Genomic DNA, 72,089 nt, shown 5'->3' with positions numbered 1-72,089 from the left:
TGGTAAGATATAAATAGTGCATGGTAGTGTCGCAGTGTGTTTCAGTTTGCTGGAAAACAACCATTGATTTGTAGCCCGACTTCCACTGCTGCCGGTAGGATTTCTCCTGCTGTGTAGCCACTCTTTGGCAAAAGTCAGTAGTCAGTACCTGCTCATTTGCAAGCCTGATTTCCAGTTTTATTTCCATCTGACATACCAAGTTTGATAAGACAGCTAATCACTCACAGCACAGCCTTGCAGACTGCAAAGTTTTCTTACATTTTGTCTTGTCTGGCACACTATAGGATAGTCTGACATCATTAGAATCATGTGAGTATGAAACAGGTGAGATGGAGAGGAGAGTCAGTTTCCATTTAAAGGTAAAGCCTAGGTAACATTTTTTAAGTGCTCTGAAATAAAATATAAAAAGTTCTGGTACTACCAGATAGATAACACAGATTTCCTCTCTCAGCTGGGATGGGATGTAGTGCTGTGAGCTGCTGACCTTACCTCCATGGGCTCCAAGCATCCATCAGTCCTCGGAAACAGGCCTGTAATGTGCACACAGAGCAAACACTGCACTGCAGGAAAGGGATAAAAACACGGCAGTTAATATCTAATCCGAAACGCAAATGAAAATAGGCATTGTGGGACATCCTTGAATACACATCCTTGCGTGAGGCCACAGGACTCATCACTGCCTCTTTTCTCTCGGCTTTTAGTTGCCGTGGTGATGGAATAACCTTGTCTCTGCAGCCTGTTGTCCAGTCAACACTAAATCTGTTCCCACCTCATCCTTTACAGCATGCCCTGTCCACTTCACATTTGTTTGTTCTCTTCTTCTCAGTCTGTATTGGTGTTGAACCACTCTGTCTGTTCCACAAACGAAATTTGCCCTTATAAACCTGCCTTGGCTGCAGAGGACCTGGCTCCCCAAAGAAACACAGGATTTAACAGACTGCAGAGAAACTGCAAAGGGAAATCTGTACTACAACTGTTGCAAATCAAACAGAGGCTAAGCACAGCTTGCTTTGCCTCTGAACCTTTTTTCATTCCCCAAGAAGTTAATATTTAAAGTAAACAGCATGATTTGAGTGTGCTCCAGTATAGGACATTCCCTGGCTGTCAGCAATGTGCAGCAGCTGGGACCAGCCCAGCCCAGTTTTAAAGACAACTTCAGTCTCAGACAGTAAAAACTCAACATCTTGTCTAAATGATTTCCATCCTGCTGTACCCTGTCAAATCAACACAGTGCGCTCAAATGAGGAAATGAAATGAAGAGTATGATGTAAGTATGGTGTGGTCCCAAAGGGCACCCCACAAAAACTCCCTCTGCTCTGCACTGCAGCCTTCACAGGGACTGCTGGTCACCCTTATGTATACTCAGCAGGCTCACATCCCACATGTAGTTCATGAAATCATGAAATTAGGTTATTAATGGATGGACAAAGGTAAATGCTAAAAAACAGGAATATGAAATCAACATGAACTGGCAGAAAAATGGAAAAAAATCAAACCCCTAAATACTTCCCTATATCTACTGATTTAAATTTGAGATTGGAAGATCATAATTTTTCAAATTCTCACAAAGGTATCATAATTATGTGATGGCTGACTTTTGTGCCTTTGATTTATACTATAAATCTCTCACAATGAACTTTTAAATTAATATTTGATTCTATAATTATAATCTTCAGAGGAAAATTCACTTTCTATTTACAATAGAAAATAGATACTATTTGGGAGGGGGAATGGTCTATTGGGCTGAGGCTATACGTTCTCTTACTGACTAGAAGGTATGATACACTGTGCCTATTTTAATTTGAGGTAAAGCCTCATTCAGAGACCATTTTCATGGAATCAGAATGGTTTGGGTTAAAATGGACCTTACAGACCATCTAGTTCCAAACCCTCTGCCATGGGCAGGGACACTTTCCACTAGACCAGGTTTCTCAGAGCCCCATCCAACCTGGCCTTGAACACTTCTAAGGATGGGGCAGCCACAGCTTTTCTGGGCAGAACATTCTGAACAAAACATTAAGGGGTCCAAAAGTAACACTCAACAAGTTTTTCTGTTCTGTTCTTTTCTTTTTTTCTTGTATTTCCAGATTTAACTCCAAAGCTCAAATATACATTTGTACAGAGGAGAAACAAGAACCATGTTTGGTCTTGTGAAAAAAAGTCGGAGGACAGGACCCAGATGAGTGACACTCAGCTTCTGGCTTGATAAATGCACATGATTTCTGCAGAAATGCAATCGATATTATAGGGTTCACAGGTCAATATACATCCAAAACCCTTTCCAAGAAGATGAAGAGAGTTTCCATGATTGTGTCGGGTGGGTAAATTGTTTTCATCAGATCTGCCACACTTGCCAGTGTGTTTAGGCCAGTATGTTTCTGAGAAAACAACCCAAACATTGATAAACTCAACAAGCCCCAGGCAGGTCAGTTCCCTGCCAGGAACAAAGGGATTGGTGTTATTTTCAGAGTACTCACATTACAGAAAATCAGGGGAATAAGAGTGCAGTAAAAACTGCACTGGCAGATGCAGAGCTGAATCAGTCAGTATTATTGTACATAATTCAGCTAAGAAGTCATTGTAATCTACTAGAAAACATTCTTAATTAGGACATGCTAATGGCAAGTCTGTTCTCCCTTGAGTGGGCATACTGAATAAAAACCTGTTTTCTAAAAATGCCTGAAACATAAAAATTTGAATGAAATAAAATACTGACCTACCTAAAAATAATACTTACTACCTTACAATTTAGCCTGATTTTTTTTTTTCATACGTGCATTATACTGAAATTATGTTAATAACAAAAAGCAGTGGCTGTGGTGCATTCTGGGCACTTCAGTGTCTCATGTAATCCATCATGATTATCACTAGGTTATTTTAGAAGTTGTCTGAGTTTGAGCCTTCTGTCAGAGCAGGTCTACAGGACACAGGTCTAATTTAGCTGCCAGTGGTCACCAGAGCCTCAGAGGTGAAAAGGTTCCAACTCTTGCTGCTGAAACTGGAGCTGTCTGGATGAGAGCAACAATAGGCAGGTTTTGTGAACAAACAGAGCTGGTCAAAGAGTAAGAAAGAATCCTGAAATCACAAATCCAGTATGTGGTGGAACTGAAGCCAGGAATAACTAGTTAACAGCAGCTTAAAAGCTTCCCCTTTAGGGTGTGCTGCATTTTGTATGCGCCACAGTGCATCCCATTTCAGCACAGTAATGGACAACTTGGTTGCTCTTCAAACAGCACATCAGTTAGTACAGACTTCCCATGTGTCTGAAAGTGACTCATAGTCTGAATTATCACAACAAATCATTTTAATAGATATACTCGTGTTAATAACTAAATGCATATAGCTAATGTAACATTGCATGTGAAGACAAAATATTGCGCCTTAGTGTTTTATTAAACAGTTGAATGCTTTCAAAAATTGGAATGTCAGACTGTGTCATACTGCACCATTTCATAGCTGTTTTGAATTGAGCACTCCAACAGGAGTATTTATGCATTTAAAATAAGTCAAATTTATACTTAGACATATCACAGGCTCAGCATTTCCTACAAAACTGATGGGAAACACAAGCTCTGGCAGCTGTTGGTTTGTCCAGAGCACCAAGGTCACGTGCAGAACCTGTTGCTGATCCTGTCAGTTTACTGTAAATCCAACACACCTTTTAGACCACACCTTGTCCACGTGGTTTCTGTGAAGGTGATATATCTGCAGCCTGTTACAATGCGACGTTTGGATTCCTCATCCCTGTGACTGAAGGGGAACATTACTAGAAGAACTTGGGATTAAAACTATCAGAAGAATTTGGTCTATTCACACTCTTCTGTACTAATTAGAATTGCTTTGACTCAATGTTTTTTTTTATAGAGCTTGACAAATGCGATCTGTTCGTCCAAGCTATTTCACATTTCAGAGAATCACAGAATTAACTAGGTTGGAAAAGACCTTTGAGATCATAAAGTCCAACCTATGACCTAACACCACCTTATCAACTAAACCTGAGTGCCACATCCAGCCTTTTTTTAAACACCTCCAGGGATGGTGACTCCACCACCTCCCTGGGCAGCAGAGGAAGCCAGTGACCTGTAAGTATACTGCATGAGAAAGGAAAGTCCAGCAGTCCTTAATACTCTGCTCTACTGTCGGTAGCATTTCAAACTAGGTGCCTCTCACACATTTGGTACAAACATACAGATACGATAGAAACTTTAAAATATCCACAGCCTGATACAATCAGGCTTCTTGAATGTATTTTATTTCCACAGCTTGCTTTTGGAGTTGATAATCCCTGAAGTCCCAGACCTGTGTGTTTACGTGCATTCATACCAAACCGCAGAGCCTGGTCCCTGGTCACCCTGCAGCTGCAGTCTGTACATTGCCACGGCTCTGGTGCAGACCAGGAGAGCTCACACAGCCTCTCATGCAGAGTCTGGGTATGGGTCATGCCTACTGCTCTCAGCCCTGGCAGCTAATGCCATTCCTAAGGATGAAAACACAGGACTGAGTCAGCCACTCCAGCTGTATTAACAGTTTTCATGCTATTTCAGATGAACAGTGAGGTTCAACCAGCACTGCATCATTTCTCTCAGATCTCCTTGTCCTCCCTGTAGGACCATAAGCTTGAACAATGCACCCACAATGAAATAAACACTGTCCCTAATTTAAATGATGAATCTATAGGAGCACCTAGTTCACAGAAAAAAACACATTTTCTAGACTGTAAAGCTGCAACATTTCTTTGGGCACGCTGTCAAGATCATCTATTTGAACTAGTGTCAGCCACTATTTGAAGCTACACAATATGCTGTTTGTTTACTGTGTGCTATAAATAGGAATGCACAAAAGAAGAAAAGATGCAATTGTGTTTCATCTTGGACAGTTAAATGGAGCAATTATTCCTGTTTTCAGATTTCTCTTTACACTTTTTAAATAATGGAATTCTTGTTTTCAAAGCTTTCCATCAAAATACATAGTTTCAAAAACACAGTTGGCATAAATCAGTTTTTCTGTGCTTAGTGGAATTCTGTTTATTTGTAAAGCTGATAATTTGCTCGCAGAGCTGTTGTGCCTAGACATATCCATAGCTCAACTCCATTAAAATATTGCAGAACATTACCAGTGCCTATAAAAACACCCAAAATACATTAAAATATTATTAATTAACAATATTGATAATTAACAATAGTTATAATTATTAATAAATAATAATTAACATTAGTTAACTTAGAGGATTTTTTTTTCCAGTGGAAACATGAAAATTTTAACATACCAGGTAATGTCTCTACTTTTGGGGTACGTAGTAACGGCATTTTGTAAAAAAAGTTCATTGCAGCCCAAACTCATTTACAATACTTTACTACAGTGATATGTGGATCTATTGTTTTGGTACTAATATTGTTTTTCTTGTTAGCTTCTATGCTGTCCTATATTTCAGCTTCCTTCACTGAAATACTTTTTCAACCAATTTCTATCACTCAGGTTCGGTGGAATTCCTGTCTCCAAGCTTTTATAATCTGAAAAGTGTAGCAATCTAGGTTAATCATATATGTTTCCTTTGTATTCACTGTAAAGGGTCTGATAAATCTTTGGAGTGACTCATCTAATCCCCAAATGATTGAATACAATAGGAGACAAATTGTCTTTCAGAAGTGTCTCTTCCACATTGCTTATATCCAGGTAACACTGACTAGAGAAACTGCTTGGATTACATACCTCATTTCTAGACAGCAAAAATGAGAAGAAAAAAATGTCTTTATCCAATAGTAATGGGAGCAGAGTTTGGAGACACCTTTAAGCACTATGGCAGCACAGACGCCAGCATGCACAGTGAACCCACCTGAGACAAAAAGAAGGTTAACATGCAGCCAGCCCCAGGGTGTTCTCTCTGGGCTCCTACAGGTACCAAGCACAGGTCAAGGAACAGGCCATGTGCTGCTGCAATGTCTGTAGTGCCAGCCAAGTGTAGAGGTGAGAGAGATGGAAAGTGTAGGCTGAGACAGGTCAGAGAATACTGGGAGTACTGCTGCACATCAGTGTTCACTGAACTGAGCACATCTAGCTTTTACTGGCCTGGAAGAATTTGAGGAGTCTTTTTATTTCTCTATATAGAAAATTCTACAATGCATATTCACATCCACTACATACCACCACCTTTTAAAAGACATTTTGAGTAATATAGCTCCTCTTGATAGCTTTTGCATTAAAATGAACATGTGTTAGCAGTATGAGTCCAGGCTCCCTCCTATTTCCTCCTTCAACCTCACACACCCACTTCCTTGCTTCCACCAATTATGACAGCAATTAAAGTGAAGGGCTCACAAGTTTCCCCAGTTAGTAGAATTTATTTGATCTAGTCATCTCAGCCTATAACTGCCCTGATCTACATATTTTCTTTGCAGCAGGTTATTGCATCTGCAATAGGAGGAACAAAAGTCAATGTATATCAGCTTCTGAACTGCTACAGGTCACTGCCTGCCACGTTTGATTAGAAGGTGAAGACAGGGAGAAAAATGAGCTGAACACGATCTTCTAACCATAGTTCTGTCACATGCATTTGCAAATTATTGAAAGATTTTTATTATTTTACAGAGGAGGAATGAGGAACCCAGATGAACTCTGAGAACTCAGTTGCTGTGCTAATAAAAAGCACAAAGCTAATTTATTGCAAATAACACCAAAAATTAACAAAGTTGTCATGCTGGTTAGTTACAGTTCGGGTGAATAACTGGGATAGAAGAGATGTGGAGAATTAGAGGCTCTAGGAAAAAAACCTCAACAACCCTTCAACCTTTGCATCCTTCTCCTGCCTACCAAAAAAACCCTTCTCCTTTCCTGAGATGTGAGATGTGGCCTGTCAAAGGACCAGAACCAGGTTGTGAATCTGAGGAAAAGCAACATAAAACTGCGCAAGGTAATGATTAAAAAACATCTGAGTGAAAGAGAGAAAAGTTACTGAAGGAAAACTATTTATGATGTGGCTGTGCAATGAAAGATGTGAAGCCAGACCAGGTACCCAGAAAGCCAACTGGAAGGTAATGACTGCAGTCAAGAGTTTTCCTTTCCCACCATTAAAATATTTCTGTTGATCAACAGTAAATAATGTACTGCGGGCAGGAGCTCTACACAGGGCAGAAATACAGAAACAAAAAACCAGATTAGGCTTTTTGTTATATTTAATTCTAATTGACAGAAGAACAATGACAGGAATTTCTCCAGTATTTCATAACTAATTGAGAAGCAGAACTAATGAGTTTTTCTGGAATCAATAGCGGCAGTCAACAGCGCCAGCCCCTTTTGGGCATGTTTTTCACACTAACCATGGTAACAGTGTTAAGTGTTTCCATTAATGTGACTCTATGTCACTTGCCATACTATGCATTATTTATTGACCTTTCTCAGACATATAATTGCTTTTTAAGATTAGCAGGTGATTTGTAAGATTGTTTGATTGTATCCCTTGGAGTCAGCTGTCATACCAGCCCAGCTTTATGCTGATTTTAAGAGCACAGGAAGAAATGAACTGGCTAAATAGAGAGAGCAAGTGTTCACACAATGCCCAGACTAAAAACCCAGAGGGATTTCATAGTAATCCAATGATCAGAGAATGTAATAATATAAATGACCAGTTCAAAGACATAGAAACAGCTGTAGAGTTTAGCAAAAGGTCCTATGATTCTCTGTTAGCTTCTTGTTTTGAACACTAGATCAATCCCTGATGTTTTTCCCAGATTGTTTCAATGGCTTTATCAGCTTTTAGTGACAGCATTTGATTTCTACATCCTTTTCAAATTTTAAATACAAAATCAGAAGCTTTTTTTCAGACTTGGTTGTCATCCCTCGTTCCTGCTTTTCAGCTGTGACTGTTTATTTATTGAATTTATTCCACCTACCCTCCAGCTATTAGCTATATATTGTCTCCATAGCAATCCCTCTCTTCTCCTCAGCACAAAAGTGAAAGAAGAGGTCTGGTAATTTTGATTTGAGATGCAAGGTGTTATTTTAATGCTTTCAGCAGTGCAAACAGCAGGGAATATGGCACTTCTGACACTTTTGGATATCATCCCTGTGTGCATTATTTTTTCCATATTCATGTTTCATCAACCATTTGCAAATTCTCATTTATCTTGACTGACTTTGGCTTTGCTCACATTTTATAATCAGTATAAATTTAATGATACTGTGTTTTTCTCACCAGGCTGCTTTCCTCACGCAATTTTACATTTACACTAAATGTTTTAAGGGGCCTTTACAAATTTTCCTTCCCATGGTGTAGGGGGAAATGACTTGGTTAAATTCCCAAGATAACAGGTGAATAAGGACTCTCTCTCCCGCAAGCCTTTGCTACATATTTTCTATTTTTTGGTATGTTTTTTACAACAAACCAGTATTGTTAATATCAAAAAAGTTCACTTTCTCTCCACAGCTGACAACAGTTAGTATACACCTATTTCCTTGAATCCTTTACAGCTAATCCTACACTTGTGAGAAAAAAGTACACTTTGTATGGGTATGTTAAGAACATCATCCAAGGGATTGGATATTCTGTTTCTGCTTTATCCAAGGTTCTGCTTCCACATCCAAACAGTCTTCGTGTATTAACAAAAATGGCACCCTATATTTAGAGTTTAGTACAAAGAACTAAGCTGGGTAATGTACACATTTAGCGCAGATTGCAATGTTGCTAGATAGCAGCTGGAACAGAAAAATGATATCTCTATCACCATGAGGTGTTTTGTGTTTTGTATTACTATTTATAGGCTGAATTAAGTGTGGATGGTTCTTTGGAACACAGTTGGCTTTAGGCTCTGCCTTGGTTAGTTTGCTGTCTAGCATGAGCCTTGACTAAACTTTATGTAACTATACTAGGGGTAGACAGTTTTACATATAATAATGGAGTGGAGCAGCTAAGTCAAAATGGGCTGACAGAAAATTGATAGAAAAGGAAGTTACATTTAATATGGAAAAAGCAAGCTGTGCCCCCAAAAAGGTTAATGATGTGAATTCAACTGTGAAGAACCACAGGAAAAATTTAAATGGAGGCTAATGACCCAAAGTGAGTTCAGGCAGCATTGTAATACGTGCTTTTGAAAAATAGAGCAAAGGGTACCATGTTATTAAACACTATATTTATATAGATTCATTCACTCAAACTGAATGAAAAGGATTAAATATTTGTAAGTCTGTACTTTTGCTTTCACTGGAAGTAGATAAAGGCCACTATTAAATACTCTGTTCAGCAAGAGCATTATCAGAAGTTCACTGCAATTCTCTTAATTATAAGTTAATTGGGATCAAGATAAAATTCTAAATAAGATTTTCATATCCTTTCTGTTTAAAGCACTACAGTCCCCTTAATCTTGTTCCTATGCCCTTTGTAAAAATCAGTTTTAGCATTTCTTGTAGCCCCTTTAGCTACTCAAAGACTGCAACAAGGTGTCCCCAGAGCCTTGTCTTCTCCAGTCTGAACAAACTCAACTCCCTCAGCCTGCCTGCGTAGGACAGGTGCTCCAGCCCTCTGATCATCTTTGTGGCCTCCTCCAGACTTGCTCCAGCAAGTCCATGTTCTTTATATGTTGGAGACCCCAGAGATGGATGCAGAACTTCAGGTGGGGTCTTACAAGAATAGAGCAGAGGGGCAGAATCCCCTCCCTCACCCTGCTGCCCAAGCTGCTCTGGATGCAGCCCAGGACACAAGTGGCTTTTTGGGCTGCAAAAGCACATTGCTGGGTCATGTCAGGCATGTCGTGACCTCATCGACACTCTCAAGTCCTTCTCCTCAGGACTTCTCAATCCATTTTCCACCCAGCCTGAATTTGTGCTTGTTATTGCCCTGACTCCACAGTTCTACAGTGAAATGCTTCGGTTAAGGACCAGGACCAGCGTTCTGAAAAAAGATATAGCTCTTACGTTGTTTCCCTTGCTGGCCAAGGAGCCCACAAGGAGGACATGAATTTCAGAGAGCAGGAAGAGGTTTTGGAAACAAGCCAATTTTAGCAAGAAGATAAAATTATTATTGCTCTTTGCTGTTACTTAATAGCAAGGAAGGCTCCATGAAAGAATTAAAGTTTAAATCTCTGCATATTTACTGTGTGGAGAGATAGAAATATTTTGGGGTTATTCCCCACCTAACTAGGCTTTAGAAAGAAAAGCTCTGACAAAAACAGCCTCAAGACATTATCAAACTCAGGACAATCGTTGGTAAGAAGCACTGACTGACATTTCAAGTTACAAAAACATTTTGTATTAAACAAAACTTCTTCAATGTTCAGTGTTGTTTTGAATCAAATTTAATTTTCACTTTCTTTACGTTCAGTCTTTTGTATACTTGTTCCAGATTGACAGCACACATCTTGCCAAAAAGCAGTAGCAATCCAAACTAGCTAGCCTTGAAGCAGAAGACTGCATGACAAGGAGTAGAGGCCTTTTTTATGATTTAACATAAAAAACCACTTCTTGATAAATTCAGTTCATACACATTAAAAACAGAAACCTAAAGGGAAATATGGAAATCTTGCTTTCACTGCAACTTATAATTCACTTCTTCACTACTATAAAGTAGTTTTGTGACTATAAGAAGGTTTAAGGAGGGGAAAAAAAAGACCAGAGTGAATACTAAAGTATTGTCTTTAGTCACACAAAATCAAGATACTACTCCTTGCAGAACCAGTTTATAAAAACAAACCATTTAGTAGTCTCAGCTACAAAGAGGTTGCCTTGTTGATGTGCTCTTACCTGATTGTCCACTACAGTATTTTGGAATACTTACTGGGGAACATTAAGAGCCAGGTATTCTCAAGGAAGGAATGCCACAAAAGTATAATTAATTAGAGATAATATTACAATTGCTGCATGTTAGTAATTAACATTCTTGGTCTCATCCCGGAAGAGAAAGAGACAATGCAAGGGAAGACCATAAATTATCCTTCAGTACCAATAGATATCTCTTCAGGCTACAGTGAAAAAATAATAGCAGAGTTATTAAAGAAGCTTGTGCTAAAATTCCCCTGCAGAAAATGTATATACATACCTATAAGGCTTTCTACTGCAGTTTATTTTTATTTATATATATCTATTTATATATTTATATATCTGTATATTTATATATCTGTATCTACACATATCTGTGTGTAAAGACTTTGGCTTACACACTACAAATTGGGTACACTGAAACACCACAATTCCATGTAGTTTAAGACCTTATTAGCACCAGGGGAAAACTCACACTGCTGCCATATGGTGTTTACTGATACAAGTGGAGTTTTTTAGATATTTTGTTGATATTTTTCTGTGAAATTACTGTTTTGTCATAAGAAAGAGCAAATAAGCATGAACACAAAGTCCTAAGCGTCATTTTTTACAGTGGAAAAAGCAGGAAGAAAAGCAGAGATGGCAGGATGCTAGCAGTGAGAGAAATTATTTGGATTTGTGAATTCTGGAATTCAGTTCTGTAACTAAATTAGTCTAGGGCTATTTTAGAGTAAAATATCTTTAAATCAAGATACATGTATTTAATAGAGATCAATAGCTCATACAATCACTCATCTGTAGCTTTACAAACCATTTACAATATATTGCAGATGTTTTTGTGAACAGGTGTGTCAAAGGTTGAAGACATCCCAGATTTTTTATCTGAGCCTTTTCCAGTTTTTCTTTTTTAGATTTCTAACAACAAACAAGTAAAACTTCAAAGGTTGGACTCCATGATCTTGGGGGTCTTTCCAGTCTTAATGACTCTATGATTCTAAATATTTCTAAATTTGGGTATTATTAATTAGAAAATTGATCAGCATACTGAAAATGAAAGGTTTTTTGTCCCTTTTTTTTGGTTTCAACTTCGTCAAATGTGATTCTCATTTTGCACAATGCTGAACATTTCTGAGTTGGCTGATCATGACCCATCTGCATTATGTAACTGTCAAAAGCCTGTCTTGGCCTTGGATAATGTTGAAAGCAACTATTGTACAGAGGGTCACTTGCCATTTTTATGTAATTGTCCAGAGAATGTCCTAGTTCACATTTAAATGACTCTATGATACAAAATTTCTCCCAGCATTCAATCAGCCTTTTGTCTTGCTCTGAATAGATCCTATTAAAAAGCAGAAATATATGAATAGAGATACCCCACTGCCTGTTTCAACCCACTGGAAGCTGTGATATGCTTGTGAATAAACAATATATACACATACATAAAGAGGAAGTTAAAATTAAAAAGTTTGGTGTGAAAAATAACATTTATGTTTGGATAGGCTAGGCTTCTGTGGCCAGGGCAGTACTGAAGAAGACCTATTCCTAAGAAAAAGGCCATGGTTCTATGATACCTTTATAGTTCCTCATCCCTGAAATCCAGCTTGTTTACTGTCTTATTATGGCATTAAATAGGGCACAGCAAGACATGAACATTCATTACTGTTTGTACTGTGGACACTACCAGAGGGTGTTCAGGTCACATAGACACTTTCAAACTGTGCTGAGGGGCCAGGGGGACCAGAGGGGCCAGAGAGGCCAGGGACCCAGTTCTGCAGTGCAGGCCAGGTATGGCAGCGCTGCCTAGCCTTACAAGCCCTCACTGGAGAACAGTAATGCAAAGTATTTTCCTTTCACAGCCCTGTTAGCTCAGAACTTGCCCTGCTCCTGCACTGCACAGTGTGGGGCCTCCTGTGCAAAGCCAGCTCCCTGTCAGTGCTGGTGACAGTGTCATCTGTGTCTGCAATCACCATGGTCAAGTCACACAGTCACATCACATGTTCACCCATGATGGCACAACTGGGGAGCACTATCTCTTCTCTCCCCGTTATCACATTTATCAGTTACATACATTATCCTGTTTAGATATCAGATGACAGACTGAGGAGTTGGACTACTCTGCACAATAACATCACTACCTAAGTGATTTTTTTAGTGCCAACACCAACTTCTTTTTCCTGCCACTCACCAAGATCTGAAAATTTAGTATATAAGACTCAAAACTCAGCAGCCAGATCCAGTAAAAGACTCAGTAAAGCTGGTGGATACTGCATTATTATGTGCCTATACTTCTCTTTTCCAGAGGCTTTTTTACATGATTTTTAATCAGTAACATAAATCAGGCTTTGAACTATATCTGCAAGGCCCAGCAGCCATTTGGCTAGCAATGAGCTAAAAGGGAGTTCAAAGGAACATCAAAGTTGCCAGGTATCTCCACCATGTTTCAGAATGAGCTAAAAGGTTTCTTTTATTCAAATTAAAGAATTCTGTGTCACAGCTATCTGTGGCAAGTCATACAGCTTTATTTTAACTAAGGGACAATCATGCTGCTTTGAGAATCAGCTTCACTTGGAGGACCTTTCTTTTGCAAGATCATATTGGATCAATTTCTAATCTCTAGTCAGAGGAGATTTGTTACAGTTTATTCCTAAACTATTTTACTTATTATTTACAGGCATAGTGACATTAAGGAAGCATAAAAAGTGGATTATCTAGTTTAATATTCCATCTCTCACTAACCCTTAAATTGTGTACTTGTCTTTTGAAAAAGAGTTTCAGTGGTCTCCTCAGTGCCCTGCCTGGCATGAGGCAGCCACTTCACATCCATCTCTTCCTGTTCCCTGGTACCACTTGAATGTGTGACACCTGAGAGATTGTCCAAGCCACTGCCAGATGCAGCCAGTTCCTTCTGCTGCTGCTCATGTTCCTCATCCTCTTTATCAGAGAATTCTCCCTGGGCATTTTAATAGTGATTTATACTCTAGACTTTCAATTTCCTTTTTTTTTTTTGGTGCATTCGCATTAGTTCTGTATGTAGTATTTCAATATTGGTCTCCTTAAAACTTCAAGGAGAGATAAAACTGCCTCTTCATACACTGACTCTTTGTTTAGGTGCATAAACAACTTTTTCCTCCCTTCCCAGGGCCCTGTGGTATGGTAATTTTAGGACACTGCATATAAATGCTTTAGCCTCATCATTACTTAATGTTTTGTTGGCCTGTGTGTCATATGCAAGTTTTATCAGATATGGTATGAAAAAAAATTCAAAGTTATCACACACTAAGCTGAACACAACAGAAATGAGTTCTGCTGAACTCTTCTACAAATTCCATCTGTCCATAAAAATCTGGACAAAGTATTTACATAAATGTCACAAATGACAAAAATACATATCTATATAAAGGCACAAAATTTTATATACATTTAAAAATCTGCCAGCTCACTTCTCTGAAATCCCTCTAAGGTCTGAATCATGGATTAAGCATTTTGCTGCATTTTCAGTCTGAATGTCATGGAATACTTAGTCAAAAACCTTACAGATTTTCACCACAGAAGTATAAAGATTTATTTTTGGAAAATAAAATTCAGTAAAATGTTGGTTGGAATTGATTTTATTCCTACCTTTTACTTCATAAAGAAGAAAAAATTGTGTATCTGTTTTCTGTTATTTTTGGTCAGACTGACCAGCCTACTGTAGCAGGGGTATCTTAGCAGCACAATTTCAATGTTAATGCCATAATGGAAAAAAAAAAAACAACAACATTTCTATATGTATAATCTCATTGCTGCTTTTATAATATAATACAATAACATCAGATCTGGTTTTGTAGGAACAGATTCTTGTAGAGACCTATTATTTATACATTAATTGAAAATACTTCAGAAATGGAAAAGCACAATATAGCCCAAACTCATGCCAACTTTGCCTAGCAAAACTAAGACTTGGGCCGGGACTAACTCTGATTTTGCCTCAATATACAAAGGATGCATAGGTCAGTGAGTGAGAAAGCTTACCTACCAAATAAGTCAGTTTAGAACTTCTGATGATGTTATGAAGGTTGGGGGCAGATTGCAAGGTGGGGGTTAGGGCTTGTTTGTGGTTTGATTTTTTGTTTGGTGTTTTTGGGTCTTTTTGTAAAAATGCAGTTTGTGGATTCTGAACTCTCTTGCTCACTCCCTACACTACCAATCTGCTTTCACTCTAGGACTGTGCTGGGGGAAACCTGCCCATGGCTTACAGATCTGTTGGGAAACCAGAGCTCTGCCCCAGCCTGCACTGCAGGAGGGACTGCTGTGAGCTTCGGGAACTGAAACCTGAGAACTGCACCTATTCACTGACAGAACCATCCTCATCCATCATCAGAGGAGCCACTGAGACCTGCACTGCTGTCTCAGCTGGGCAGTTTCAGAGCCCACCAGGGATGGGCAGGCCTGTGAGCCCCTGGCCCAAAATGTGCCGGTCTGTAGCTCACCTGCAACAGCCCCAGTCAGTGCAGCTCTGCACTCACACCACAGAGCACCTGCCACGATACCACTGAGACCTCCTTCTTCTTTCCAAGGCTCTCTGTCCTGCAGATGACAACCCATTCTGAGTGCCAGCACCATATCTGCTCCTATCCCCACTTGTGACCAGCTCTGGGTTACTGTCTCCATACTCGAACACTCAGCTCCAGCTGGAGCTCGCTTCTTGTCTGGTTTCCTCAGTTTGCCTCTGACTCCTCTGACCCCAGCTGTAATACTGTGCTTTTTTAACATGTCTGAGGTCTTTTCTCTGGTCATAATTCTTGTTTGCAGCTTGGTCCTACTAATTTAGGGGAAAGCTGGATGCCTGACTCCATTGACTCTAATTCCATTTTCAGCTTTTTCAACCAGTGAAGCACCTTGTGGGCAACTTTGCACTGCTGATCTGGACTGCCTATCCTTGCACAGAGTGTCTGTCACAGCTCTCATAGTCAGGGCAATGGTCATTCCTCACACAGCATTAGCATTCTGCAGTAACAAACAGTACTCAGCCTTTCCTGTTTAAATTCCTGATAGCTCTTTCTCATCCAAAAACATTTCCTGTTTTTGTTCCCTTAGACAGTTTTATCAATACATAGTTTTCTTAATCTGGGTTCTCCAAATTCTTGAAGCAGAGGCTCACAACTCAGTTTTATAGTTCTGCTCAGCTATGGAAATATCTGGATCTTCCAAAAAACCCCTCATGAGAGAAGCTTGAAAACAGCCTGTATTTTCTTGGGAACGAAGCCTAGATAACTAGCCAGAACTCAACATGATGGAGTAAACTGTATAGAGCAGTTTGCCAGATTATTCAATCAGGTGACCTTGTGACAGACAAGGAGGAATTTACTTTGCATACTGGAGAGAAGAAATTATTTTGTTACGCAGGGCTTTTTATTTCTAGTGTCTTTTACCACTGTCTCCAACATTGTGTAATGCAAAGCCACAACCAAGTCTTACAGATATTGATGACAGTGATTGTCTTTCCTTACAGTGGACCTGGGATTTGGTATTAATAATGTTGACAGTGTTTAGCTCATGTATTTTATTTCTGTTGTTAATAATAATATTTTTAAGACAAAATATTTCTGAACATATTTTCATGTTATTTTACAAATAGGTATCATGACTGTTTCATCATTGTATTTTTACAAAAATCATTGCTTGTGTTGCTTGATTTTATTTTGTTCACACAACTGATTCTACAAACTTTACTCAAGAAGAGAAAACCTTCTCTCAGAATCCTCCTCTGGCACATGTAGGTTTTTTTGGGGGGGGGGGTGAGTGAGATCTAAACAGATAAAGAGTACTCCAAGGCAAAACTGCTTAGCTTTCAAAGTAAATATTACATTCAAAATGTAATTTATAATACCAGGCACCATTAGACGCAATGTATTATTCAGCTGAACACCATAACAGTATCCAATCCACAATGAAAATTAAAAATTAATAACTTTGCAACCATTGATTTTCTGTATTCTGCATAGATATGAGAAAAGTGAACTAGTCTACTTGAGGAAAAAAGTAGCAGCCCATTATTTCTACAAGCTTTAAGGACATTGGACATGTAAACAAACAATAGAATGAAGAACATTACCCAGGCAACTTGTACTAATTTATATAAAAGCAAAGCAAATGCCAAGACAAACAAAGGGGCACTGGAATATAACCAAATATCTGCTGGGTTTACATGTTCCTGTTTGCAAGACAAAGGAAGTAACATTCAAAACCACAATTTCCTGCAATAAGGCTCATACCTGCTTTGCTCTGAGAAATTATTACTTTCATATAAATAAACAAGATACAACCAGTCCTGTCACTGCATTAGAGAATAACCTGCATATTTATCCGTGTCTTTGTGGTGACATGAAGTATTCAGCCTTTTTTACACCATTTAAGGAGAATTAAATGAGAAAATTAGTCAACAGAAACACAAAATTTTGAATGGAAATAAACTTAGACGTTACTATTTCAAGATCTAAACTTTAACTGTATCTTTCCTAACAAATAATTTAGGATCTGATTTTAGACAAAAAGTATAATAACTTTTTTCATTGACCCAGTAAAAACAATGGTTTTGTAACAGTGTCAGCATAATTTAACTACAAAACAATTTCGAAAGATGCTGAGGAGCCTGGCTGTAGATCAGGAATGCACTTAAACACGTGTAACTTGAAGCACTTGAGCAGTTCCAAAAGAGAAATTCTGGCTGTACTTACATACAGTAATGGTAAACTAATAGTAATAGTCACATTTCCATTGACCCCAGTGTATCCAGGATTTGAACCATGAACTTCATTACTTCTAATGAAATGCCTAAAACTAAAGCTTGTTGGTTTATTTAGTTTAACTGGTGTAGCTCAGGAAAAACAGACAAGCTTTGGTGTACACAAGCCTGTCTTCGGAAGCTGCAGAATTCAGAGCTAATTACAAGCTAAGAGTAAAAGAAAGGATAGTTGTAAGTGTAACTCTGGATTGAATCTGGGAGCTAGCATGACTGAGAATGAAAAGGAACATTTTGAAGATTCAGCAAACATGTAAACACAAAACCACAGCAAAGGCCTTCTGTCAGACCTGCTTCCTGCCACTGCTCCGTAACAATCACTGAAGGAGGCAGGCGGTTTTACCACTTCGTTTCTTCTCCATCTTTTGTAATCAGGGGAATCTTTTACAGTTATAGAACAAAAATCCCAAAGTCTAGTATTAAGAGTCACTGTCATCACGCCTAGGGAGAAGGACAAACCCACTTTGATAAATATTTCAAAGTTATTTTACCTGGTATTTACAGATCAGCATGCATGGTTGTTCAGCATTCTAAAATGGAAAGACTACTGCCATAGCCCACGCATAAATAGTTGCAAAAATAAAAAGGACCACTTATTAAAAAAATACTTTTCATTTCCATGTAAATATTGTGCAACTTTCATTTGAAACAAAACAAATAATATTTATTAGATAACATGGTCATAGTTGACTCCTTTCAATCAATACACTTTACCTGCAATTTATTTTAAAATTTCAATTACTGAAAAACTCTCTGAATTTCTGTAAGTAATCAGTTCTATTCTTTGTTTTGTTGATATGCTTTGTCAGCAAAATCATTGCTAGATTTATACTATATTAATAACTGGAATAAAATCCTTGTATTAATACATTATAGAACTAATCACACTATGTTCATATATTTTCATATGCAGTAAAAGAAAACAGACTAATCAAGGTATCTATTCATATGAGCTGCCTTTCAGAGCATGTGTGAAGACACTTAGATATGACAGTCAAAAAGTGGTTGTATTATCTTATAGTCATGCTGTGCTTATGTGAGATAAAAATTGACTGCTCCTGCAGCAATTTTCCTGAATATCTCATTTATTGTAACATCTTATGCAGTTGTTTCACTTACTGTACTTTTATGAGTCTTGAATAAATATATTTAGCATAAAGTCATTAAAAAGACACCCATTTATGAAGATTTAGCATCGTAACAGGAAATATTATACTGTTGGATATCTTTGCATATACACTGATGTTTACTTCCTACAATTCAAAATTAAAAGAGTCACTATAAAAAAGTGTTACTGAAGCTTTACACAAATTGAATGATATCCACTTTATAATTTTTACAGATGTGACAACAGCACATGAGTATATCTATTTATGTATGAAATTATTATTAACATGCAGTAACATTTACAAATACAACACCTAGTGTTTCAGTGCTATTTCACACTTACTGGGAAATAATTTCAATTTACCAATATGTACAAAGGAACAAAACATAACGTAACAGCCCGGATCACATCCCAAAAAGCCATGTATTCCATAATATTACAGGATTACCTGATTTTTTGTGGTTTAATTTATGTGTAATGCATTTCTGCTACGGGTATACTAAAGACATTATGTCCTGAAGTTCTACAGGATTTTGTGCTGGCCTCTTAGCAATATGGAAACAAATGTCTATCAGGGTGTGTGTGTCTCTTTCTCTTACAAACTAATACAATCTTTATCAAAAAGTGCTCAGTTTTTCAATTAGTTTTTCCTTTCTTTATACTATGAAGTCTGTACCATGATTAGTTCATTTGCAGGTTGGGGTTTAACAGACAGTAGATTATGTAGTTTCTTCTGCTATAACTACACAGAATTAAATCTAACATGGTAATATTTAAAAAAACACGCTGACTACACAAAAAGAAATCTGCTTTGCTGAACTTTTACTCCTGATTCTATCATATTCCAGGAGAGGACCTATCTACAGTGTTTTGAACATTGAAATAATCAACTTAGGTACTTGCACAACTTGTTGGAAACCTGGTCTCCTGGAAAGGTTAACACAAAACAAGTTTTTGACACAGAGTGTCAAATTCCCTTCTGCCCCATTGCTCAGCCTTCTCCTAGCAAAATACATGCAGTCCACCTCCAAGGACCTCTGGATTACACAGTGTGCATATACAAAGCTGATTTTCTTCCCACATCACTGTAATTACACTGCCTTCATTAAAATTAACAGAATTCTCACTGTTTATTTCAAGGCAACAGTGAGTACTAGGATGTGCATATCACTCACTGGCAGACACGGCACACGCCTCCTCTCCCTGCCAACAACACCTGCCTTGCACAATATACACCTTGGAATACCCCAAGGCTCTGACAATAATTATTTGCATCCATATTAACAAGCACTATAGGTGTTAGTATGCTACCAAGCTACAGCTTAATCAATTCAGTATTGCTCACCTACAGTGTTGGGAAGTTTTTAAAGCCAAACTTGTTTTGTGGTACCAAGAAAAATTTCATTTTGAATTAAGCCTACAAAATCTCTTACTCAGAAAGGTCCTTCACAGAGGTGTTGCATGAGCTCTGCCCTGTCATTAGTGACATTGCTGAACAGGGACATTATCCTAGCTAATTAATATCTAAAGTATCCACTATCCATTAATTAATCACAGTAACGTGAGAGAAGAATCAGCATTGTGTATGCATACAGTGTAATCCAGAGGTTCTTGAAGGTGCACTGAAAGCACTTTGCTGGAAGAGTCAGCAATGGGGCAGAGGGGCCTTTGACATTCAATTCATATGGAGGGTTTGTATTTGCTGTCTGTTTAATCATTTTTTCATCTGTTTAAATTTCAAATGGTATAATATAGCTGTTGGTTTAGATTCAGAAAGCCAGCCATGTCCTGGGCTGCATCCAGAGCACTGTGGGCAGCAGGTCAGGAGGGGATTCTGCTCCACCTGGAGCACTGCATCCAGGTCTGGGGTCTCCAGCACAGGAAGGACCTGGACCTGTTGGAGCAAGTTCAGAGGACGGATAGATACCAAGTTGATTGGATGGATGAAGCACCTCTCCGGTGATGAAAGGCTGAGAGAACTGGGTTTGTTCAGCCTGGAAAAGAGAAGGCTTCGGGGTGACCTCACTGTGGCCCTTCAGTACCTGAAAGGAGCCTAAGGAAGATGGAGAGGGACTTTTCTCAAGGGCATGTAGTGATGGGACAAGGGTCCTTGGATGGATTCCAACTGACAGAGAGTAGGTTTAGATATTAGGAAGAATTAGATATTAGGAAGAAATGCTTTGCTGTGAGGGTGGTAAGGCACTGGAACAGGGAAGTTGTGGATGTCCCATCCCTGGAAGTGTTCAAGGTCAGGCTGGATGGGGCTTTGAGCACCCTGGTCTAGGGGAAGGTGTCCCGGCCCATGGCAGAAGGGTTGGAATGAGCAGTATGGAAGAAGATACCTTGCACCATACTTTGGGAACATTTTATTTTCTTAGCACAAAAGGAAATTAAATAGGTAAAACTATTTATAATTATAAAATAATTAGATAAAAATATTTTAGTTCAAGCATTGAGATATAATTGTGCATATAGTTACACACTTCATTCAGAAAGTATTTCACCTTGCTCTACTCACTTTTCCAAAGGCAGAAATTCAAATTCTTGCCCACTTTCCTCTCTTTTTTTGTAACAACTGTATTCAATTTCTCATATATGATTTTGTGTACTGTCTGGTTAAAGATGAGATCAATAAGATGACTAAATCATATAATTTAAATTAAAATCTGAAACCCAGCAAAATAGAAGGCTGAAGGCTGATCACTATCCCCATAAAACACTGTGTAGTCCATACCAAACAAAATAAATTTATCTATTAAGCCCATGCAGCAGCAGCTAAAGATAATCTTACAGAAAAATGAACCCAAGAGCTGATGACAGGGACTCAAAAGGAGGTCATATTAAACAACAGCTATTTATTGTTAAACCAAGAAAAACAGCAAAATCTCTTGAAATAATCCCCTCTCAGTAATGAGGCCATGAAACACAAACCTAACTCCTGAGCAATGTCCCAGCTTGTCAGATGAAGGTAAAAGCTGCAGTTCTATCTGCAGGGATGAAATACACTGTCTCACATAACCATATTGCTATGAAGCAACACTAATCAATGAGTTAGAGCTTATACATTCCCTAAATTTTGGAATAAAGGGGATCAATGGTGTACTGTCCAAATACAGACTATATTTAACTATTTTACTATAGTTTCTTTCACTATCTAGTAGACTATTTTATCTTGTAAGAAAATACTTTCAGACATGAGGTACAGATCTGTGATAGCTCCAGACAGAGATTCAGGCCTACACTGCTCTACAGCATCATGTAAGACATTATTTGTTGTAAAACACTTCACTGACAACCTTTTCTCTGAATATTGGGAGTTTCCTGGCCACAACAGAGTTACCACAATCATTCTTCAGCCTTCTTGTGCATTGTAAAAAGAATTTCTGCTATTCCATGATCCTGAGATGCAGCTATGTATGTGAAGTAACTAGAATACAATAATTTATCCCCTGGGCCATTATTGCATAAGTAGAACTAAACAACTGACATTGCTGAGCACTGTTGAAAAGATCTTTCATCATTTCAAAGAACACCGCATAAAGAACTAATATTGGTGAATCCTATGTAACCTGTACCATGTAGTACTTCCACTCCTGGAAAATTAAAAATCAATACAAATTGGCTTCAAATTTCAAATGAATGCATGTCAGATACTCAGGAGTAGCCCTGGTTTTTGTAATGTTGTCCATGTACAACAAGGTACAATTTATCCACAGGGTTGTAATAGGTAAAGGCAGTAGAAAAGTCCTAATTATGAAATAAAGTGGGTTTAGGTTAAATAGAACTAAAAAGATAATTCAATCTTTATTTTTAAGACTAAGCTATATTTGTGAAAGAGCAGATACTATACAGTATCACCCTGTTTTCCAGATACAGGGTGATAAAAAGAAATGGAACTTGGGCCTATTTTACCCTTTTTGCCTAGGAGTGTAGTGACAGTGTTAAAGGGGGAAAAGGACAGAGAGAGAACCCTAGAAAATACTCCTGGTCAAAAGTATAGAAATGTGTGCTCTATGCACATGATTAAATGAAACAAAATCCATGCAAAGTTGAGGTGTCCTACTTGTAGTATCTCCATCTTTGTAACATCTGCTTCTCTCGTTATCACATTATTTCCACCTGCCATAATCTCTGTTTACTACTTTCTTATCCCTTAATCTGTACTTTCACTTGCAAATATCCTAACCACGTGTTGTTTATCTCAGAAATAATTCTTTATCCTTGATTTCCAAATCAGAAAAGTATCCCTAAGCTTATTAACTTTCATCTCCCCTAACTCTGTTCTTTCCTGAGTAGCAGTTGACATTGCTACCTCTACTGCAGGAGAGGCCAGGAACCCTAAAACAAGACTAGGTTTCCATACGTGAGATGAACCGTTTTGTAAAAGCTTTTATCCCACACCATACCAGTGTGGACGTCTGCCCAAGAGAACACAAAATGGATTATGCACCTGAACAACTCAGGAGGGCAGAGAAGCAAGAGATACCTCTCAGGTGCCCTGGCATTCTCCATAGCAGTAACACAATGAAGATAGCCAAATAAAACGTCTCAGAGGTCTTATAAAGTCTTGAAAACTGATGTTGTTAGTGGTTTCTTTAATAAAGGATTCTATACCATCCTTTGCTAGGGCTGAGAGCATGCCTACCAACCAGAGAATGTGAAAAATATTCAAGTTACAGTTTGAGTATTATCAACTTCATTTTTACACCATTACTTATGGTTTATTCATTGTCAGCATCCAAAGACCCCTGCAAAGAAGAAAAACCAACACATCCAGTAAAAATAGAACATTTGATACGCTTTTCCACTGAGTATTACAGGAAAAAAGCCTTTTAATTTGCTAAGTATAGTAATAGCTGAGTCTGACTTAAAGTCGTTGCACTATAATGCTAAAACACCTTCTGTGCTGTAAAATGTTGCTCTTTTTGAGCTCATTCTGGGGGCAGAAGTTCTTGAGATTCTACAGAAACAAAATTCCTAAGGATGCACTGGGATGATGAATCTTAATTTAACAGATTTGCCTTGTAGGCTTTTGCACCTTATGTTTTGACTGAAGTTTTTCCTGAGATTCACAAAGTTTTATTGCCTGTGCAGAGTTTTATCTATGAATGTCGGTGCAATCACTGCTTCACCCTATCAGTGTTCACCAGCTGGGGTGGTGGGTCTCAGTCACACCGCAGCTCAGCTGACCTTGGGATGGATTATCCCGAGGTGCCTTCAACCCCATTTGTTCCACGATCCTATTATCGGGTAATGGGATCTTTCTTTTGCAATCCAAACAGCGCAACATGTGCATGGTGGGGAAAGACTTGTAAACAATGCATAGTTTTCCTAGGGTTTTTATATTAAAGAGCAAAACAAGTCATAAAACAAGCTCAGACTCATCACAGATGTGCGGACAGCCCCATGCCTGGGCTCTGAGATAGGGCAACAATCAGAGAGTGGGTCAGGCTGGAGGGGACCACAGTGGGGCATCTGGTCCAGCCTCCCTGCTCAAGCAGGGTCAACCCAGAGCACATAGCACAGGATTGCCTCCGAATGGTTCTGGAGTACCTCCAGTGAGGAAGGCTCCACGGCCTCTCTGGGCAACCTGTTCCATGCTCGGTCACTACACAGCAGAGCAGCTCTTTCTCATGTCCAGGCAGAACTTTGTGTGCACCAGTGTCTGCCTGCTACCTCTTGTCCCACTGCTTGGTACCACCGGGAACAGCCCGGCTCCATCCTCCTGGCACCCCCTCCCCCTTTAAATACTTATATATGGATAAATCAGGGTCCATAGGAAAAGGGAGCGGGATGAGCAGCTTTGAGCCGTGAGGTGGGATGGATCGTTTGGCTTTGTATTCGTTGCTGACTATCAGTCCGGATAAGAGCCGGTCCTGCTGCTGCCCCTCCCGAGGGCAGACCGGCAGCACCCAGCGCCGGCGGGGCTGAACCCCGAGGGGCTTCCCAGGATCCCGGCAGCGGGAAGCAGCGGGAAGGCGAGACAGGCCAGGAGTGGACGAGGATCTCGGCTCCTGCACCCCCCCTGCGGGTACCCCATTGGTACAGCCCAGCCCGGCGCTTCCCCGCCCCGCCGAGCAATGGAACCTCCCGCGCGCGGAGCCGTTTAAATTCGAGCCCCTCAACGGCTGCCCCTCCCCGGCAGGTGCCCGGGGCTCGCGCCCGGGGGCGTTACGAGCCGCGTCCTTTCCGGCCCCATTCACGTTCCGCTCCCGCTGTACCCTCATTTCCAACCCCATTCCCGTTCCAGTCCCGCTGCGCTACCGCCATCCCGCCCCCCGCCCCAAAACGCCTCGCCGCCGCCATGCGCACGCGCACACGCGCCCGCCGCGCATCCCGCCGTGCACGCGCTGCCCGCGCCCCTCCTTTCTCCCCTCCCGGCGTGGGCGGTACGCGCGCGGTCGCGCGCCTCTGGCGGGGCGGGGGCGGTGCCGCGCGCGCAGCAGCCTCAGGGCCGGCGGCGGGAGTGGTGGCCCCGGTGCGAGGCCTCGGTCCGCCCGTCCGCAGCCCCGTGGTCCCTGCTCCGCGCTCCCCCGGCCGAGCCTCCCCTCTGTCCTCCCGTTCGCTGCCTCCCCTCTTGGCCGTGAGGCGAACCCGGCGCGCGCTGCCCGCGACGCCGCTGCGCCCCAGGTGAGGGAGCGGGCGAAGGAGAGAGCGAGCGGGGAGCGCACTCGCTTCCCCTCCCTCCTCAGCGCCTCCCCGCCGCTCCCGGCGCCGAACCCCGCCGCTCCCTGATTCTCTTCCCCTGGCGGAGCCAAACAGCCCCTTCCCAAGATGGGCTGCACGCTGAGCGCCGAGGACAAGGCGGCGGTGGAGAGGAGCAAGATGATCGACAGGAACCTGCGGGAGGACGGCGAGAAGGCGGCCAGGGAGGTCAAGCTGCTCCTCTTAGGTAAGGGATGCCGTGAGAGGAGGCTCTTCTTGAGGCAGCCGCTTCCCGAAGCTCCCTCGCCTGCCAAGGGGTATAGTTTTATAGGTACTCGCCGAGCTGGGCGGGAGGCGGTGCTGCCCTCGGACCCCGGGGTACGTGCTCGGGGCCCTTCGGAAGTTTTGGGGTGGCGGGAGGCACAGCGGCTCCTTGGCGCAGATGGGCGCCTCGGCTGCTTGAGGGATTCGAGGCAGCGCCCCGGGGAAGCGGCACGGCGTGGTCTGTCCGGGCCCTGACTTCTACAGGAAAGGGATAACGCCTGAAACTTTTGACCTGGATTCTCTGTTCCTCTGTTGAAAGGAAGGAAGTGTTACGTTGGGGGGATATTTATTCTTAATGTTTCTTGTAGACCCGAACATGTCCTAAACTGTTGCTATGAGAGCGAAGTACAGAAAGTGTCAAAAGAACAAAAGGCAAAGCACCATTGAACTTTTTGCATTGATTTTTGGTGTTGGTGTTTTTTCTTTTTCTTTCTTTTTTTTTTTTTTTTAATTTTGTAGAACTTGCTTGTGTTACTGAGATCTTACAACGGGAAATACCACCTTGATGGAGCTACTACATGTGTAACATAGTTACACATAACGTGCCATCATGTGTTCTCGAGTTCTGCTTGCAAGTACTTTAAGTTTGCCTTTTTGTGTATTTTAAGATATCCTTGTGTGTAAAGATAAGTAAGATAGGATTATTTTTAAAATGACTAGAAAAAAGGAAGTGAGGATTTTAATTAGAATCCATTTGTTCAGGACTAAAACTACCGTAGGCTGGGGACAGTTGAATGCTGCAAGATTTGCATAGAATTAATGTTGTAGGGAGTTTCACAGTACATTCTGTGTATCTGAACCAGGCTGGATCCCTCTAATAGTGAGTTAAAATAGCTGTTGAGTTGCAGCTTCCCTCTCAGAGGTGAAGTTTCGGGCAAACTTTTTAAATGATGCGCTATTTCTCACTCCTCTCGACATTGATTTTGCTCTCCTACAGTGCTCTGTTTGCTACAAATGTAGTAGACCTCTTAAATAACTTTCTGTTGCTAAATTCTAAGATGGCTCCAGAAAGGGACAAAAGACTGAGCAACTTTCATTGTAGATGAAGAAATGAAACCTAGTAAGGGAAAAACAAAGGTCCTAAAATGTGTTTATAGATTTAAAATGTTACTTGTGAGATAAACCAGAAACAAAAGCTTTAATTGTTTGTTTTCCGGGAAGTGTTAGGTTTTAGGCTGGTACTGTGCCTAGTCCTGTACACCTTTTGAGTCCTCAGATTGTTGTATGGAAGGTTTTCATGTATGTGATAACAGTAATTATGCAGAAAATGTTATTGCCTTTTTAGAAAGTGGCAAAGTAATGCTTTATGTGTCGTCTGGCAAGGCATTTGAAGTTAATTTTCAGTGTTTTGCTCTTCTGTATGGAACTTGTGGTGCCTGTAGTTTGGTACTTGTTTATATATTTTTCATAATTCTTGGATACAGATGAAGTCTGTTTAAAGATGCTTTAAACTTAAGAATAGGTTTCCTCACTATTTTAGTGCTCTTATGTACCAAGTCCTATATTATGAGCTTAAATTTCATAAATTCTGTTTCTAATGCTGGAAGGCCTTTCTGCTGGGCTCTCGTGAGATCTAAGACTATGGAATAAATGGCCAAATACATGTGGGTTCTCACAGTGTTCTGAGCAGCAGCTCGGTTGGGTTAGCGTTCCCCTCTCCCCTACTAAAAAGAGGTGTGAAGGCTGGCAGCCTGGCTTCTCCTGGGACCAGTGTTTGCATGATTGTTTAAACAAAGATTACTAAATGTTTAGTGAACTCTGGATGAGGTTTTGTGCATACACCCATGGATGTGTATACGTATTTCACATGTTTTGGAATGAAAGTTTTTCTGTTCCTTGCAAGTCTGTCAGATGTCTTGAATGTGATATGAATGCTTTATCTGATGACAAAACTATTTAAAGTTACTTCCACTAGAGTTACTTTCTTCTCACCACTCACTTTTCCAATTGCTTGTTCAGCCCACATGTCACAGTTTGTCATCTACTTGGTTGTACTCCTACATCTATTTATGGGTTTGTTCTGCTAAAAAGATACTGAAATAAAAGGAAAAGTACAAATTGTGGTCTGCTGCCAGTAAAATGCAGTGTGTGAGCAGCATCTGAAGCACCTTGTTTATGTAGAAAAAGGTCTTGTAGCTGTATACCAATTATTATTATTATTGACCCAATAAATTGGGTTTATTGCAGCATATATAAAAATTGTATTTTTGCATGGTGATTAGAGAATCCTACTGAAGCTTGAGCTAGAATGCTCAATTTAGGGAAGATGTGTTCATAAAATCGGTCTATTTCTAGACTGGAAATTTAATTTATTCCATTATATGCTTTTCTAAATTTTTTTCCCCTAAACCAGGAAATTGCAGGGATTTAATTGAGAGAGATGTGGCACTGCTGTACCTGAACCATCACTGTGAACAATATCACTGATCCATGTTAGATTTATATTTTGTTGTCCTGTCTCTAGGAGTAAGCAGATACATTTAATCTGTGCAAAATGCTATTGACCTGGATTGTCTAAGTTCTTTTATCATATGTGTAAATTGGTTCATCACTTCATAAAATTTTGAATGCAGGTCATTAGGAATAAAAGTACTGGATTCTAAACATTATCCATGTATAGTTATTTTAACCTTGTAATTCTATGCACTTTGGTGTGCTGTCTTAACAACAGGAGAGCCTTTCCTGGAAAATTTCTGAGAAGAAGCATTCTTAGAAGTAAGCTGAATTTGAGCTTATAGTTGGTAAGCCAGATGGAAAATGCTTGTTTATACATGTGATTAGATTATTTTTATCTTTTAAAATCATTACATAAACAAGCTTATTTACTTTAATACTATTTTCAGTCAATATGTAACAAAGAAATACTTAAATTTCATGAGAACTCAGCAAAAAATATAAGTGCAGTATAGTATATTGGCCAACACTAAAAGTTCAACATACAAAAGTATATATTTTTTGCTAAGCACTTTATTTGTGACAAGTTGACAGTTCTTAAACTTCTGTGTCCTAATTGAAGTAGTATTTTCTTTTCTTGTATTTTCTGTTGGGTTTTTTTAATAGGTAAACTCATATACTTAATGTAAGATTTTTAAAAACCAGTTTATATTTTGGGTGGCTTCCAGGTAGAGAAAGCAGTAGACCCAAGTTGTTTTTTTCTTCCATGGTTCCTCATCTTTCAATATTCAACAAATAAAAATTCTAGTGATGATTGCAGAATGTGTGTAATCCTACTCATGTTGGGAGGTGATGCTTCTTAGTGACCGATCTGTGGGCTGCATTAATAGACACGTGATCCCGGTCAGGTGTGCATCTGCAAGTACATTTCTGTTGAAATAGCTAGAGCACATAAGACTGAATTTATGCCAACTGCAGGAGAACAGCCAGTACCTCATTTAGCAGAATGCTTTTTGGTATGAGGTTAACTCATCAGGTTTTATGAATACATTCAAACTGGCACCATGCGTTTATAGGATTAGCACTTTGTCTTGTGAATTATCACATTCTTCACCTAATATAGCAAATTTGGTGTTAAGGTTCTTTGTATCTTGAATGAAAAAAGCAATAGATAAGTCTTAAACATTCTCTAGGCATGGATCCTGCCATCTAGGAGGTCACAGGCCATTTATTTGACAGCTGTAATTCTGTGTCTCCTTCCTGGATAATCGCGCTTCTAGATTTAGGTTCAATGGATACCTTCATCCTCATGACCAGCAGAGCCGCTTTTCTGTTCCTGAATAGATCCTTGTGATTCATAGCGGACCGTGTTCATGTCATGCTCGTAAAAGATAAGTGGCATTTAACTTAAGGCAGTACTGCATTTAGTCTTTTCCATTGCAGCTTCCTGTTCCTTAAGACGGTAACTAGAACAATTCTATTTAGTTGTTTTTCTAACTCTTCACATCTCAGGCATCTTCTTCTGTCTGTTTTTCTTTTGTTACAGACCTGCATCTTTCTGTGTGCTCAGTCAAACTGACTCCTGCTGCATGCTCATCTTTTCAGCAGCATGATCCTCACAGTGCTTGGCAGTACCTGGCTTCCTCCAGACCCCATTGCACATTGGACTGAAAAAATACATCAATGCTGTTTGTACCATTACTTCTCTTGCCTTTCCTCCAGAGTATTCTCTTTCTCCACACTTGCAGACAAGAAAGACTTTAGAAGTCTGAACTTAAGGGAGGTCTCAGAAAAGCCTTGTTCTCACAAACAAGTATTGCACATTTCAGAGATGTTGACCTCATCTTCATAAATTATGCCAGCCTAATCTAAAACGTTTCTAACAAAATATTTCCTGTCATGCCTTCAGACAACTATCTACAGATGTTTATGACGTTCACCTCTTATTTAAAAGCTGATTTTGATTTATGATACCTAAAAGAGAAGTGTTTAATGTTTGGGTTTGTGCTTGTTGGTCTTGTCTTTTTTAGTGTGAACACCACCGCCTCCCATTCCTGCCTGTCTGCTTAGATTTAGCAGCAGTGCTGAACTGGGAGCTCTCTTGCATTTTAATATGGCACAGTTGGACTCTGCCAATCAGGATGTTATTTGTATGGAGTTACTAGATTCTGATAGTGTAATAATCCCCCTTGATTTTGTGAAAGGAGTCTCAGGGATGTGCAGAAAGCACAGTCATTTAGTTATGGTTGTGTTTGTACAATTGCAGTTTGGGTCCTTTTATGCTTGTCGCCTTCTATTTGAATGTTGGTGTAAAAGTTTACAACATCATAATATCGGTCTTTAATGTGTGTGTAAACTTCAATATAAATTGTCTTCAGTGATTTCAGGTCTTGTGTTGCATTATTATAATTCTTCTTTATAAAATCACTGTTTATGATTATATCATGATTTTAGTTCTTTAACATTCTAAAGACAAAATTTACTTCAGTACATACTGTTTTAGAAAGGGTTAAAGAGAAACTGTACATTATGTGCTATGTTGTGATACCAGTAGCTTTTTTAAAATATTAAAAAGTCTAGTTATGGATACATAAAAAGTAGTTGTGAGGTACCAGATATTAAGGGATTTTGTAATATTTTGAGAGTTAAAAAACATTTTAAACTTGAGAAATGGTTTTTCTTCAACTTTTCTTTCAAAAACAATATAAAGTTGCTTCTTTTTTTTTTCCCCCCTCGTTCTGAATTGGAGGCTTCTAGTAAGGTAGTTTTTGGTAAGCTGTCCACTCCCAGCAGCAGTGGTGCCTCAAGACCACTCATAAATTCTGTAATAATCTATGATGTAATTAGCATCTTCCTACTTTTTTCTGGCAGCACAGTTTATTGTATCATCATTGTTGTATACACGACAGTTGATTCTGTCCTGTAGATGATATTACCAGAATGACTGTGCATTTCAGCTAACCTCCTTCGGTGAAATTATTTTTAACTCGCATCAGAACTAGAGTTTACAGTACAGCTCCCTGCATAGTTGTGTTGGCACTACTTGAACTTGGGGCTTTGTGCTATAGTTAGTCTGTAGTGATTTATATACTCATATTGCCAAAGTGGGTTCTTCTTTTTCTGACACATTTTACCCTTTAGTTGTTTTGGTCTTCAGGGAAGGAATAATTGAGTAGCCAGCACATCCTAAAGTCTGGCTAAATAATTTGAAACCAAGCCATGAGTCTGGCTCAGAGGGCATAAAATTCTGAAGTCAGTTTTGCTGTCTAGCTGATGGATGTATGCAGCGTTTCCTGTAACATGCTATCTAGCAGATGTGGTGCAGCAAAACTGGATATAGAAAAGAGGTATTTAAGATGTTCTGTTAAGTGTGAGGGTGGTTTTTTTTTTGCCCTGGAAACACTGAAATAAAGATCTTAACTGACTTGATAATTAGCTATTAAAAGTTTGGGGTTTTTTTCCCAAGACATTTATAGGAGAACGTGTATTAATAAAAACTTCCTATTCTGAATCTTAGTCATTGTCCAGCTTTTACCTAGGTTTGCTGTTCTGTTTATTCCACTTGTTTGCTCAGTGCCCTACTGTTACCTCAGGCTTTGTGTAAATTACACAATTATTCTGTAAATGGAACTTGGTTGGCTTTACCTGAGTGATTTTGTATCCGCAAACTATTGAAGTTGGTAAGGTATATAGAGTAGTTGGAAAAATCAGAACTTTGGATTTCTGAGAGTGAAAAGTTTTGAGTGCACTGTTGAGAAAAATCCAGTTTTTGCAGTGGCTTAACTTAGTGACATTTCTGAGTGGAAGGATAATTAAGATTTTGAAATTAGACTGGTAAGACAAACATAAACTGGTTTTGTTGAGACACTTTTGTCTACTAGGAAGGTATGCTTCTGCAGTAAGAGGTTTGAACTCCTCTTTTCTTAATGCTAAACATTTTGTTCTCCTGGACCATTAAGTAGGAACAGACAAGACAAAATATGATTTCTTAGTGAGGACGGGAAGTAAAGGAGTGATTCTGTAGACTACCCATGTTTGTGACTGTTCATAGTCCTTCTACAGTATAGGTGTATGAAGTATTAGAGTTGGGGACTTGGAAGATGTTTCCCATCATCACGGCTTTGGCCTTAGTGTTTGCAAAGCTGTGGAGCCAACTTCAGGGTCTCTGGAGTTCTAAAGCTTAAAGCTTATAGGCGTTAAGTATCACCTCAAGTCACAGATACCCATATACACCAATCCTTGATTTGAAAGTGTGTTGCCTGTTGAGGTTAGATTTTGACCTTTGTTTCTTTTTGGTTTAATTGCTGGCTACCCCTTCCCTTGAAACATACTTCTGTGTTATTTTTTAAAAGTTACTCTTGGTATAATTCTTTTAGGATCTCAGCTGATGGGGCTAATTGACATAAAGCAGTTAAGAACCAATTCTTTAAACAGAAGATTTTTTAAACATGTGATAAGCAAATAAATTCTTGTTAACCTTGTGATAAGCAAGTAGATTGGTCTTCTGGCTTTGGTAGTTGAAGGGTCATTGAAGCTTTAAGAAAGACCACTTCTGGTATATTTTGGTAACAACTTGATAATCAAGTTGCTGTGTTGACTTATAGATGTATGCTTACATGGGTGCTCTGTATTTATATTTACCGATACATGTAAACTTCAATATAGTCTGTACCTATAAAATTGATACTGGAATTAGAAAATACTTTTTGTAAAGCAACTTATTGAAAGGAATCAACAGCATTCAAATATACTATGCTTCAACTTCTGAAATAGACTGTATGTCATTACTTTTTCATATATTCTTCTTAGACATGTAGGGTTGCCTTTGTAGTGAGTAATATACTTAGTAAAGGTACCTGATTAAATCTTTAGTGAAATATAACAGTATCTAGGCAACCAGAATGTACGGGAAGTCTTTACAATCATTGCTCTAAGCTGATTGCTTTTATAGAAGTAATCAATGTACTGTAATGAAAATTCCTGTTGAAATGGTGAAGCAGGTTTATAATTAATATTGTCTAGAATTTAATATGACCTGTTTCTTGAAATGAGACTACTATTGGAATCAAATGGCTATCTGTAATCCCATCTTCCTTTCTCAAAGTTGGTAAAATAATTTTTTGCATACAACTTCGGAGTTTTTTTTACGTGGATGAAGCTGTTGTAGTTGTTTGGATCATAATACAAGTTTTTATCAACCACAGTTTTTAGGACATTTTGAATCTCTGGGCTTTTTTAATAGTTTCTAGTAAAACTCAAGGGGTTCTTGCCTACTTTCTAAATCTGTATCGGAATGCTGGAACTAAGTAGTGGATGTTGTTTTATAAGCAGCAGAGCTAGTCTAGAAGCTCTGTCTCGCTAAAAGGGGAGTGCTCTTGCAGCATCTGGCTGAATGGCTTTCCCTTCTCCCTGTCACTTTTAAGTGATTAATTCAGTTTTTTGCTGGTTAAGTAGTCAAACTGGCTGTCCTGACTGGACTTAAGTTTTCTGCTGGAGTGGTCAATTCACCTGGTATTTCATAATGGTCTGATGAATCTGACTAAAACCATGATGAGGAGCAGAGATATGTGCTGTATGCAGATGGAGTGCTGGAAATGCAGAGTTAGCAGGTGGAGGGGAAAATGGGTGCAGAATAGGATGCTTTCAATTTCTGTATTTCTGTGTCACAGTTCACTGTAGAATTGGATTAGGAATAATGTGAAATTGTGTTCACCTGCAAGGTCCATTTGGTAGACATGTTAAACTATTTAAACCCCACTTTTTTAAGGATTCTTTGCTGCAATAGGAGATAGAGCCAGTCTACCTTAAGGAATGAGCTGATTGCAAGTTAGAGGTAAGAGTTTCTTTTCATTTCAAATCCAGGGAGTCTCAGGTTTGTGCTTCCTCATGCTCTTCTATTTTATAGATTGTAGGCTTGACTAGGAAGAATCCTCTTCTACCTAGCTCTTGGTGAAGAATGCAAGATGGTAGTGGGCAAGAAGTACAACTGCCAGCCCAGTGTCCAAGCAGTAGAGAATGGAGGCAACAGTAAAGTTGTAGTAACATTAAAATAGAATACAGTGTGAATGCAGTATTGGAATGCAGTTTTAAAACTTGCTATAACTGGAGATATGGGTCTTGCAATAAAAAAAATTTGGAATAAACCAGACAATTGTTTTGAGCATTTTTAGAGTTTATTTAATGAAGTGTTACTTTGAATTCTCGTTGCTTTCAAGTCTATCAGTAATGTTTTATACAGTGGTGGACTGAAAATAAGTTGCTAAGTCTCATTGAAGTGCTGTCTGTATCCTTGATGCGTTTAATGTTTCTTGAAGCATTTTGAAAGTGGATTTCCCCGCTGTATGCAGATCCTTAATAAATCCGGTAAACTCTTGGCAAAACCATTATGTACTTTGTAAAGCATATAAATGCTTAAGCATAAAGCTCTTAAATCATTGACAGGGATTCCTTCTAATATGCTTTAGGGCTGCAGTGTTAGCTAGCAAATGCTGTTATCTAATTCCTAGATGAGGGTCTATTTACACCCTTTTCTCTATCTGTTGTTCTGGAACATAGAAGTGTTCAGAAGTGATCAGTCTTTGATTACATACTTGTTTGAGGCCTAACAGGCTGCTGTTTATGTAGGTGTCTGTCCTGTTCCTTGCTTCTGGGATTACTGGGTGCAACTGTGTTTTGGAGGGGGTTGAAATTTTTACACACTTTAAAGATGTCTCAGTTTAATATGAGACCAGTTAAATACAAATTCTGTTTAAACAATAAAAACCCAAAATAGCCAGATTTTTTTTTAAGTGCTATTCACCCTACTTGAGGGTAGTTTTGTGTGCAAAATGCATGTACATGTAACAGAAAATATGGTTGACTATGCTCATGAATTTTCTTTCTTGCTTCAAATACAAATAGGAGTTCTGAAAACGTTTGTAATTGAAAAAGATTGTTCACTGATATCTAGGATCTTTTTACGTTTTAATCTCTGTCACTTTAAGTCCATCCAGATTCTGGTGGAGTTGGAGACGTTGAAGTGAATTTAGGTCAACTAACAATATGCTTATTCTCCTTATTTTTGTAGATCTTAGTCCTTGAGCTACAGGATGAAAAACACTTTGAAGTTAGGTGTGGATGAATACTGAAAATTGACATGAACTGAAGTTTATTGCTTTGTTTCTACAATAATGGGACAGCTTTTAGTGTAATTGCATTTTCCCTGGTGTAAACTTCAACAGTACCCATTTATCACATTTGCAACTAATGCCTTGGTGTTATGTGACAAGTAGAGCTTTGAATAAAATCAGCTGAGATTTACATGAGAGATCTTCTTCCTGTTTTGATAGAAATGCACACACAGTTTTCTGGTTGTCCCAACTCTTTGCACAGTTATATAGTTATATGAGGTAGCTGGGACAGTAGGTTCTGTCAAAATTGTAGGTAATACAACAGTAGTGTTGTTCTGAATTGGAATTGTAGCCTGCAATGAAAATACGTTGTTATTCCAAGTTCTTTTGTTCTTTTGTTGTATCTCTCTGCCAGAACAACCTGCATAAAGTATGCCTTTGTTGTAGTGGGAAATTTTTTGTAAAGCATTTTTCATTGTGATTAATGATAGCCTGCTTAGTTAGCTTGCTCTGTTATCTCTGAACCTGCCATCTTTACTCACTATATTTATAGCATGGTGCACAGTAAAAGGCCGTGAAGGCCAATCACACTGTGGAGACCAATGTCAAGGCATTCTGGATTTCTAGAGGTTTATTAGATATGTATTTGAAAGTCTGGATGAGGCATGCTGTACTCTGTTGGCAGAAATTGATGGTAACTCTCTTGATAAACATTTTAAGAGTAAAGGAATTAGTTCTTTGTTGGAGCAGTCAGCATTCGTCTCCTGGATTGGGCTCATATACAATAACCGCAGAAACATGTTCAAGAAGGTCTTTAATCATGTTCTTTCATATTGTGATTTTAAATTATGTAGTAATTGTTTCTGAGCATACTACTTTGGTTGGAAGAAGAAAGCCACTTTAATTTTTTTAAGCAGCAAATTTAAATCTTATTTCAGTTTTGCAGAGGAGTTCAGTTATTTGCTATATTGAAGTTCCATTCGAAATACTAACAAGCTTTTGGACTTTGAATTTTGAAGAACTTCCCAAGTATTTTAGATGATTGTAGTGTGGATGCTGGCCTATGATACATTTAAGTAATCAACTGCTAATCTTATCAAGCTGATATTGACCCCTTAGATAAACCTGAAGCCACAAATGTTTAGCTGCTGGTATTGTGGCATGTACTTGTTGGGCACCAAGCATGATTACCAAGTGGTTTTCATCTCCAAATGTGCTTTAACACCTGTATTTAATTTCTGGCATAAGTTCCTGGCATAAGAGGTTTATTTCCAAACCTTTAGGTCTCAGCTTGTCATGGTCTTGCTGGGTTTGGCACTTCACACAAAGGACGCTATGTTAATTGAAGGAAAAACTGCAATGGCACTGTCCCTGTCCAAGACAATGGTACTGGTGTGTAGGAGAGCTCCTGCACATTCTTTACATAGGTCTTTTTTAAGTAGCTTCACTTTCAAGGTACTGCATTTCCTTTTGAATGTTTCACAAAGTTTCTGAAATATGACACTTGGCATTGTACTGGTGCTCTTCTTTAGAGTGAGACAATGAGTCCCCAATACAGTTATGGTGTAAGTGATACACATAATGGTAAAAGGGTTCCTACTATGTAGCTAGTAACTTGAAACAGCTGAGGAATATAGAAATGTTATTGAAAAGCTAGATAGAATTTGTATTCAAAAGCTGCATGCATTTAATTTTGTGTGGTACATAAAATCGCACATAATTTCTGCTAAGGTGTCTGCTTTTCACATGATTGAATTCTAGCAAAAAGAACATTTCATAAAACTTTTGTCATAAAAAGATATGAAGCACTGGTTGAAAATTAAAAGTAGCTCAAAACTCAATTCATACTTCTAAAGATAAAGATGTGAATAGAAGGTACCTTAAGGTTTGCAAAATGGAGTCTGTGCCCTCCTTGTTTCACTGTAAGATTGATTTTTAGAATTCATTGGGTTCCAGAAGTTATACTGAATGTAAACCCATACTTTCTCCTTGTTTCAATACTAAACTAATTAACAGTCTTTATTACTTGCTTCTGCGTTTGCTCTAGTAGCAGCCTAGGTATTTAAGAAACTCAGAGCAGTCTATTAGACATCTAGACCTTAATAAACATACAGGAAGCTACCACGAGTTAATACTTGAGGTAACATTTTATAGTAACAGTTTTCTTAAATGATGTTTTACGTATAATATATTGACTATTTTATCGTATAGTGTTGATTTCAAACATCTACTAAGAGCGGTACTGGAGACCTAGGAAAGAAATAATTAGTTGTAATTAATTCTTGTTTTGTTAAGGGATTTACAAAAGTGGCGGTGGCATATGGGTGTAAATGATGCTGCTTCTGTAGGACTAAGCATGCAGCTACTGAAACCTTGAGAATTATCTCAGATCTTTTATCTGAGTCAGTGCCATAATTTTAGAATCTGTCACTTCTCTGCTTTGAACCAGGGATGTAATCTGGGATTCATGCTCTGTTACTACATGGCTAAGTTACTGAAATATTTTCTGCCAGATACTAATCATACAGATTCTTAATTCGTTGAAAGTTTCCTGGCACATTCAAATTCCAGTAGCTGTGGACATTCCAAGACTAATGCCACATTAGAATTAAGGGGTTCTATCCACCTTTGGTTGACCGTATGAAAACAGGAGCGGGAAAAAGGTTGTAAACCTACCAGGGTCAGCAACTGCCCCAGAATTAGAAGAATACAGGATGGTGGTAGATAAACTTCAAAGAGGGGGAGTGGACAAAATAGGAAAATTCAGACAGATAGAGTGTGGCTTTCAGAGAATGTTTCATTTGGTGTTCAACCTGTCCAGAGTGTGTTGTAGCAAAGTTTCCACTGTGGGTTTCTTGTACTAGCATTGTTGTATTTTGGATATAGTAACACTGATTAGCAGCTTGCATTCTAATTTAAATCTCATGTCTGGTAATGTGTCATGAAGTGATAAATTTAAGAGATTATACTTCCAAGCTACAAAGCCATGTGTTTTTGTAGGAGATTACTGACCCCATAGCAGAAAGAGTAGAAATCACTGGGTATTTAGCTTGTACTGTGACTAGTGGCAGCTGTGGCACCATACAGCTTGTGCCTTCTGCTGTGAAATACAAGTGTCTGATAGAATTGATAAGAAGGTTGGGGGGAGAGAACTTTACAGTTCCTGAATCCAAAAATTTACAAATCAATATGTTTTATTTTAAATTTCACATGTGTCTCTATGCTTAAATTAATATGGTGTAAGTGTCCTGTTCCACATGCTGAAAAGCTGGCAAACACCCGTTGAAAGTTTTAAATTAATTGCTCTTGTCCATACTTGAACTCTCTTCTGGCAACATAAAAGGCTGTTCTACTTTTTTGTGGATTCTGTTCCTTTGTCTGACTTACTTGGTGTTATTTCAAAGCCAGCCCAATTTTTTCTCTTTAGTTTTTATATAATGCTTAAGTTACTTTAATTTAGTCTGTATTTTTTTTTTCTGTGTTAATATTACAAGGAGTATATTTATTCTATTAGAAATAGTTGTATTTGACAGTTGGTTTCCTCCAAAGAGGGATACTGTGAACTTGAAGTTTTCCTTGCTTTTTACTTTGGTATTTGATTTGTTTCTTTAGTAACCAACTAGCAAATGTGTCGTAACTTAGAAATCTTACTATGAAGGTTTCAGCCCTTCCAAGCAGCGGTTTCAGTACTTGGGTGCATAAAACATTTGTTCCAGAAATTTGTAGTTCTGGAATGCTTGCTATGTAGGCAGTGTGTGGGATAATAAATCGTGAGACACTCTAAGTAGTTTAAAGTAACATTTTTGCTTACCTGTTAATTTTAATCGAATTATTAAATGCTTCAATTCATTTGTAACACAGATTTGCTCCATTTGGAAAAAATATTCAATCTAAGATGGTATTTGCTACAATTTCATAGTAATGAGTCATAGGGTGATAAAATCATTTAGGTTGGAAAAGAACCTTAAGATTGGGTCCAACCCAATCTTTTAAATTTTTTTAAATTTTTTCTCCTGTGATTGACCAAATCACAGCTTGGAGAATCAAATATTGGTTTAGCTGTTTCTTAAATTTATTTGAGCTCTGCTGACCTTACTTGGTTCCTTCAGGAGGAAGATTCAGTGAGACTGATCTGTTAAATGGTTTTTTGGTTGGGTTTTTTGAGCATGAAGATGCTTTGATTTTTTTCTATTTCCGAAGTTGAAAGCTGGCTTTAAGAGAAAAATCATAATGCAGCTTAGTTCTTATTTAGCCGAGCGTCAGATTCACCATGCTGTGGATGGTACGGTAGGGTTAGTCACAGGCCTGGGTTTGTGTGCTGGCTCTGAATTCCTGGAGTGTTGTCAGAATTCATGCTGGATCCAGGTAAATGACTGCTTTGGATAGCACAGTATTTGCTGTGACATACTGACATGTGAAGGTGGAGCCTAAGTATTACACTTTGAGGCAGAAGACCCTTCAGATTATAGTAGAATCTATGGGGAAAATGTGAAATTTTGCTATTTAGGTTGGATGTGCTTTGCTCCCATAAATACATAGCAAGCAATAAATAGCATCCTTTACTAGATGATTGAGGAATATACAATCAAGTCTGTCTAAATTTAGGTAGTGTTTGGTTGTGACAGTATAGCTAGCTCTGATATTTTATATGCAGCTGTCACATGTAATATTTAATATTGCTTGCTCCTGTCTAAAACCTTCTAAACCAGAGTTAGTTCTCATATTGCTATATGGGCAACTTATTTATGCTGAGATAAAGGAGGGAATTTTATAAAGTGTATCTGTCAGAAAACCTGGCAGAGTTCTGCATTCAGGATTGCAAAAATAATGAATTTCCTTTCAGTATGGGACAATGAGTAAGATGAAATTTTCCCATCTACTTTGCAAAGATTATTAGGAATGCTACAGTCATTTCAGTGTGCAGTTAAAGGAAAAACCCAAACCAAACACAACCATTTCTGTTTTCCATTAAATAACATAGGGGAATGCACCTTCCAGGAACTCACTGTTGATGTTAGGTACTCTGTAATAAATGACTTAATTATTCTTTATATGTATTATGGGTGGTTGTGGTTATGTTACTGAGAATGCTTTTATGATAATTGTAGGTATTTGGTACATGTGAATTCTAACACCATAGAGAAACATGAATATCTGACTCAAAAAATGAAGTAGAAAGTATATGACATAATTAAATTTTTGTACTGTAACTAGCCCTGACACTGACATTTTTGGTTAGTCAAATTTGATAAATTTTTAACAGAACATTTTATGAGGTTATGTAAATTAAATGCTGAGTATATTTCTTAATATCTCCAGAATTGCTGTTGAATGCAGGGGATATACCATCTTTAAATTATTTGAATAAAAATACTAATCCAAAGCAAATTATAGTAATTGCATTAGTAAAGCTAATCTTTTAACTTTTGTCACCTATTTGTGATTAAGTGCATAATTAGCTATTTTGAGATTCTTAACTTGATTTATAAATGCTTCAGATGTCTAAATAACAAATTACTTTAGTGCTGGTGTCTCTGATTTCTGTTTATATTAGTGTACTTCCATGGCAGCTCAGAATCTCAGAACTATTGCTGCTCTATAAAGAAACTTGCAGATTTATAAAAGACTCTTTTGCTTGGACATGAGCGAAAGATGGCAATCTAGATTGATGCTGACAGGCCTACTCTATTCCTTAGCTAGCTTAACTCCAAGCTCAATGGCTCCTCTTGGTGCCAGCACTCATTCTATGGTGCTGGAGGAAGGGAAGTGTAGCCACATAAGTAGCAGTGCTGGAAAGGATGTGGGACAGCTTTTAAGATGCAGTCTTAAATTGGGCTAAGCTTGTCCTGAATGTACATATTTATTTCTTAAGAGGAATATCCTAAAAGCATCACTGTACAGTATTCAAGTATAGAGATAGTCTGTTATACAGAAATTCAATACTTTAAGTTGGAAGAAACCTCTTAGAGGTCATCTAGTTTAGCCCTTGGCTAAAAGCCAGGCTAACATTAAAATAGGTAAGATTGCTCAGAGGCTTGTCCAGTTGAATCTTGAAGATCTCCAAGGCTGAGTTTCTGCCTCCTCTCTGTGCAGTACAGCCTCTTCCATGGAATAGGTTCCCTGCATGCCCTTCCCATATATCTCTGTGAAATTGCCTGTGCTAGAGGTTCTTGATTGCCTACGTCTCTTTGTTGTGTACGTCTGACAAGTTTACTTCTGCTTTAAGCTGTCTTATGTTATGGAAAGAACAGAAGCTTACAGATCATCTTCTCCCATCATCCCAATATTTGTAGGATTAAAATGCCCAGTTCCTTGTAGGTTTTGCTTGAATGTAATGTGTCATCTAAACAACTAAGTGACCTTTAACTGTTTTTTATCTAGTTTATCAGTATCTCATTTACTGGGCACCAAGGGGGAGGATTGTATACAGTGCTCGGATACAGCTTAATGAATGGTGCCTGCTGGGGAAGAGCAGCGTCCTTTGACTTGTCTGCACGTTTGCCACTGCAGCAGTGGAAGCTGTTGGCCAGGGTAAACCCAAACACCCACACAGCTGTGTGATCACTCTCCTCTCCCTTGGGATAAGGAAAGAGTAGAAGGAAGGCAAGAAGACTCATGGACAAGATAATGATGTTTTAATAGGGAAAGCCACAGCTTGCACACACTAGCAAAGCAAAAAGGAGAATTAATTCCTTCCTTCTCACTGGGAGGCAGGTGTTTGGCCACCTCATGGAAAGCAGGGCCTTGGCATGCATAATGGTTGTGTGAAAAGAATCAAAGAATTGTTTAGTTTGGAAAAAGCTTATAATGTTATTGTGCCCAACCAATAACCCAGCACTGCCAAGTCCACCACTAAACCATGTCCCCAGGTACCAGATCTAGAGTTTTTAAATACCTCCAGGGATGGTGACTCCACCACTTCCCTGGGCAGCCTGTTTCAATACTTGACAACCCTTTTGATGAAGACATTTTTCCTAATAGCCAGTCTTAACCTCTCCTGGTGCATCCTGAGGCCATTTACTATTGTTCTGTTGCTTATTACCTGGGAGACGACATTGACCACACTTGGCTACAACCTCCTTTGTGGTAGTTGTAGAGAGTGTTGAGGTCTCCCCTGAACCTCCTTTTCTCCAGGTTAAAAAACCCTGGCTTTGTCAGCTGCTCCTTATATGAGTTGTGCCCCAGACCCTTAACCATAACCACACTTCCAAAGGTTGTAACAAAAAAAGGTTTAGACAAACACTGTAACAACAAATGACTACCCCTCCTTCTCCCTTCCCTGAGTTTTTACTGCTGAGCATGGCATCGTGGTGTATGGAATATCCCTTTGGTTGACTTCGGCTGTCCTGGCAGCGTCCCTTCTCAACATCTTGTCCACACCCAGCCTGCTCACTAGGGGTGGGGACGTGGTGGAAAAGAGAAAATGCCTTGATGCTGCTCATGCATTTTTCAGCAACAAGAGAACTATCGGTTTCTCTTACTAATGAGTGTTAGCAACACTGGTTTAGCTACAAATCTAAAGTACAGCACCATAAGGGCTGCTGTGAAGAGAGTTAACTGTTCCAGACAGACACAGTGCAGCAGCCTGGAATGTGGTTGACCTTCATCACCACAAGGCCCCACTGCTGACTCTTGAGTTTGTTGAACCTCACAATTTTCCTAACCCATTAGTCCCAAATCTGAAGTGTTGGATGTGTTATTCTGTGCCACTTGCAGGACTTCACAATTGTCTCTGTTCACTGTCATGAGATTCCTCAGCTCAGTCCTCTAGCATGTTGAGGACTTTTGAATAGCACCTCTGTTCTCTAACACTGTAACTACTTCCTGGCCTTCTGGGCTGATACCAGCTGCAAACTGATGTTAATGCCTTTTGCCTTCGCTTTCAGGTCATTGGTGAAGATGCTAAACTGTATTAGCCCAGAATCGTCTCCTGGAGACTGTCTAAATGCATTTCAGTTAGATTTTTGAGCCACTGACACAAGCCTTTAAGTGTGGCTGTCTGGGCAGATTTTCAGACACCCCAAAGTTGGTACTTACCTAGCTTGGTACAAGAGATGCTGTGGGAGGTGGCATCAGAAGCCTTTTTAGATTCAAAGTAAATTACATCTTTTAGTGTCCTTCACCCCCAAACCCACCTGTTTCCTCATGAAAACTTACTAAGTGCATGTTGGCAATTCTCAGTAACCTTACTTTGTCCAAGATGAGGTTGACTGTCATGCTTCAGGTTCTTGCCCTTTTTTGGCGATGAATAAGTACAGCCTTTATCAGTGCTATTTTGTGGTCAGAGTTTTCTTTGGTTATATTGGAATTGGACAATGGGTGATCTCTTTGCATTAGAAATACCTGTAGACTGTATGAAGATTATGCTCACTTGTGCAGAGCTGTACTGAGAAAGGGCATCTTTGAGAGGGAGAATTCAGCACAAGTCGCAGGCAAACTGGGAGCGTGCTATCTAAAGGGATTAGACTGCAGCTCTAAGAGTTCCATGTATTTTTACAGAAAGAAGCAGACTAAAGATAGATTGTTGAGGTAGCAAAAACTGCATCTTTTTCCCTATCTGTTGACAGAGATACTGTTTTTCTGACATAGCTTTTGTTTTGTTTTGTTTTTGTTAAACACTAAAAATTATAGCGGGTTGACTGGCAAACCTCATGCCATCTGTTTTAACAAAAAGTAAGCTGACTTGGTTTATTCGTGCAAGGGTCAAAAGAGGGTTACAAGGACTAAAGCCTTGAAGAGTTTAAGGCGTTCATTTGCAACATGGGAGACCATTAATACAGTGTGAAGAATGGATTTTGGTTAGGTTTTGATTAAAAAGGCAGTTGGAAGAATTAAGCTTCAGATCCCTTTGAAGTTGAGCAATTTATCATCTGTTCGCATTAGAAACACGAGCAGACTGTGTGAAGATTATGCTCACTTCTGGTAAAAGGAGACTTTTTAGAACTGAGATTTGTTCTTAAAATGGCTTGATTTTGAAATTTTCTGCTGAAGATGCATTTCTATATTAAAAATCAGTTTGTAATGTGTTCTTTTACCTATTGAAGGTACTTATATTGGTTAGATACATGAAGTGTAGAATCAAAATGTATTTTCAAAGAATAGTAAAAGTCTAATGTTGAATTTTCATGCATTTATTTTTCAGGAGCTGGTGAATCGGGGAAAAGCACAATTGTCAAGCAAATGAAGTAAGTGTGGCAAAATACTGTGATAGAGAAATATTTTTTAATTTGATTAGAGAATTTATTTTTTTTTTCTTCCATAGGATTATCCATGAAGCTGGTTATTCAGAAGAAGAATGTAAACAGTACAAAGCTGTTGTCTACAGTAACACCATTCAGTCCATTATTGCTATCATTAGAGCAATGGGGAGGTTGAAGATAGATTTTGGTGATCCAATCAGGGCTGTGAGTATTGAAGGACATACACAGATATACAGCTGACATATCCATACTATTTCCTTCAGAAATCTTTGTAAGATACAGTGAAAACTAAATGCTTTTGGTCTTTACATGGCAAGGTGACCTGTGGAGAAATCAGCCCTGGGTTGATTCACAGCAACTATTTGGTTTAGATAGTATTTTCCAAATCCTGTCTAAATTTGGAGAACTAAACATCTGGGTCTTACGGAGTCCACAGTCATGTCTCTATTTGTATAGACTTGTGGGTTATTAGGTAGGTCATTTAAGTTAGACATCTTCACATTCCTTAAAAAATACTTTTAAAAAAAATAGCTTAAATAGGGAGGCATCTAGCTACTTCTGCACTGTACTGTCTGCACTTCTCTATTAGGTCATAGACACAGCAGTGCCTGAAACATTGCCAGCATCTGAGCTCGATCCTGTTTCATACTGATTTCCAGTGTTGAGGACTTCTATTTTGCTCAAAGAGACATGGGCATGGACCTACTGCTGGGATTCCATTTTTTTCATTATACCAATTTTGGGATTTTTCCCAAGAAATGAGACCTTTTCCTAAGCTTTTCTGCGCCTTTTCCATCTTATTTCATCTAATGTCCCACATGCAAAGCTCTGATGAGTTTATTTGCCATTCCACCTATTGGTATCTCCAGTCCTAACCCTATGCTCTTACCTGTGGTGACCCTGGTTATGTCCATGTGTGGTCAGGCAGGGAGATGCTCGGTCTATCTCCGTAAAATGCTCAGTTTACATGGTTTTACTTGTTGTCTTGTTACAAGAGTCTATACAGTCTGTGCTGCAGTGCTGAAATTGATGCCCAAACTTCTTAGTCTGAATAGCAGTTAAACTTGATTCAGGTTGTATGCTTTTATCTCCTCCCCTTAGAAGTCAGTGTCACAATGTGGAATGCTTGCCAGTACCAGTTTTGAAGCTGGAACTTGCCACATTGTGGCTGTCTCTCAGGAGAGATGGAGGAAGGGTTTTGCTCTTCGGGTATTGAAATAAGAGGCATATTTTGTCATAAATTCTTTCTATCACTTTAAGGTGGAATTACAGTTTGGGAGGAGAGGAGGGTCTTTAAAAATAAGAAACAGTATGTGGATTCTTCATTCTTGACAGTCTTGTATTCAAGATTTTATTAGTTGCTTGAAAAGCAATTAGTAAATGTTAGAGAGTATTCATTCAATAACCTTGTGAAATGCAGTATGTATGGTTGCCATAAGGAAGACATTTGTAAGATTATGTATAGTGAATCATAAAGTTGTATCTGAAGTCGAAATCTGACTGACAGCCAATTACAGCCATTATTTTATGTACATATGTTAGTTCTACCTGATGTCTCTTCAGCTGTAAGCATAACTAGTAAAAGCTTCAATTTCATTGGTTATTCATCTCTACGTTTGCTCTCATGTTTGCTGTAGTCTGCCCTTCCAGAGCACTGACAGTATTTCACTGCTTGTTAGTTCAGTGTTTGTGCAGTCCTCTCTGGAGTCTGGCAGTTAATGTTGGAAAGAGGCAGATGGTAGACTTATGTTACTAAATGCATAGTAAGAGAAAATGGAGGAGGAGTAAATTTAGGTGCTAGCAGATAAAATGACTAACAAGATGATTTTGAGGGCTATCTTATATATTATGTCAGTTTTAAGTCATCTGAGTTTCTCAACTTCAGAGAGCTATAAAAATGATGAGGCAAACGTCTGTCGGGAATGATCTTAAAATTGTTGTCCATCCCTTTGTACTTAGTCACATCTTGGAGGTCCAAATTATTTTTTTTTCCAGAGCAACATTGCTATGGAACATTAGCACTGGTTGTTAGTACTAGTATGTTTATACGTCAATTATTTTCAATTTTATTCTATTTTGTTTTAATGTTATTGCCTTTTGGTGGGAAAAAGAAGCTCAAAATTGTATCTGCTGGTGTAAACTGTCATATTCAGATTATTTTCCTTAAATTTCTGAGGTTATTTTCTGAGGGTTTTACTCTAAATGGGGTAAGGTTTCTTTTAAAACCATATACTTTTATTTCTGTCATAAGACTAATGGTAGAGCAGTGAGTTGAATGTTCTCTTTTTTCAAGTTATTGAATCAAGGGAGCACAGATAACACCAGCAGCTTCAGTAATGGTCAGTTGTAAGTATGGTGTATGTTCCTCTGTGCTTCAGGACAGTTTAAGTAGAAACTGTGTTTTGAGAGGCATTTAGTAAATGTGCTTCAAAGGACTATAGACCACTTTCTGAACGTCAGACTAGTACTAGTTAGAGAGATAGTTAAATTAGTTTTTTTACATTACTTCATGTATGCAATCGGATTAAAAAGAGTGACGCCTGTAGAGGAAGCTGCCCCATTTCAGTGTAACTGAAGGAAAGTATCTAGCATTGATTGATAATGAAAATAGGACTTGATCATTGCATACTGCCTCACTTGTGGTGTCTTTGGTATGCCATCTTTAGCAAAAGGAGAATGGGGTAACAGAGACCATTTTTTATTTTAATGTTTGGCCTTTTAAAAAGCTGAAATCAGTTCTCTTGTTCTACCTTCTCTTTCCCTGCCCCCCTGTTTGAGAGCATATAGAGATACATAAAAGTCAGACCATCTTAGGTATGAAATGCCATCATCTTTTGTGACAAAACTGTCAGTTTCTAACCTGTTTTCATCATCTGTCTTAATATATTGTCTCTTCTTAAAGATTTGCTGCATTTGAGTTGTAGTTGCATTTGCATCCACGAGCAATATTCAAGACCAGAATTGTCATTCAGGTTTTTTTTTATGCAGGCATAGTGTTCAAGTTAAAGTCCCTGAGATCTGACTTTCCAGCCCTTTGATCTTTACAGCTCTGGGTTTTGTATGTAATTATTAGAGCAATCCATTAAATTTAGATTATTTGTCCACAATTTGTCCGGTCTATGTATAGTATTTTTGTTTGACGAATGTTCTTTTAGATTTCTACCTACTCTAGCTTTCAAAAGACACTTTCAATTATACATCAGATACCTGTTCTTCATATGTGTACCTACAAATGTATATATATGTGTTTAAATCTCTTCAAGTTTGTGTTGGTTTGACTGGACTGCAAGCCTTTCATTTTCAACCTCTGAAATTTAGTATCACCCAATCCATCTGTAAACAATTCCCCTGTTAGGTCACACAATCTTTGATTATTTAGGTCTACAGTGGACAGTATCTTTAGAACAATCACTGCTTTCTGTGCTTATCCTGAAAATGTTTTTTTTTTTCCACAGCTTAGTGTTTGAACAGCAAAGTGACAGATTTTTCTACAGATTTGCATCTGTGTCTTCACTTACTGTAATAACCTTATATGTTGCCTTTTTAAATCCTCCTCTTTCTTGAAATACTTCCAGTTCCCAGCTGTTGTGTCTAAGTCTCTCTTTTCTCCTTCCTCCTTTCCAGATGCATTGTTCTCTTTCTTTTAATTACTGGACAAACTGTACATGCTGTGGGTAGTAGTTCCAAGATGATTTTTCTGGCTGACGTACCTTGGCATTGGATCATGTTCTGCCAATAACCAAGGTCAAGCAGCTACCCACAGGAGAGTACTAATGTGGACCTTCCCTGTACCCATCTGCTGTCTTTCCTCCAGTGCCTTACAGGTCTAAATGTAATAGAAGTACTTTAAAAAATAAAATACTAAGTTTCTTTGCTCAGTCAAAATTGCATGTCACTGGTCAACTGGTCAAATGCTATTAAAAGGGGAATGGTGGATTTACATCTTGTACTCCATTAGCCTCACTGTCAAAGCCAGTTATTATATATAGTTTTAAAATCCAGCATTGGCTGTTAAAAATCTTGATGTTTGCTTGATACTCCATTACCAGGAAAGCCTGGTCTCTGTAGAATAATTAAGGCAATGGATATTTGTAGCTGATTTATCTGGAAAGGTTTTTAGAAGTGTTTTTCTAATTCCTGATACATGATTTGGGAAGAAGGGATTATTTCTCACTTTTGAAGTTGTGTAATTAATTAAAATTAAGTAATTAATGTGTTTTCTTAAGTTATTCAATATACATCTGCACTTCTGAAGGGTCTAGTCTGTATTGTAACCATTTTATCCAGTATGTGGTATTTTATGAGCAAATATGGTTAACTTTAGGTTTGAACACAAAATATGTTACTACTCCTGTTTACAAAAACTTAGCTCAAGTTATAAACAGACGAGGAGAAGCTTTATCAGCTAATGAGAAATTTGATTTTGTAGTCTTTGTTGTTGAAAAATGTGGGAATTAATATCCAATGCAGAATACTAAAATTAATTGTTTTCATTCACATTTTTTTGTTTGGTTACATTCACATTTACCAAGTTCAGTAATGCATTTGCTGAATATAGTTCTTAGGTGATAATACTTCTGTTGTGGTTCTCAATATTTCTCTCTTCACCTTGTGTTTACACCCTGAAGGATGATGCTCGTCAGCTCTTTGTGTTGGCTGGAGCAGCAGAAGAAGGATTTATGACTTCAGAGCTTGCTGGAGTTATCAAGAGACTGTGGAAAGACAGCGGGGTTCAAGCCTGTTTCAACAGATCTCGAGAATACCAGCTCAATGACTCTGCTGCCTAGTAAGTACAGTCTGACAGACAAGATTCCCTTTGCCTTCTAACTAGTAGCTAAAGCAGTATGAGGTGTCATCTTTTGACAAATTCTGCTCCTATGTAGATGGAAACCACAGAAGTATCTGAACAAAGATAGTGTATACTTGGGTCAAAATGCTGCAGCAAAGCTTTGAGGTTGGAAAGGAAGAGGTGTAGTGTAATTAGGAACTTGTCATGCTCTGACCAGGTGTTTCACTCCCTTATAGAAGACAAAAATTGCTCTAAGGTGCTTTAATAGCATTTCTCTTACAAAATCATGACTTAAGTACCTTTTCAGTATCTGAACGTGTCCAAAAAATGTGATGACATGATCTGTATTACTAAGGATACTCTTTCATGTTCGTAATAGTCCTATTTCAACATTGCTACGTTTTTATTTTTAATTAATGGTCTCTACTGTAAATGTCTTGAGCCAAGAAACAATTAGAATGTATCTTTTATGCTAGGGCACTTCAGTAAGAAAACAAAATATTAAGGAACTAGGAGTGCAAAAGTAAGATGGTGTGGTAGCAAGTAATGGTAAGTCAGTAAAGGAAGAGAGTCTACTGAGGGAAATATAAGATGACAAAGCATGGCAATAGCAGTGATACTGCCTTATAGTGCAGTTTTTTAAAGCTTTATGATTCTGAAGTATTTTGTAGTGCTTGAAGTTTTTTCTCACTTGTGTAAACTTTCTTCCATATGGAGCACTTCATTTGGAGATTCACAGAGTCTCCTGTGGTAACCTCCTGTGTTTTGTTTTGTTGTTTTAGAAACCTCTAACTCAAGTTTCATAAGAAAACTGTTCTTCTAGCCATATAAACGTATCTGTAAAATTGTTAACTTCTTGTTACGCAGAAAATAGAACACAATGCGTTCCCTGTTTACTATGGGAAAAGTATGAGTAAGCTGTATGGTTTTTGGAAACACTGGACTTGGCCTACGTTGCAAGAATTTTGGCAATGAAAGCATGCTAATTGTAAAAGAGATGTGCAATTAGAAATTCTCGATAGAAACTTAATTGTTATGTATTAGGCATTTTTTTAGACACATTAATTCTGGGCGAAACACTGAGTTATTCTTTTCATATCTGTTAGCAAATAGAGTGGTTTTGGGCTTTGTTTATGGTTCAATGTAATCTGCAGTTCAGTAGGTTACAAAGATGAAGATGTTCTAATTAGTGCAAATAACACTGATGTATATGGAACCATGTTTGCATTTTGGAATTGCAAAGGAAAAATTCTTTGCAGTGGAATAAATTGCCTAAGTTTTCTTTCATCTAGGATGAAATTTCTTTGTGTGTCTAAAGCTTATTTTGAAAAAACTTGGAAATTTGGAATACTGTGTCTTTTGTGTCTCAGAGAAAACTAATTTATAAAATTCAAGCACAATGTATGAATGGACCTAGAACTTCTGTAATTTTTTTGTAATTATTTTGTTGCTGTTTTATGAATAACTGAAAGCAGTGTTTATTTTTACCTTTAGTTACTTGAATGACTTGGACAGGATAGCACAAACCAGCTACATTCCAACTCAACAGGACGTTCTCAGGACTAGAGTGAAAACTACAGGAATAGTGGAAACTCACTTTACTTTCAAAGATCTTCATTTTAAGTATGTAAATCATGCTGCATGGTTATCTATCCATCAAAGTTCCTGTAAAATTATAGAATAGGGCACTCAATGGTGTAATTTAACAAATTTGTCTAATCACAAGTTTATTTCCCCTGCCCCCATTTTTTATGGGGAAAAAAAAAAGGCATGTGAGAGTTGTTGGAACTCTGATAAATGTTTTGGTTTTATTGAAAATGTTTTCTAAGGATACTTTTGATATAAATTAAATCTCAAAACAAAATATTGCATTTTTTGCCATGTTAAATAGCTGTTCTATTGGATTCTTGTTTTAAATTCCATTGGAGAACTGGAGGCTTATAAGAGTTTGCTGGTGTTGTATGAAAGAGTAAATCCATTTTCCTGAAGAGCTGAATTCAAATATGTGCTGTACTTTAAGGTAGTAGTTTAGAGATGAAAAACTTATGTTTTCTGTGGTGTGGGATTTATAAAGTGATGTTAATATTCTGAGCATTTTATGTCTAAAGACATAGAATCATAGAACGGTTTGGGTTGGAAGGGACGTTAAAGAACATCTAGTTCTAACCCCTCTACAGTGGACAGGAATGCCTTCCACTAGACCAGTTTGCTCAAGGTCCCATCCAACCTGGCCCTGAACACTACCAGGGGTGGGACATCCATAACTTCCCTGGGCAGCCTGTTCCAGTGCCTCACCACCCTCACAGTAAAGGATTTCTTCCTAATACCTAATCTAAACCTATGCTCTTTCTCTTTGAAGTCATTCCCCCTTGTCCTCTCACAACGTGCTCTTGTAAAACATTTGCCCTGACTCATGTGCAGCATTCAAGGTGAAAACACAAGATAGTGTTAGCCATCATAGTATAGTACACTGCTTCCTACTGATGAGGAAGAATGTGAAGAAAACTCAGTAAAACACACATTAAATATGCAGAAATTGTTGTCAGCATGTCTGTATTACAAATTTGCTTAGTATCTTCATGGAAAATACTTTTTCTCATGGAAATGCACAGCAAATACTGAAATATGGATACTTCAGGACCATCAGTACTGTGGAAATATGTTTTGTTTCCTTGTTTTAGGATTTAAGAAAACAAAATTGTATTAATCCACAAAAGAATAGCTGATAAATGGTAATGAATCTCTTGCAAACATAAGGAGAGTAATCCTTAGCCAAGTCTCAAGAGAGGACTTCAGTATTCTCAGGACCTCTCTATCTTCTCACTTTCTAATGTTTCTTGTTCCCTATTATAGATGGGTCCGGTCTGTACAGATTATTGGGACTGTTACAAGGACCATATGGTTACACTTCTGTAAAATGTGTCTCTGAGCCAGGCCTGTGGAATTATTTAGCTGTAATGTTGTACATTCAAACACCTGTACCTGTGCCTTAGGCAATAGGCTTAATGAGTTATTGGGAGGGCTTGAAGTACACTCTTACATAACCTTGAAAAGAGCTTTTAAGATGAAGCAAAGGCATGAAAGGCTCGATTATACCAAGACAAGGGTACAGAAGTATGACTAGCTGCACAGGATCATTTTTTTTCATGATCTTTTCTTTCCTGTTCTGCTGTGTGTGTTTAGATTCTTTCAGATTGAGCCTCAATTCAGTCTTCTCTATAAAGCGCTTAGCATAGCTTTGATTATTGGTTCAAACCAAAATGCAAATACCAAGTCATCTTCATCCTGTTTCTTTAGACTAGTCCAAAAGTTGAGTCTGATTATTTACTACTTTTGTGTTCAAATAATACTTTTTTTGTACAAGTGTTAATTCTTATGGAAATTCAGGTCTCAGTATAAAGTTATAAAGCATAGCATTAAAATTGACAGGAGTAATTACTAAAATTTAAGGGATTCATTATTAAGGTATACAAGTATAAAGTATCTTCTATGGGTACAGCCATTGCTGATAGTTTGAGAACTAAGTAGGAGTAGTAGGTGGCTGGCTTACATTTGTATAGGGTGATATCCAAAGACTTCCCTTCAAATATATTTCTGAAGGTAAGGAGCAGGAATATCTTTCCTTTTTTTCATCAGAAATAATCTTTCAAGTGTTTTTAACATGGCATTATCTCAGTGTAGAATATTAAAAGGACAGTGAGCATTGTCACTTGGCAGTTGTTCACCCAAGTAGAAGACCTTGTCAGAGGTTACAGTGTTTCTGACAGTTTTCCATGAGTAAGCAAAGGCTCTTTCTTTTTTTTCTAATTTGTTTCCTTCTCTACTTACTTTTACTGTGTTTGTTTTTCAAATTAATATCTACCAACTTGGAACACTAAGATACCTAAAAATACCAACTGTAATTGAATCCCTTCAAGTGCAATTTACAGGGTTTGTGTAGTGCACTAACATTAAATCGGTGGGATTTTTTACCTGTGCTGCCCTTGAAAGGTTACAGCTCAAGGAAAACAGGAAAGGGGGATAGTAAAAAGTACAAGTCAGCTTCAGTAAGTGTGTCATATGTGAGACCTAATTGCATTTCCAGAAAATGCATTTATTAGAGAGAAAATGATGGTTATTTTTACTATGTTAATGCTTATTTTGTCTTCTAAGATAATCTCTTAAAAAAATAGCCTATTTAAACATGGCCAGTTGAAGACTAGATTTAAGTTGTAATTTGATTTAGAAAAGAGAGGAGCTAAAACTCACCAGGATTGAGAGTCCATGTTGTTGATCAGTATCTTTTATCATTTTAGACTTTTTAGTAAAGCTAACTCTTTATTTTATACAGGTTATAATTAACTTTGTTAATGAAATATAATATTGTAAATAATTAATTTTGTTTATCTTTCACATCATACATTCTCTTCTTCTCTAAAATGTATAAGAAGACTTTCAAGGCTTTATTAAAATTGAGGTTTATACTGAGAAAAATAGTAATTAATACAGGGATACAGGGATTTTTGCTTTCTTTTTAAGATGTTGTTCTCAGACTTACACAGCTGATAATTCCAGATTTTACTGGTTAATGTTCAGAACGCTAGAAATTCCAAAGTTCATTCCCTACTTTGTACTTCTGTTTTGCAGAATGTTTGATGTTGGAGGCCAGAGATCAGAGCGGAAGAAGTGGATTCATTGTTTTGAGGGTGTTACAGCAATTATTTTTTGTGTGGCACTAAGTGATTATGACTTGGTCTTGGCTGAAGACGAGGAAATGGCAAGTACCCTAATGTTGAAGAAGGGAATAGTTGTTGGATAGAAGCTAAGCTTGGAAGGAGAGCTATAAATGGGTCTTTTGAAGTATTACTGCTTTATAAGATGTATGGGGTTTGTGCTTTCTCAGTGAAATGAGTGAAATGGTGATGCAAGTCATGCTTTTGGGTTCCAGAGTATTTCCTCATATTCTCAGAAGGAATATTAAAAGACAAATATTCTTCTAGCTACACTTCTCATGTTTTATAGGAGCCATAAATTAATGAGGATTCATTGTCAGTAATACACATTTTAGTCTCTTTATGGATGCTAGAAGTACATGGAAAGAAAGTTTTTTACTTACCTGTATCTGCTTTACTACATTTTGTTTTCCTTTCCTTCCTCAGTCTTCAGTTTTTGTTTCTTTCTAACTGTGTTTCTCCAGTCTCTTGTCATAGTTTCAGAAATATTTCTCTTCCTTTTCCTTTCCAACACCCTTGGCTCCTTTCTCCTCTTTCAAGAGTTTACTCATTCTGTGTCACTGTGCCCAGGGGGCATTTTACTGTCTTGAGTCGTCTGAAGTGATGCTTACGTCTTATGTGTGAATCATTAACAGACTCTTGTGCTCTTCCTGCAACATTCTATAAAATATAATTTGGGGAGGACAGAGAAATAAGAAAACCTTTCAAGTCAAATGTAGTCAAAGAAGGTCATAGCTAGTATCCTGCTACTTAAATGACTGGAACTTGGCCAAAGTACTTACATGTTGGATAATTTTTCTACAGAGTTAAATATTATGGTAAGAGTTAAAATACCTGCTTACTTGATTCTCTAGTTTTGTAGAACTTTTTTCCTTATTCTGGAATATCAGCTAGGTGCAGAATTTATTTTCAATTTCCAGAAGATCTAATCAGTGTTAAGACAAATTCAGGTAACTCAGCAATTCTTGTAGAATATCTGTACTGCAAAATGTCAAAAAACACTAAAAATTTCTGTAATATTAAAAACTTAAACCTGGAAATGAGAAAAAGTACTTGCTTAAACCCTGCTGGTGGAAGTGATCTTTGTGGTAGTCTTGGCCTCTCTATTTCCCTGCAGGAAAATGTGATTTTGTTTGCTAAAAACTAAGATTTGTAACTGGTTCATTTGTAACTAATCAAAAATATGTATCCTGATTTTACTACTGAAGTCTGATAAAATACAAAGTGACTGGGTTTTTTTTCAATTACAGAATCGGATGCATGAGAGCATGAAATTGTTTGACAGTATCTGCAACAATAAATGGTTCACAGACACTTCTATTATTCTGTTCCTGAACAAGAAAGATCTTTTTGAAGAAAAAATCAAAAGAAGTCCTCTCACTATTTGCTACCCTGAGTATGCAGGTATTGGAGGGGTGTGCAGATGTCAAGGGGGTTTTTTGTTAAATACATAATTTTTGATGCACAGATCATGAGGAGCTGTATAACTCTAGGCATCTAAAATATTTATATGACCTAAGGTTTAAGATGGGGAGTTCTTTTTATGGATCACAAATAAAATAGTGCTTAAGTCTTTTTATCCAGATGAAATAATGCTGGTCCACTGATAGCATTTATATGTTACTGCTGCAACTATTGAGGCTCGTTTATTTAGCCCATTTTTATTTCTGATGTTCTCTTGCTTTTGTACTTTGATATAAGTAGGAATTCCTGAGATACATGAGAATTTTTTGAACAGGGAGTGTACATACATTTTGACATGTGGCTTATTCAGGATATACATAGCGAAGGAGAATGAATTCATGTAACAGGTCAGCATTTTTATGTGTAATTTTCACTGTAACTTCAGGCTACTGCATTGTAGAGAAAATAGCATGTTGGAGGTAAAAAGCTTAGGAAAAATGTGTATGCCAAGTGTCTTTTGAGTGTGGGAAAACCCCAAAACTTTTAAAAACATAAAATTTGAAAGCACATAACTTGAATGAAGAAAACAAAATATCCTTATCTAGCAAAGTGATGGGTCATTAATGACTTGTTCCTCTGGCACTGAAGTAAATGGAAAGACTATTCCTGCACCTGGAACTGAATTGGTTGCTAAGTTTTTATTCTTACAAATGCATCCAAAAGGTTTTTTTAGTGCTATCTTAAAGCAATGGCTGTGGAATTACTCTTCTTCAGGTTTAGGTAAACTGTTTCCAAAGAACCAGTTCCTTCACAGATAGTGTGCATCTTGTTCTTCCTCTGTTGGAAACCTGCTTACTGAGCAATTTTCTTTTTCTAGGGTCAAACACTTATGAAGAAGCAGCTGCTTACATTCAGTGTCAGTTTGAAGATCTGAACAAGAGAAAAGACACAAAGGAAATCTACACTCACTTCACATGTGCCACAGACACAAAAAATGTGCAGTTTGTTTTTGATGCTGTAACTGATGTCATTATTAAAAATAACCTTAAAGACTGTGGCCTCTTCTGAGAACAGACAAAAGGTTGTTAAATGGTAAATTACATGCCTGAAAACAGGACTTAAACATTTGGAATATACCCATGCTGTGTAAAACCTGCATAGATATACTTAATTCTCTTTTATTTTATTTTTAGGTTTGGAGATTGACTTCGCACAATTCTAATCTGATTCTTTTCAAGGTGAAAGAAGTACAAAATGCATTGTGCTGAATGATAGATCAGTACTGTACTTGCCTGTTTTAACAGCTTTATTTATGTTTGTCTTGTAAATTTAAGTAATTAGTTAACACTGAGATGTCAGTTGATTGTATGTAATCTTACAATTGTAGTAATGTATTTGTATAAACGTTGAACGGAATATTTTAGTAACTTGATGTCCTCTAAAACATTCCTCTAAAATTTCCTTGTTTTATGAAGATACTCTTAGAGGAGACAGACACTTTTTGCCTTTGGATTATTTAAACATCTTGTAAAATTAAATTTTCTTTTCATCTTAAGGGTGCATGCTGCCTTATTCTTTGTTTTTGTTGGTAATACTGTATATGGCATTAGCTTTTTTGATATTTAAACAGCCTCATAGACCTTCTCAGACTTAAAGAAACATAACCAATAAACTTGTTTTTTGCCTTAAGTTTTGAAAAATAATCTTTTTATAAATTTAGGATAAATGCAAAGATTATTTTAAAATTTAAATGAAATCCACAGTTTATGAAATCTAGGCTTACTGTCTTTGCAGTGGAAATGTGGCAGCACTGGGAAATAAATGTTTAAGGGTCAGTTATCACTGAAGCTGATGGAAGTGCAAAAAGGAAGTTGTTAAAACTATTCATATCAATAAAAAAATTTGATGCTGTGGTCTTTACTCAGTGGAGTGAATGGAAAAGTTACCTTTGGGGTTTTTTAAATAGACAGTTAGCAAAGGCTAGACTTCAGAGTAATGTTTTTTCTGCTTACTTAAAACATAAGTTCATGTTCTCCTTTAACTTTTGCTATTTTCTGGTAATAAAACTAGATGGACAACTTAATAACCATAGAAATATTGGGTTCTCCCACAAAACAAGGCACAGGGACTTCAGAAATTGAAGCAATTTCCTGTTGCATATAGCAAGAATCTTCAGTATTTTGGATAGGGCGTTTTAGTGACTTAGAAGTCCTGATTCTTTAATTTTCTCTTTAATTATAGCCTCACAGTTTAAGTTAAAGATGTTTTTCTTCTGGTTATGCTTTCATTATGTGATTTGCTATCTTAGGTACATATCATCCATTGCCTTAGGGATAGTGCCAAAACTGATTTTTTTAATACAGATTTTAAAAGGAATAAGCTTCTAACTGTAAATAAGCTGATGGTTGTCTTAAATGTATGTTGTCATCTAGAAAACACAAACGTACCAAACCCGGAGATACAATTTTCTATAATTGTTAAAATATTTCAGGCAGCTACAGTACACCATATGTTCTTTGAGAAGTAAATAAGTCTTGGAGCCTGTGGCTACTTTTCTGTATTATCTTAGCATTTATGTTCTTAGACATGCTCAAAATATTGAGGTCATTGTTCTGTTGTTTAATTTTTGATTGTGTATGTGTTTAAGTTAGGCCTCTGCTTGAGTAAAACTTACCTGCACTTCTCATTCTTCAGTGCTTTGTTTGTTAGGTACAGAATTGGTAAATGCATTTTAAATGAAAGATTAGAAAGGAGATAACTTATTGCTGGAGGTCGTTAAATATGTTGATACATCATGAGCTCTTTCAGCAGTTATGGTAAGCAATCTGTATATCCTGGGCTGCTTTTAATTGTGCTTTACAGTTCTGGATATGATTTTAAATCTCACTGAACTACTTTGTGGAATTGTATTTACACCTACGTTCAAGCTGTTTTTTTGTACTTAATGTAAAACAAAAAATTGGGATTAATCAAATTAAATAAATTGAAATTTTGTGCCTTGCTTGAAAGAAATGTTTTTCATTAAATGTGCTGATGGAAATCTTTTTGCATCCATTCTGTGGAGGTAAATAGGTAGTAAAAGTGAGAAGATAGGAAGTTAAGAGTAAATGTAAAAACTTTGTGCTAGAAGCATTAATTATTAATTAATTAATATTTTTCCTTCACCATTTTTCCCAGGACCTTCAGTTGGAGAATTTTTGGAATTTCTTAACTAGTGGTTTATTCGTATCTTAACACAGAACAAAACTGTGAATTGATTTTGCTTGCTAGTCCACAGATAATCTTGTTTTTTCTGACCTGATGGGTAGCCAGCAGGGATGTTTCCATGTGGATGTGCTGCACTGGTTGGTCAATCTTTGTCCAGAGATAAAGTTGTCAGCCTAGCCCACTTCTCTAGGAAAAGCTAGATTTTGCATGCAGTTGTGGTGGGAGCCACACTCTTACTTTTCACTGCAGCTGTAATAAGGCTCCACTGCGCCTCTCTTCCATCAGGAGCCTGCTTCTCTGTCAGGGCATTGCAGAACACAGAGGAAATGCTGCAGGTGCACCACTGTCTGCGGGACAGTCTTGGCCCTCAGCAGCCTGAGCTCCGTTCTCTTCCAGTTCCCCCTTCCTCTCATTTCTTCTTACAGAGTGTGCAGGCAAACTGCTTTCTCTAGCGTTACACAAGGAAGCTCCCTCTATTATCTTAGAAATTCCTTCAGGTTATTGTAAATGTAGTGTATATAAAAAATCAGACCTTTGTGGTGACTTCCACAAGACCATGGGGGCTGGAGACGTGTCTGGTTGAAGTCTCAGTAAAATGCAGCTGTCATTAAACATGTAGCTATTTTTAAGAGGCTTAACACAGTGGAAGGGTGGTTTGGAAAATTTGCTATTTGGCTTCATTATGCGACCTATGGAATCTGGAGTTAATTTGATATTAAATGTAGTAACCATTAACTAAAACAAGGTCCAGGATCACAGCATGGGAACAATATAGCATTTGCTGGATTGCTGTTTCTGGTTCCATGTAGTCAATTAGCATCTTCATGATTTAAAATCTACGTAAAACCTTAGAGAGCAAAAGAGATCCATCTGCAGCAGGCTGAACAGCATGGTGCCTGGTGTGCTTTCAGAATTGGGGAAAATTAAAAGATAATTGTCTGTTTCAAATCAAGCAAAAAGGAAACCCTGCCAGGATGCTGGCTGTCCTACTGTGTGAATGTCTCTTGAAGTTGCTTTACTTCATATTAATAACTAAGATCCTGCGGGTCAAAGAGTAATGCCAGGCTTAAAAGCTTCAAAGCCTTGACTCTGTTTCATTTTTTAAAAGGTGTAGGAGGTGCAACAGAAGTCTTTAAAAACCTTGAATAACTCACAGCCCATGCAAGTGCATTCATGGGCTGTGAATGTGGAAGATGAAACTGGTAAAAGAGGAGCTTAATCAGTCATGGAACTATAAGCAGTGCTTGTAGTTCTTGCGCAAGTATCGGGTTTTTGGACTGTGATGAACAGTAATATTGAAATTTCAGTTTTGTTAGGTGCAGGAAAACTGTTTTGTGCTTTTGTCCCTGGAGTTCTTTCAAAGAAGCTGGCTTGACATAGAGGGACCTAGCTCCAGTATTTTACTCAGTTGTATTTCCAAGTCATGAAAATATGCTGTACTTAAAAATGGCTGAGTTAAAATGCATTTATGAAGCTTTTTGTCCTTAGTGTATTTAGAAGCAGTGCTTTTCAAAGTTGGTCATGATTCCAGACACGGTGTTTCTGGCTGGTTTGCTCTGCTTTTGTTTTCTTTTCTGTGGTAGTGAGAAAACTTTGACTGGTACCTGACACAACAGAGATCAGGATTATTGAGGAGTAGGAGTAATTTACTTGATCTAAGGCATAGTTAGACTTACTTTTAAAAGTGCAGTCAATAGGTTGGGATCTATCTATGGGATAGTGTAATGCCATTTTTGGTCACACTCCCTTCTGAGTATTGGGACAGGAAAAAGTTGAGCCCACAGTGTAGAAATACACTTCTGTAGTAGAACTGTATTTTTTTAGCAGTGTGTCAATTCTGAAAGGAATTTCGGAGCATCTGTTACAAAAGAAAGATTTATGCATGCAAAGATGTACTGATCAGAATGTGCTATCTGAAATTTGACTGTTTTTAATTGCAATGGAACAAAAGACATTTAAGACCAAATACATTGTCCCTGGAACTCACTGCAGCTTCACAGAACTAGCTGTTCCCAGCTATACCTAAGTCTTTAGTCTCCCTCCTTTTCTGTCCTCCCACTTACTGAGAAGTTTGGGAAGAGGTGGTATCACTGTGCTTTCCCTCACGGGTTGTGCTATTTGTGTCGACATCTGAGGAATGGGTACCTTGAATCCTGCAGAATATGCTGATATGTACTTTCTTTTGCAGATCAAGAATATGCAGATGCCTGATGTAAGATTATTATTAGTATGGTAATGTAAGAATATGCAGCTTGATTAGAAAATAAGTGTATTTAAAACTGCATATGTTTGTATTGAAGAGCATGAAGAAAAGTCTAGGAAATCAGGAACCCTGAGCAGGTGAAGCTTTTCAGTTCTGTAGCTTACAGTAAGTTCCACAATGATCCACAGGCTGATCAGAAGTCCTTACAACATGGCACCAAGCACATCGCAAATACCTCTTACAAACAAGTGTCCTCCTGTTTACAAAATCAGAATGCACTGAGTACAGTACAAGTGACTGAGTGGGAAACGCATTGCAAATAGAAACATACTTCTAGATAGTTTTGTCCTTTGTCAGAATAAAGTAACAGTTTTCTAGACTAAATCCGATGAATAAAACAGCAGTTTTGTATATAGTTTCACAATAATTTGTCTCAGGAATTATAATCTTCCTGTGAAAAAAATATGGTGAGTTACGGTCACAAATTTTCACTCTTCCTCTGTTCCAGTGTCATGATTGTCTTGAAATGTGAATAAATAAGCAAGCCACAAAATCTATTCTAAAAACCCTATGAAACTGTCATCCTGAGAATGCTAAATTGTTTCCATTAAAAAATGCTACTACTTGTCCTGTAAGTCATGATTTTTTTTTTGATAGATTAAAACAAGGATGAAGCTATTCCTCTTTTGATTCCATAAATCACAAACCTACAATACCTTGTCTAACTTTCATCAAGCGCTTTGTTACTAAAACACAATATTCTTGTGAGAATACTATTAACTTTGATTTGGTGTGAATCACCAAAACTTACGCTTCTATTCCTCTTAATAAGAATTAAAGGTGAATTTTTAAAAACAAATATCTGTAGTTGTCAACTGCATAATTTAGAATGTAAAACTGAACACTAACAACCAAGAAAAAATCAAAATGACATTGTAATTTTACTGTTGTAAACATTAAAACGTGTTGAAGATGTGAATTTGGCCTGTAGGTCTGTAAGTCAGCAAGAATACTTAATTACATCCAGTAATGATGACCTTTCTACTATTTTTGGCCTTCAACAAAAATGTGATTTTAATCCTTCATAGTTCCAGACAGATTATTGGAAAAAAAGTCAAATTTGTTAGGGATTGCACATGGAGATGAGTACATTTGATCAAATTCTGAAGTTGTTGCGTATAGATTCTGCCAGTATCTTTCATGGCTAAGTTGGTTTGGCTTAAATGTCGTTAGTTTGCCTTATTTTTCTACCTATTAACTTAATTCTTTGTAAAGTTCTCAGTCTTTGGCCCTCTGACTCTAAGGAATGGAAGAAAGTCATAAATTTTATGATCTGCTGAGACAAAAAACCATTTTCAAGATGTTTGTAGTCAGTCGGGCACATGAGATTTTAGTTCTGGGAAAACATTAAAGAAAGTATTCAGCGATGGTCTTCACAGCTCTGTCCAGCATTTGAAGAAAGCAGCTTTGAGAGGGTGTTGTGGCATGAAGTTGTTTTTTTGGTATGTTTTTGCATGCTTTTGTTGTGTGGAGCTCTAATCATGAGGAAGTAACAGTGAGGTATTTGCAGTTGCTCAGCTACTTATCCTTTTCCCAGGTGCAGCTGTTGATGTCTGTGTGTTAAAGGCCCAGGCAGCCTGATCTTCCATATATTGAGGGAAAGGGTTCTGAGCTACTCAGCAAAAAGAAATAGGCAGGAGGCACCCTTGATCCTCCTGGAGAGGAGACAGGAAGCACTCTTCAGCAGAGTGAATAGAGGTGGAGGAGGAGGGACACAGCTGCACTTCTAATGTCTGTTACGTTTGTATTTGAGTCCTATCACAGTTTAATGCAGTTTTACAAGTAGAGGTGATGTATTTGGGTGCTGCTAGGAGACAGACAGCTGCTGGTATGTTGTACGCTTAATCTTGGAGCATGTTGTCCTATCCAGATTCTCAGTCATTCAAGATCTTTCTCCCTCTAGTTAAAAGCTGCACCAGAAAGAAATGCTGCTAGAGCTGCAGAATAATAGTTTGCTAGTCTTGAATGAGTTTTGGCTTCACCAGATGTTTTAGTGTTGCAGCATTTCAAAGATGATCTGAAAGATAAATCATGAGGTTAAATGGGCTTTATAGTGTTTTAAATATTAAAGTGCAGAGACAGGAACAAGCTATTTTATATCACTTCATTTTTTCCCCAGTAAATCTGTGAAATGAAGATGAATAGAGAACTCCAAGGGCTCTGTGTGAGTCTTCCAAGACTAGTGTTGAAATACGATGCTTCCTTAGGCTGTAAGAGAAACAGAATGAAGGATTTGTGTCTCCTGTGGAACTACAGCAAAGAACTGATAGCACTTCCTGATAACACTTGTGTTTTTAATCCAGTACGCTGACAGTTGACATCCTTGGCAAAAGAGGAGAGAAATACTGGAATAGTATCAATGATACAGGACCCTAAACTACCAGAGTACAAGTGTTCAGGTCATTTGAGGCCAAACTGTGATGGCTGCTGCAAATGGGTTGTTTACACAAACTGACTTTCAGAGAAAGCTTTGAAAGGAGTTACCTGTTCCTTCACTTTCAAAAGGACTGCAGAAAGCAATGAGTAGTCCTGCTAGAAATGCATAATTTGCTTCACTTTAATGTTCAGCATTTCAAGTGAGTTAAAAGAGTTCTTCAAGTGATTGCCTGTCAGCTGGCATGGGGTAATATGTTTTCTTAGCCTTTGGCAAGTGCAATGTAGTTCACATTATTTAAAACAGCAAAATTTGTACTTCGGAGAAGTGAGGAGGGCATGATCACTAAGGAAATAATTTTCAAAATTAAAATTGCATATTAGGTAACTAAGACTTGCATTCTTCCAATAACACACACATCATGTTATGTCAGCATTTCAGAAACTCAATTTTTGAAATAGATCTATGCCAGGGAGCATTTCTCATTGCCATGCTTTCTACGTAAGTGAGGGGATGATGACACTAGTAGTATTTTCTATAGTCCAGTTGCAAGGATGTTCGGCTGGCAGTTGGGATGCTGAATCTCAGTCTGATTTTTGAATTACATTTGGCCTGCTGATATCTGAGAAAATCTTCCTGACACATGGGCAAGTAAATACCCTGAAAGTGTTATTTTACCTTGTCATGTTGATTTGATTTCATTTATATGATACTGACTTCTCTCCTTGAAGGACTAGAATGTGTCACAGTTACATCCTAACCATTCATTCCTTTGCAACAAATGTCTGTATCTTCTACTAAGATAAAATAAGTTCCATAGAAAGTCTCAGAGTGAGACCCTTACTCAGCTTCTCGCCCTGAACCGAAGCTGAATTCTGTCGGTATCCTGAAGGAGGACCTGAGCCAGTTGTACCCTATTGTGTGAGAATATTTCTGTCCCTCCTCTTCACCTTTGGATGATAACAAAATCATCCTTTCAGACTTTTTTTTTTCACAGGCACCATCTTATTTACAATAGTTCACAATGTCTAATTCTGTTTGAAATCTTTTTTTTGAACTGCCAGCTCACTTAAGACTGGCTTGGTCATACATTAGCTGTTTCTCTTTTGAGCTGGATGGATTTGGCCTGAGGAGACTTTGTGTACAATGCATGTGTTCTTAGGCCATTCATTCTTGCAGTTTTTTCTTGCATCAGTTTCCATTTCTCCTTGTCTATCTTGAATTGTGAAGTTATTTATAAATGAAAGGGCTTTAAAAGTGGAAAGCTTTTTTTTTTAATTTCCTTTTGGTAGGATGGATGGGGATGGAATACAAAATGAGTGTTTTACTAAAAAATACCAGTTTGAATCATCTCAGCAAGCTTCAAATTTTTCCATTCCTAAAGATGAGACATTACTTGAGAGGTTTGTACATTGCTAAACTATTTAATACGCTTTTTTACAAAAAAATTGGATTGAAAAGAAAATTTATACTTAATCCCCTTTTTGCCTCTGTCCTGTTTCTGGTCAGACAATTATTAATTGATGACTTCATTAACTTATGATGCCATTAGACATAGGGGAGGCAGACGAAAATCGGAATACTGTGTTCATTCTGGAAGAATTCAGGTAGCACACTGAGGAAAGGCTGAATGATGAAACAGGACTGCAGGAGTTTAACTGAATAATGGAACACTTTCAAATTCCTGAATGAAGACATGCAGCTTCCTTTCAAGGTGTTTGTCCATTGCCTGAATGGACTTTAACTAAAGGCTGCTGTGAAAGCATTTCTGCCTCATTGCCAACCACTATTCTGCTTTAGAGCCATTAATCTTTGCTGTGTTCAAAAAAAGATTCTTAGGAAATCAATTTTCCAATGGCCCAGGAGGTATAAGCTGGACTTCTAAGGCAGATCTTTCTTATGAGCCTTATTCTGGAAGGCAAGATAGTAGAGTTAACATGTCTACACAGGCTTCTGTGCTTTAAACACAGCAAAGTGATGTTTATAGCATTTCATTATATCAAATAAGGTACTTTGTTAGCTGTTGTATCAGCACACCTCTTCACTTGTGTTCTGTGTTAGGAGCCCAGTGGTGCTGAATTCTTTGAAAGAGAAATGACATGAGAAGTACGGTGAGAAGGTGTTGGGGTCTCCTTCCCCTGCCATGGAGCCCTGGCAGAGGGGCCCTGAGGGCACAGACACGGGGCTTCCCTGCCCCTGCTCAGCCTCGTTCCCATTGGTTGGTTTGTGTTCCCTGCGCGGGCAGAAGGACCTTGGTCCGTGACTGGAACAGTTCCTCGGCAGAGCTCCGGCCATGCGGCTGGAGAAATAAACATCTCTGAAACATCTAGCAAGAGTCAGTCCATATATATATCCTTTCCACGGGACTGCTGGTTTGGTGCGTTGTGTTACAGAATCCCCAATGTACCAAATGGGGGAGAATTGCCGGCAAGACACCGATCCCTAAGGACAGAAAATTCATGAGTAAAAACCCACTCTAGATCTCTCTTGTCTCACCTTGGTTTGGATATTCTCTCTGAACTATGGAAGAATCGTGGGAAATGTGGCTCTCTGAGCCACAGAAAGAAATGTATCTAGAAGTTAAAGGAATCCTTGAACAACAAAACAAGAAAGTATTGGAACCGGGAGATCTAGAACATTTTTTTAACTGGCTTTTCAAACATTTCTTCTATATTTCTCGAGACTTTCATTTTGATATTGAACCTCCTGGAACTAGTCATGGGTGTTTTTGGGACAAGATCGGGGATAAGGTAAGGGATCAAACAGAACATGGACTAGCGACAGAAGTTCTCCGTGCATCCCTTGTAATCAGTGAATCTCTTCAGGAGCATTTGTCTGGTCCCATTACCCCTAAAGCAGAGGATCATACTAATCCCATGGCCGAGGCCGCGCGCCACCATCCAGGAGCGCATGACTGCAGCCATGCCGGTGGAGGTGCCTGCGCTGGATGCGCCCGGCCCCCTCGGGAGTGCGCGCCTTATTGCGGACCCCATCCCTGTCTCGGGGTCCCCGGCCACGCGACCGCGAGTGAGGGAGCGATGCCACAGGCGCCGCAGGTGCCGTGGGCCGCGAGCAGCCAGGAACCGGGCACCGGTGTGGCAGCCCGCTCTGAGCACACGGCTTGGAGAGCCCTGCGGAGGGAGAAGCGGCGGTTTCCACAGCGACACGAGAAGCCGCGCAGCGCCGAGCCTGAACGGGCCCGCACTCAAAGCAGCGTGGAGTTTGTGGAGTGGAACCGCTCACAGGCCATGGAGCCAGCGGCGATGGCAACGCGGGGCTGCGCAGAGCCCAGACACGCGCCGGAGCAGCGCCGCTCGGAGAGCGCGGAGCAGCCGCAACCTGGGGGCCCGGCCGAGACATCGGAGTCGGCGAGGTGGTGGCCACGCGGGACCAGCAGCCACGACGAACACGCAACCACGTGATTGGAGGAGTTGTAGCCACGAAAGTCACAGGAACTGTGAAATGGTACAATGTAAAAAACAACTATGGATTTATAACACAAGATTATGCAGGGGAAGATTTATTCATCCATAGAACTGCCATTAAAAGGAATAACCCTAAAAATTACCTGCAAAGTGTAGGAGATGGGGAAGTTGTACAATTTGATATAGTACAAGGAAAGAAGGGTTTTCAAGCAGCGAATGTTACTGGGCCTGGATGTATTCCAGTCAAAAGCAGTCGTTATGCACAAAATTATAAACAATATCCATCCCAGCAATTTCCCTACCCACAGCCTACTTCCCCCTTTTACCCTATACCCAATATGAACCCTTTCCTAAATTTACCCCATCCCCAGTTTATTCCTAATCTGTTTTTCACCCCATGGCTTCCCTATACAATTCCCTTTCCCTACAATTCCTCTCCGATGCCGAGGGGGGCATGAAAAGGGGGAGGGAAGAAATTAAACCCTCTCCTGCCTCAGTTTCCCCACAAAGCATGCCCGGAGAGTCCTGTCTCCCTTTTGTCAGCCTTAAGATGTTCCAGAGAATCTGTTTGGACATTTAAAGGCTCAGGAGAGGGTGGCTTTTATTATTTTAAAACTGTTCTTGTAATGTTTATCCACTTGTTTTCATTCTCCTTTTATTAAAATAAAACGGGTGAGGTGTTGGGGTCTCCTCCCCCTGCCATGTAGCCCTGGGAGAGGGGCCCTGGGGGGAGACACGGGGTTTCCCTGCCCCTGCTCAGCCTCGTTCCCCACTGGTTGTTTTGTGTTTCCCTGCCCTGGCAAGGACCCTCGGGTCCCATGACTGGGACAGTTCCTCGGCAGAGCCCCGGCCATGCAGCTGGAGAAATAAACGTCTCTGAAACATCTATCAAGAAACCGTCCATATATATGTCCTTTCCACGGGAGTCCTGGTTTGGTGCATTGTGTTACAGAATCCCCGCTGTAACAAGAAGGTACAATCATTTATCCTCCTATATTGACTAGTCTTTAATATCTGATTTGTTTTTCTATTGCTGTCAAACAGCCTGGAGGTCATGCCACAGAGAATGAGAATCACGAAACAGCATCAGCAAAATGTATTTTGCGTCACAGGGATGAGTTTGCTTCTGATGCTAAAGACGGTAGATAATGGAGGAGTTAGAACTAAGTGACAGAGCTCAATAGTTCTGTGGGATATTTGAATAGCTTTGTTCAATGGGTCTTTGCTTTAGATCTGAGCTGCCTGCTGCTCTCTGGAGGCTCTTCAGCTCAAGAGGCAGGTGGGTAGTTTTGTGGCCGCGGTAGTTTGCAATGTTATAAAAAAATTTCGTACTGTCTTTATTGGAAAGTTTTCCCTCATCACTATCACTCTTCTAAGAGCTTTCCATATATGCAATATATGGAAAATGCCTCAAATAATATAAGCTTGCTCATTGTCTTGCTATGGGTTTAAATATTGGATGGGTCTAATTTAGAGGTCTTTTTTCCTTCTGTGGTTTCTTTTTTAATTTTTCTGTTGTTGCACTCTTTTGGATGTTCTGTAGTACTGCAGCTGTGCTAAAGATACTGATAAAAAAACCCCCACAAGTACTTATAGTCTTGCTGATACATCAATTATTATGGACCACAGTAACTCTTTTCCTCTGCAGTTTAGAAGTGTCATGCATGTTTTCTTTTTCTGTTTTCGTTCTGCACTTGAAGCTTTGAGTGCTTTTTAAAATTACTCTTCAGCGCTTTTCAAAATTACTTTTTAGTTCAGGCTGCCTGAAATCTCTCTGTAGCTTAACTTGGGCCATTAGCTCACAAAACACACTTTGGTAAAAGCTGAGTAGTTCCATGAAGCTGTGACCAGTGTACCTTTCTATTTACAGGGCTTCCCCCCCCCTCCCTCCCCCCAGTTATTTATCCACAGCTACAGTAAATGCACTTGCCAAGTGATGAATTGATTTAGGGAAATTTTTTTTGGGAGAGGGGAAGTAACAGGAAATGCAGTGAGTGGTCTTTGGGGAAAAGGAAACAGCTGGGGAGGCCAGTGGCTGTGGGATTTGTTGTACCTGAAAAATAACAGTTTAACATCTGTCTTGTGAATGCTACATTTAGTGTTCTGGAGAGGAAGCAGATGGAAAGAGGCTATCAGGTCTGCACACTGTGGAAAGATAAAGAATAAGCCCTTTTAAAGCAATATAGAATCCTTACGTGTTTCCTCTTTTGCAACAGTTTCCATATGATGATTACATGGTTATGTACACAGCCTCTGGCTGTCCACCACGCAACTCCTGAGTGACATGTCTTTATGTGTGATCGAATAAGGTTTTGGCATCTGTTTCTGAGCACTTGTGTTGTGTTCTTAAAGGCTTTATGCCCCACTGTAAATGGTAATCATGTGTCTTTATTGGGGTTGGTACTTTTAAAAGTGTTGTTTTCAGTCACTCTTACCCTGCTGATGGAACAAGAGCTCCTTGGCTGGCTGCTGTTTCAATGGTAGGAGACACAGCTGGTCAGTCTGACCCAAGGCAGTGGAGTGCCAAGTGTGAAACCATGCTAAATCAGGGATGAAGCAGTGATGATCCAAGATGAGTTAGAGGACTGCCAAAACCAGACTATCTGGATCTTTCCCATTTAAAGTGAACAAACTCATCCTGAACTGGAAGTTGCCGTTTGGAAGTTGCCTCATTTCCTACACAAATACTTGCTCTGACCACGAATGCAAGACCCTTTTTGCTTTGTTTCCATACATGATTGTTTGAGGTGAATTATCTGGAATAGCATTTAATGAGACCGAACCGTGGGTAGTTTTCAATTCCCCACAGTTATTTGGGACATGTAAGAAGTCATTCCGCAAAGTGAATCACAGCCGAAGGAGTCTGCAGCATGTGCAGTTGACATCATGATTTATCAGTCGGACAGGGTTTCACTGCAGTAAATAAACTAGAGATGTTAGCCTGGTCTGGAGAGGGATATAAATCCTCTTCAGCAAAAAAACTCACAAACATCAGACCACATCATATTTCATGCCTCAAAACCAACATCAGAGGTCAGGAATTTTCCCTCAAGACATAAGCAAAGGGTTCTGGTACTAGAATACAACACTAAAACATACCTGACAGTGCTGCCCATCACTTTGCTGCCAACATGGAGAGGAGTTTTGTGTTCAGCATTGTCTGCCCCACGCAGCTGAATTCTGCCTTACCTGTGATGACCGCAAAGCCCCATGCTGGCCAGTAAAGTCAGGTGAGCAACCACCTTTTAACATGGCAGGACTTAAAATGGATGTTGGCTGCATAATGGATGTTGTCTGATGCATAACTTTTTATCATGATAGTTAGTATCTAGTGAGCTTTTAAGATACTCTCTATTTAGTCTGATGCAATTAGATCCAAATGCTGTCATAAAGAATAACATTGTGTATTACTAGCAACAAGGTGGTTCTGTATATTTTAAAATCCCCCTTTTATTCTGAGTTCAGTTGCTTTTTATTTATTCTGTATGAGTATATAAACAATACCATGTGCAATATAGCGGGGAAGGGTTCTTCTACATGTAAAACAGTCCCTTTTTGTGCTGTAATGTGCTATCAAGTGTTAAAGGCATTTTCTGTGAGAGCAAACTGGAATTTCTTTTCCACTGATGGAAATGGCTTGAGGTATTACTCTATTACTGAAAACAGAGACCAAAACTGACTTCTGTAGAATCTCTGAAAGACCATTTCCTGGCATACCTCACTCATTATAATAAATTTCTTACTTGAGGTTGCACATGAAGTCTGTGACAGAGCAAGTGAATATGAGATAATCGTATTCAGCCTTACTCTTTAGATATCTCTAAAACGGCACTATTATCCCTCAGCCATTTCTGAGATCTGGTTCTCTGAGCTGCAGTGATGTAGTACAGACCAATTTTTAGTATTTAATTAGCCTCATGTCCTGGAAAGGTACTGAGCCTTTCTTTAAAGGCATAGGTTCGAAAAGCAGTCTAAACTTTCCAAAGAGACAGTAAAAGACTTGTTTAGAAACTAGATCTATAAACTTTTTCTTGGAAAATGTGTGCTTATGTCCTTTCAGAAAACATGTTTGTATGAACCTTATCTTAAATTAGTTGGTTTTATCATATTTTCTCTCTGATAAAAAATAGCTGACTTCAGAGTGGTATTAACTTTTCCATAGAAAATAGATTTCGTAGTTTCTCTTCAGATATAGTGTTCTCAAATCCAGGCATAAGGTAGTAAATGTTATGAACTAACGCTTTACAATATGATCTGTCAGCAATCCTGTTAAAGTAAAATTGAACATCTTTTCAAGGATTCATAAAAGCTGGTACTAAAACCAGCTGGTAGCTGAAACTAAAATTGCCAGACCTGTTCCAGCATGACATGCTTTTTATATCCATTAGAGAAGAGCAGAACACTTGTAACATACCTTGCGAATAGAAAGAATCAGTGGAGAATTGCATCTCTGCAAGCTTTTATAGGGATCATCAGGGAGGGCATTTAAGTCCTTCTTCCAAGTATTGCAGACTGACTTGTCACCATACTGTTCTTGCTTGTGCTCTACAGTGGCTTGCCTGGGCTGTGCTGTGGTTCAGCTGCAACACCAACTCTTGTTTTTTTCTGGAGTGTGTCTCTCATCCACCCGTGCCTGTGGGTCACTTGTTTCACACTCACCTTGGCTATACCTGAGAGCAAGCAGCACAGACCATGAGAAGCAGATTTGAGTAAAATGCTTGTTGCTAAGGGTGCAATGCCCAAGGTCTCTGTTTCATGGGATGTTACTCTGAACCAGCTGCTCTTTTGGACCAAGTGCCCCTCAGCAGCTCAGCACTCCTGGTGCAGAACCAGATTTGCAGAACGTATTCACCCTGGGAAAAAATGAGGATGCATTTCCTTTGGAAGCACATTCCTGGTGAAAATTAAAACTAGTGTAGACACACCCACCTCGTCATTCACTTCAGGGAGACTGTACACAGATGCTCAGCCTCTGTGTACCACTAGTATAGAACAAGCAGCAACCTGTCTACAGCCACCATACCTAATGCTCTTATTTCCAGTGAAGGTGTGGTCTCCTGGGAGCTCATACCTCTGGAAGAGAGCCTTACCACTGCTCTCTGGATCTTGAAAATCCTGCTGTTGCACTGGACAGTGAGGAATCAATTCAAAGTAAGATGACTCTGCTGGTGGCCTAAGCTTGTGATGCCATATTTCACTTTTAGTGTAGTTTGGTCTGTAACAGTTGTATACCCAAGCTTAATCAGTGCTGGTGTGTTATTAGTCATTTCTCAACTAAAAAGGAGTACACATCCCTGTATGCAGCTTCCATAATAAAATCGTGATTGTATGAAGTAGTAATTATTGTTCTGTCATTTTACAGGCCCTGTCTGCTGTTGTGGAAGAGTTGTCTCACTGAGTCTCTGCAACAACAGCAGAGACAACTACTTACATCACAAATTGGCTTTTACACGTCAGCCTTTTTCCACTGAAGGTGTATTTCTTCTCCTCAAAGAAAAACTCATTCTCCATGGTCTTCATTGCCATTCAGCTCTACCAATGGAGGTAGAGGTACATGCACTTGCTTTGAGAGTCTCCTAACTCTTCTCTGTTGACATGCAGGATGTTTTCT

At 38.6% G+C, this 72,089-nt stretch overlaps 1 protein-coding gene across 3 annotated transcripts; it reads left to right on the top strand.

Annotated features, from left to right (window-relative positions):
- Positions 1-25,054: 25,054 nt before the first annotated feature.
- Positions 25,055-58,210, top strand: LOC104686889 (guanine nucleotide-binding protein G(i) subunit alpha-1). Of its 3 annotated transcripts, none has more exons than XM_039570773.1 (9): positions 25,055-25,524; positions 44,247-44,289; positions 44,367-44,508; positions 48,933-49,090; positions 50,588-50,716; positions 53,720-53,849; positions 55,056-55,209; positions 56,087-56,290; positions 56,403-58,210. In XM_039570773.1, exons 1-8 carry the CDS (start codon positions 25,407-25,409, stop codon positions 56,275-56,277), a joined length of 1,065 nt encoding a protein of 354 aa, XP_039426707.1. In that variant the 5' UTR covers positions 25,055-25,406; the 3' UTR covers positions 56,278-56,290; positions 56,403-58,210. The 3 variants fall into 3 exon arrangements, with proteins under 3 accessions (XP_039426707.1, XP_039426706.1, XP_039426704.1); XM_039570772.1 differs by having other exon boundaries at positions 56,087-56,301; XM_039570770.1 differs by having other exon boundaries at positions 56,087-58,210.
- The last annotated feature ends 13,879 nt before the right edge of the window (positions 58,211-72,089 follow it).

The sequence above is a fragment of the Corvus cornix genome, chromosome 1A (assembly GCF_000738735.6).
Source record: "Corvus cornix cornix isolate S_Up_H32 chromosome 1A, ASM73873v5, whole genome shotgun sequence".
In the NCBI taxonomy this organism is placed as follows: Eukaryota; Metazoa; Chordata; class Aves; order Passeriformes; family Corvidae; genus Corvus; species Corvus cornix.
This window is presented reverse-complemented; position numbering and strand designations above follow the sequence as displayed.

What these genes read in the sequence shown, in the direction of transcription:
- LOC104686889 (XM_039570773.1), top strand. Translation starts at nt 25,407, where the DNA reads ATGGGCTGCACGCTGAGCGCCGAGGACAAGGCGGCGGTGGAGAGGAGC. An exon ending in CTCAATGACTCTGCTGCCTA is followed by an intron (nt 49,091 to 50,587) that starts GTAAGTACAGTC and finishes TTTTACCTTTAG; the next exon opens with TTACTTGAATGACTTGGACA. An exon ending in TTGCTACCCTGAGTATGCAG is followed by an intron (nt 55,210 to 56,086) that starts GTATTGGAGGGG and finishes TTCTTTTTCTAG; the next exon opens with GGTCAAACACTTATGAAGAA.